General features: G+C 40.0%; 1 protein-coding gene across 2 annotated transcripts; it reads left to right on the forward strand.

The window, feature by feature from the left end:
* Window positions 1-14,346: 14,346 nt before the first annotated feature.
* On the forward strand, window positions 14,347-60,691 carry ANKRD55 (ankyrin repeat domain 55). 2 transcript variants are annotated; one of them, XM_030512654.1, is made up of 11 exons: window positions 14,347-14,741; window positions 20,947-21,069; window positions 23,046-23,176; window positions 25,215-25,324; window positions 28,664-28,724; window positions 32,218-32,346; window positions 43,576-43,760; window positions 45,447-45,611; window positions 47,148-47,800; window positions 53,240-53,341; window positions 59,807-60,691. In XM_030512654.1, the coding sequence occupies exons 1-11, from the start codon at window positions 14,702-14,704 to the stop codon at window positions 60,067-60,069; spliced, it is 1,962 nt and encodes a 653-aa protein (XP_030368514.1). In that variant the 5' UTR covers window positions 14,347-14,701; the 3' UTR covers window positions 60,070-60,691. The 2 variants fall into 2 exon arrangements, with proteins under 2 accessions (XP_030368514.1, XP_030368515.1); XM_030512655.1 differs by having other exon boundaries at window positions 47,151-47,800.
* Window positions 60,692-66,347: the final 5,656 nt, after the last annotated feature.

The raw sequence follows: 66,347 nt of genomic DNA on the forward strand, positions 1-66,347 counted from the left end.
CGAATGGTGGGATGGCATAGTTACTCTAGGTCAAACAGGCAGAAAGGAAAGCAGAAGCTGGGGCTCAAGTCTGCAGATTGTTTCGGGAGCCAGCAAGATTGTAGCTATGCTATTTATTACTAGGCAGCATTAATGCAAGTGCTAGCTCACATTCTTTCTTAATTACTTTCACCGATGTATCCTGACATCTTGAAATCGCTCTTGACTCTATGTGAACCGAATTCCAGAAACGTGGTGCAAACCACAACAGCAAACACAGGAAAAGTATTGCCCCTCCCTATCTGAGGTTAAATTAAGCTAAAATATTCTTCACCTTCTCAGGCAAATGCTGAAAAAAACCTGAGGCCACCAGCACGTACTGAAACTCAAGCGCCTCCCAAAGCCTACAGCATGAGGCTTGGCAGGTTACAATTAACCTTCTGAGAGGCTTCCAAGAACACATGCAACTCAGTCCAGACTTCACATCTGCAATTTTGTTTGTCAAATGTCCCCCGAGTCTGGCATTATTAACTTATCTGTATTCTATATCAGCTGCAACATCTGAGACAATTTAGGGATCCTCCACTCTAAAATATGGCAGTTGCTAAATGTTTCTCAAGCAATGATCAACTGAAATGAACATATTTTGTGGCTGGCTATGCCATGACAAATCAACTAGGAAAAACACCTGTAAGTGAACGCATTTGCTTCTGGAGCTACTCTTTTACTGGAAAAGTAAGGACAAATCAACAAATAATTTCCAAGGTATTTCACATGTTCAAACTAAAACATAGCCAAGATGTAAAATTAGACTTTAAATAACTGGGAGGTGGTGAGGCTCAGAACTACATTCTTAGCAACGTAGCTGTGAAGTTTTTATTAGGTAAATAGATGTTGCAGACGTGAAATGCTAACCAACCACTTTGTACTTGTAGCTTACAAAGTTGAAAATAAAGTATTATGACCCCAAATGAAATACGCAGACAAAGACGAGAATGGGTAGCCTGTTTCAGAAAGTAACTTTGTGACTCATGCTACTGAGTCATACAGCAGAGGATTTATCCAGAACAGATGATGAGTGTCACGACCCGCAGTACATGCCATGTCTGGCAGCACTGCTGGTCATTCATACTGTCTCCCAGGAGTCCAGAGCTGATATGTCAGAAATAAAGAAAGATATGCATTACAGTGTGCCATGAATGAGACTTTAAAAAACATATTGTATGACTGCAGAGAAGAGCGAGCTCCAAATTCAAATGGCCAAAACTGCATCTAAGTTTTTGAGCTTTCTATTTTATGTTTGTGAAGAGCTGAAGTCAATAGGAAGCGGTAGGCAAAGACTTGGGTGGACTGTGGGCTTACCTAGCTGAATTCAGACTGAATGCTTTGGAAGCCTCCTCCCGTCACTGTATCACCTCCTTCCATTGTGAATGCATAGCCTGGAAGCTTTCATTTTTTCGACTGGCTGAGGTTATATTTAATCTCCAGTTCTTCTTTGTCCTCCCTCAAATAGATTTTACAGGATCAATTAGTTTTAGGTAAAACAAATGTACTTTTCTTTAATTATGTTCTCCTCATACATGTTAGGTTTTATTACAAAAAAAAAAACAACAATGTAAAGGTGTAAGAAAATTTTGTGTGCAGTTTCCTGCAATACATATTACCTCTGATATTTGTAATTGCCATGTTTGTAATGCTGAGGGGGAAATATTGCTATAATATATGAGCACAAAAGCTACAATGAGCTACAAGCTCATCCTCATGTGTGTTGTATATTCAGGCCAGCAGCTAACAGTACTATTATACTGGTCACGCGGTAGGCAGAGACCATATCTTCCACTGTAAGTTCTTGGTGTTAATTCTTGAGATACTAGAAAACGGTGGATGTGTTTCTATCTTATAACTGTGGAAAGGATAAAGCTCAAGTGCTGCAAAATCTTTTTCCATATATTGTGAAACCATTCCATGCTTACTAAGTTCCACATGCAGGTTTGTATGGAAGCTTTGGATTCAGTTGTCAGTATCACAAAGCCAATACCCTGTTATTTCAACACATTATGATTTTTGTTATGACAATACATAAGAGCCAACTGCAAATGGAGCACTCTAACTTCTGTACAGATGTAGGCTCATAGGCAGGCCCTGCTTCTAAGGACCATCTGTCTATTCAACACAGTAACCTCTCAGCTCCTCTTGCATCATTTCTTAGAGTTTTGGAAAGATTCCCTGTGACTTATTACATATACCTCTTTAAACTAGATCCAAATGTCAGTGCCTAGGCTTAACTGGCCTACTCTCCACAAAAGAATGCCTTATCAGAGATTATAGACATTGGAAAATAAATGATGGAAAAGACCTATGATATCATCTTGTCCTTCCCATGAGCACAGGCTTGTTATCTACAGTGTATGTCAGGCAGCTTTGTTCTTTCTAGTTTAAATGACTCCCAGGCTTTCATCAGGCTCTTTTACAGTCTAATTTATCTTACTATCATGACATCTATCCAGATATTCAGCATACATTTTACTATACTATGTTTCATTCCAAAACTTTGAATTGTTATCCTTCCTTCTAAGTAAAGAATCGGGATCTCTTTGTGTTCTGTGTCCTTGGGAAGCACAAAAGATTCTGGACTTGAGTAGACAGAAAATGTAAGTGGGTCTCAAGTGCATGCGTTGAAACTCTGTCAAACAATTATGATGCCCAGCAGAATGCAAACATCCCCAACTCAAAACTATTCAGAGAAATTAGTTAGCTATTTTCTAATAGTTTCTTAAAATGAACTTCCTCGTTGTAATTTTTCTGTTGTTTTGTTTTGGTTTTGGGGGTTTTTTGCTGCACCCTGTGCACATCATCTCTTCAAATTCAATAGATACGTTTGAATATAATTTGAACAGCAGTTGAATAAATCCAATTACTTCTATAAAAGTATGTCTGTTGTGGGTTTTTTTTTCCCCTATTAGTGCCTTTTTAATCAACTGGTTTAAAAATCACTTCAATGATAATACTCATGTTTGCATTCTCATTCCTCACAGCACCCCACCTCTGACCTTGGTCTCACACTGTCACTTGTCCTTTGAAGCATTCTCTGTCATGCACCCACATGCCCTTCTGAAAAAGTTTAGTGGACACTCACCCGAATTAACAAGAAGTGTTATCTAACTAATCTCATTAGACACCATAATCCTGATTAAAATATCCAGGCGCCCAACATTTTATGGGATGAGTAAGAACATGGGTCTGCATTTTTAATTGTCCTCAAATAATAAAATGCTGTTTTTCACTTCTGAAGTCTTTTCACAAATAGCATTACCTAAAAAGAAACAGGAAACTTTACAAAAGGTTTTAGGCAACTTCATCATGTTATATGCCCTCAGTAGCATTTCAAAGAAGTGTATTATGTATTAGACATCAATTGTACACATAGGTTAGCCACCATATATTTGTGTTTAAACGTATGTGGGGAGAAGGTTGTATACATATATACATACATTCATATATGTAGGCTAGCTGTTGTGTTTATGAGATGCTTAGCACCCAAGAGAGAGAACTGTTGACTGGAACATGAAATTAGTGGCATCTTTCATGCAACTGGAAGAATCCAAGCTTGAGGAGTGCTGTATCCCATGAAACAACTGCTATAGTCTATCCCCTTCACCTCTTGCCACTTTAGCTCTACTTCTTCTGGCATTCTGAATATATGCTTTCTACTACACACAGTGTGTGGCCCAGTAGGCATATTTGCTCCACCTCTGATAACAGCTGTATGAAACACTGTCTTCCCTGCTCACAGCAAAACATGGCAGCAGATTGCACAGAACTGACCTTGCTGTAAGCCAGAGTTTGCCATTGTTTGCTAAGCAATTTTAAGTATGCTAAACTTTCTAGCCTCTTTACAGTCTAAGAAAGAACCTTATCTTTTCTCCTTTCTTGAGTACCCTCCTACTAGAAGAAAAGCAAACCTGCTCTCAGGTACTTCAGAAGCCTTTCTGGCATCACGACAGATAACTCACAGCAGGTATTTTGGAGTACAACCTCTGGCTGCTATTTTTCATTTGTTTTAATAATTACTGGCCTAAATTCATCACTGACAGAACTTCACTGATTCAGCAGCAGACCCTCCTAAGTAAATCTATCCTCCAAGTTTAAGCAGCTGCTGTACCTGCTCTGGCTCAGCGCTACATTGACAATGTCCTGAGAAAAATCTCATAGATATCTCTATCCCATGCCATCTGCTACACAAGGATTTATTTCAGTAAGGTATTTTCATAATTTCCTTCATTTTATCTCATCTCATGGTTCTTAGCTGTAAAAATCTGACAGAGAAAATGCATTTGTTTCTACTGGAAGAAATCACCATTTTGCTGTTCTTCACTATTGTAGACATCCACCAAACACAAAACATCTGCACTACCTGCTGTCTGAAGCAAATCCTATGTAAAAGGAGTCAGAGCCAGAACCTCAGAGGAATGTAGATCCCTGAGCACTACTGATAGAGACCCATAAAATAAAGAATACTGGACAGAGAGCAACAATTGCTATATCTGAAAGTACAAGATCATTGGGCACAAGAATTTTAACCATGTAATTAAGGATGGTGTAGAAGACAAAAGCATTTGCAAGATCAATAACACAATGGACAGATTGATAAGCAAGACGTCTACTGACTACAGTTATCTGTGATCATCCAGACACAACTTCCAGCACGGGCAGTCTCTGAAGCTCTGACTGCTAGAAACTAGAAGGGCATACTAGAGAAAGGATTTTCTCTCTCTGCTCTGTTCCTACACTTGTAACCACCTGCTGCTCACTATTGCTGGAGAGATACTAGAGCAGATGGCCTACTGGTCTCATAAATATTGTAGATTCTGTAGTATCCATGAAGACAAAGGCCCCCAGTACCTTTGTCATCATGTAGCATGGATTAGACCTCATGAAGACCTGCTCTGACAAGGTGTCCTTCCAGACAGTCTCAGCAGTTTTATTAATTGACCCAGTCTGTGGTTTTGGTCTTAGTTTTAGACAATTGTTCCTGGCTGTGGGGTTTTGATGGAGTGATTTAGCATGGCCCCACATGGGGCGAGTTATAAATCTCCCATGGATTAGGCAGAGATCGCTACAGCCATAGGGTGGATTGGAGAGACTGCACAGCTGCTCTCCTTGCATGTGACATGAAGCATGTGTGGGGACAGTCTCCTGCCCCCTCCCCACCATCCGCCTGCAAATCTCCTCCTGGATTAAGCAAGTTCAGTAAAAGGCTGTCTATAATCTGTCTTTATTTCACACACATTTTTCCTGTCTGAGTCCACTGCAGTATCTTTTTTGGTGAACTTTCAGTTACAGTAGTGAGCTTCCAGTTAAGATTGGCAAAGGACCTACTGTGTGTGTGCAAGTATAATGTGTGTGTGTATGATTTTGCAAATCTCAATAGGCAAATGACTGGAAACTATTTGTTGTTCATCTAGTTTGAGTGATTGTCTAAGGGCATTACGTATAACAAAATTTACTTGCTAAAATGCTTCCTGGAAATTGAAAAGCTTCAGCTTTGCTTGCATAAATTTAAATCCCTGCATGGTCAGAGTTGCTCTAAAATATTTATGTGCACTTATCACTTCTGAAAAAAAAAAAAGCTTAACAAAACTCAGAAAAGAAGAAAATGACAGATATTTTAGAAAAGCAGAATAACAAAGACCAGTTAAAGTTTCTCATTTATCTATAGAGACTCATGACATTTTTATGATTTACAGACATGACAATTTCATATTCATAGCTGTCAAGACAATTGTGGATTATAACCAACCTTACAAGCCACAGTAAACCAATTCTGAAATAGAAAAAAAATTTGCAAAGGGCTTTCTTTACTATTAAGCAAAATTGAATCTTAACACAAACAAATCAAGTATGCCTTTTGACATACCTAAAAATATCTTGGCCTGTACTGTAAGACTCAGTGTTTCTAAAAATGATGGTACTTATTATATTTACTTCTCTGCAGCCCTATCCAGTCCTGATAATGTTATAATAAATAGCTTAGGACTTAAAAATGTCGATGTGACTCCAGTCAGGAAAGCAGAAGCTATACAACATGTGAAAGTGCTATAATTTCAAAATAATTTAAGAACAGAAATATGTTCAAAGAACTTTAAAATACTTCTTCCCTAGTCAGACACACAGCAAATCACAAAACCATTTTTAGAGTTTTACATGGTTTTTTCAAGGTTATTCAAGTTGCTCTGTGAAGTGTCCATAATGTGTGAAGGGTTGCTTATTTCTAGTGCCTAGTGAGAAAGCCATCACAGCCTTTTTGCACTTCCCTCTAGCCATTGCCTTTCTGCGGCTGGAGACTGCAGCACTGCGCTAACGCTGGCTGGTTGAAATGAGACCATGCTGTACCCAGCAGATGCTTTGAAGCAGTGAGGGCAGTGTGGTACAGAGCCCATGGGCAGGCTGGGGATGGGCTCTTGTCCCCACATCCCACCCAACAGCCAGCAGTGAGCATCACAGGAGATCAGAGGAGTGAGCAAGCATCCAAAACAAGAGACACATGGTCTGATAGAAAGGAAAAACAGAATTAATGGGGACAGGGGTAACACTCACATGTCCTCTCTATACTTCCCTGATGTCCTGAATATGCTGTAGACATTTCAGCTAGGTAAAGAGTTTGTGCAGGCAAACACACGCGATTCAATAGCCCCTTTGTATGAAAGTCACACTTCAGCAGAGCCCCAGACTGACACTCAGGATGGGGCAAGCCTGGAGGTGCGGGGTAATGCTGGGAGCTTGCTGGGAGCCAGGGCTGGCTGAGGGGCTGCATTCCCTTTGGGGTAGCTGCACAGCCGGTGCAACTGCCAGCCACCTGCTTGTCCAGGCCAGGCTGGGCCTGCACACATGGCATTGCCAACAGTGACAGCTTCTGCCCTGAAAAGTGCCTTCTCAGCCAGCTGAGACGATGCAAAGACATTTCCCTACCAGCTGTGTCTCCAAAGAAGCTATACACATTCACCTTTTGCTTAACTAATACCTGTTTTCACTCTTTTCCGGGAGCTATTTTTATTGTAAGCCTGCCTAACCAGGCTGAAAAACATTTTCGTCCCTCTGAAAAAATCTGAAGCAAGGCAATTTTGCCAGGAAGCTCTGTGCCTGTTTAGCCTTTGGGTTAGGATGTCTCACACAGGCACTGCAGGACAGGGAGGAAGCCGTGGGGTTTCGTCTGTTGCTATTGTGCCACAGAAAACCTGACACGATACACAGCACTGCACGGCATCCCAAGCCTGGTGGCATAGCCCCCTGCACGGGTGCAGCACCCTTCAGCAAGGGTGCTTGAGATACCCTTGACATCTCCTCTTGTCTGCTCTCATGCTCCTATTCCTGCACATCTACGTGTGTAACGTGACAATTATTTATGACCAACATATCTGGAGGGTTTCATTACATTTGTAGCGGAAAAGTTTCCTCCTTGTGCTTATTTTTTCCATGTATATAAGTGAGATATAGTGGAAAGACACTCCAAGCTGAAAAATGTATGACTGTGTTAGTACAATGCTAGGCTTGAGCTAATAAACCAGGCTCGTCTCTGTGTCAGAGCACAAATCGAGTGAGTTCGTGCCTGTCCATCACATGCAGAATAAACACACTGAGTTTTCAAGTGGTCCCAAAGAGTTTCCAGTTTCTCTTGCCAGTTAAGGTATTCACATAGTTTAAGGACACACTTTGACCCACTTGGATGGTTTCATAATCCCAAGAAAGGTCCCCCGAAGTTCAAAAATTACTTCATATAGAAGCCACTTGTCAGCAGCAAAACATGCTTTCTACATTTCTGTTGCACACTGATTCTATCACAGTAAGAAATGAGCAGACTTTACAACAGCCCTCCTGCAAGCATCCACTCCAGCATTTAAAAACACATCAGTTCTGTGTACAAATCTTTTGATTTCTATGGATAACTAATACATATTATTACAATATTATTATTTCCAGTAAACTGGAACAGCAGAATCTATGAAAGCAGACTGCAGCACAACACAGCAATCTCCTAGTTTGGTATTTAACCAGTAAGGCCACCCTTGCTCACACAGCCAGGATACCAAGTGATCAAGCACTAGCCTTCCATGGCCATTTGGAAGTCATTTGCTAGCCCGAGGACTGCTAGCCAGGTATTTAACCCCGCTCTGGCCTTCCAAGTGACCTCTACAATGTACTTCACCTCAGTGACTTTTTCTAACTTTTTGTATCTTGTCTAGGTAGGCTGGAAAACCTTGGGACCTCAGGAGAGTTTCAGGTTGGGTTTCCGCCCTGCCTGACACCATGGGAGCACAGTGCTTGGTTGACCCTCCCAGTACCACCATAATTTCACAGTAATTACAGTAGTTATTGTACAGATGGAGGGAGCATCCACAAATAGGTCTTCTGACTCTGAGAACCATCCTGACTACACCAAAGCACTAATAAATGCTGTTGCAATCCAAAGCCCTGCTTCACTGCAGATTTAATTGCATCTTCAGCAGGGGCAATAGTGTAAGTCTTAAAAGGATACGTTTTTCCCAGTTATGCTTGGCTTTCTTCTGAAACTACCTCTGGTGCTGTGGCCTGCTCACGGTTTAACTTCAAATTCTGACCATGAGTACACTACGTATATTGAGCTACCAATTAAATGTTAGCATTTTTGTTTAAGTTTCACCGGCACACAGTTAAACTGCACTTCTGTCTTAGTAATATCAAACCAGAGATCTGTGTGTCCCATTACTACTAATGCACTTGTCACCCTGCAAACCTGAAGTAAAGCTTATAATCTGGGATGAGATATCAACATGAGTCCCATGAATGCAAGGAATGCAGGACTAAACCCTTCATGCCACAATTAGCAGTTTGCATGTTACAGACACCTTCTTGTTTTTTTATCTCATATCTGGGGCTTTAACATATCTTGGCAATGAAATGTAAAATAGTGCTAATCAAAGACTTTAATAGACACAGACTTTCAATCACCCCAAACACAAAAAACCCAGAAGTCATCAGCTCATTCACTCCATATGACACACCTCACTGTAATCACACTGAAGAGGGTCAGAGGAGCAGCTTTTGCAATATTATGTAGCTGATACATGAAACTGAAATTGTTAGAACAAACACAACACAAAGATATGGGTGTGGGATTTAATCTTGGTTTTGTCCTCTGATTTCTGTGTTAAGAGAAAGATACTCAAAGAAAGAGGAATAGAAAGAAGGTGTGTGCTTTCTTGGCTTGCTGCAGAAAAAAATAAGAACTGTGGCTGGCTACTATCAGTATATTGTAAGCATTAATGAGGAACAGAGGAGATTTGTGTGATATAATAATCCTATAACAAATAAATAGATTCCAGTCATTTCTACAACCAAAGCTAACTAGACTAGATGTTCTATATTTGCCTTTCATATAATACAAAAGTGCTCAGAGGCAGGGGATGAACAGTTTCTTTTTTAAGCAGTTCCTCCAAGAATTGACTTGTCACCCAAATTCCCTGTTTTCTGTGTAGCTGCTCCTGGTTGGATCCGTTACACTGCCAGTGCCATGTGTCCCATTGCAGAGCCTGGATACAGCCACTGCTATGGCGGGTAGTGCTCTCACAGCGGCTGACATTCCCTCACTAACCTGGTTTTGGGTGTCTCCCAGGAAAACATCTACAGCAAACACACAAAAGCAGAATGGTGCCGATACCCTTGAAAAGACACACACATCCATCAGGTATTATTACTCTGAATCCAGTACAAAGATGAGCTGACTCAGCTGTCCCAGCAAGTCAGAGGCACAGGGAGATGGATTCCCAATGGGTACATTCCCACCCACTGGGGAAGAGGCAGCCACCTTCTCCTGGTTCAGGGCTGCAATGGGTGACTTTCTCCCTTCTCCGTCTAAATATACAGAGATACACCAGTCAGTCTGTTTTGTCTTTTTGAGCCATTGTTTTTGATACTGTTTTCAGTCCACCTGTAATTTGTTATCTACCTTTCTTGTTCAAGAGAGAGCATTTTGGAGCCAAAGAGGTAAAAACACATGTTAAGCTTTTCCTGTATTTTACCAATGCAAATTTAGTACCACAAAGGTTTACAGCAAAGCTCTCAAAGCTTACCATTCATAGATGATTAGTCATGCTCTGTACTGTTATTCGATATCTGGAATGGGACTTCATTAATTTGCAGGCATTCTTAATGCACTGCATAATTTCAGAGATTACCGGTTTCCCACAAATGAACTTTTTTTCCTCCACTTAAAAGGATTTACCAATAAAACAATGCAAGTGTCTCTACTTAAGAGCTGCTTCTGCCGGTTCAAAGAGCCAAGTGCTGATCCCACCCCACCATCTACTGGAACTCTGCAGAATCACAGGGCTGCCTTTGAGACTGCTTTGCAGGACACTACCTGAAAAAGGCTGGAGACTAAGGCAGAGCTCAGGGGAAATATCAGTACACACATGTCCTGCAGTTCGCCAGACAGCTGCTGGTGAGTGCAGTTACCAGGCTAAGCGAACTTTCAGTCTGACCTGGAACAGATGCCTTTTTGTCTTTTTGTTATCTTGTACGAAAAACAATAATAGAATTTAAAAATAATAGAATAAAATAAAAATTAAAAAAAAAAAAAAGAAAAGAAAAAAGAAAAAGCAAGGATTTGCACATAGATTTCCCTTTACCAGTGTAATACCACAAATGTGACGTGCCCCAGCTCCCTGGTATCACATAGGGGTGTGTACGCAGGACACACGCCTTGACTCTCCTGACTCAGCAGGTACCCCCACCGACCCCATTTGCTCCTCCACGTGTACATCTGGCTTGCCCACTCTGCCAGGGTCTTCAAACCAGCCTTACGCCATGCCAGAGGTACTGAACACAGTTTTAGACCTGAAAATATCATGAGGAAGTCTTTGGAGAGTAACAAGGAAAGCTACAGCATGGCAAGGGTGATAAACTCAGCGTGAGACTCTCCACTCCTTCTGAAGTAGGCACAATCAGTCGGAGAAAAAATACAAATTTGGTTTAGTTAATCACAAGCCACTTATCATTTGGGAAAACAATACCTGTAAAAACAGTTGCTGTTTAACAGCCCTTCTCCAGTTACAGAATGGACTGTCAAGTGCAATTAGCTTGCTACTAAAGTTGTCTCACAGATGTGAGTGATATCCCAATAAATTGTACCATGGGAGATGCCCTGATCCCATTGAAGTCAAGGGCAAAAAGTAATATTGACTTAGAAGAGGAGGTATTTGGCTTTATGAAGCAACAGATCCTCACTTTGTCTTGAATTTCATTTGGAAACCTCTAAGGTGTAGCTGTGACTTTATTCTCCTTTCTCTAGTCACCGTTACTTGCTGACATCTTAACAAAGATTTTGCTCATTTAGGTGTGCCCTGGGTCAGTCGTCACCAGAGAGCACAGCTGAATCCTTCTGCCTGACTAGGGCGCTAGGGCTCTGACTTCTCCATACACGTCTGAGCTTGGTACTAACACTCCTAACACTGAGGATGGAGCTCCAGGTCCAATCAGGAGTTAGTTTATATATAGCATGGTACTTTAAATGCTTTATAATCAAATTGTTATTACTGGATTTCGTTAGGAACAGAAAGCGAAAGTTGATGGTATCTCTGTTCATTTTGACTCCCATTCAGTAGATGACATGCCTTACCAGGCAATACTGAGGCTTGCGACACATCCGTGAAGAAAGCCGGGAAACGCTTCGCGGCGGGAGCTGCTGTCCCTGCGGTGCTGGCTTCTGGCAGTGCTCCTTACAGATGGGGGCACTGCTGCGTCAGGCGCTCTGTGAAGGCACAGCATCCTTCCGGCAAAGCTCTGGCTGTGCCAGTGTGAAAATGCATGCAGAACCCTTGCCCACTTGCGCTGCCCTCTGCAGGGGCAGCAGAAGAGCAGATGTGTAATCTGGGTCTATGCTCATGATGGCAATGTGGCCCAGAGCGGGTGCTGTCTGCCAGCTGTAAGCATTGATGATGATCTCTCGGTCTCTGCAATGCCAGTAGTCAGCCCTGCTCTGCACCCCAGTAAATAACATTTACATAGCATTTGAGTGTATGTTTTGCCCATTCTCTGTAGTCTCACCACAACTTCTGTATTCAAAAGTTGTGTATTGTAATAAACCAACAGTTAGAAGGAGAAGAGTTAACTACCTGACATACAGTTAAATGCAAATGCACTGGCAAATGTGGGCAAACGAACACAAAACCATAAAAAAGCTGTGTTTCTGATACTTGCTTTTTGTCATTTTTCTATACACTTTCTTCTACGAAAATAACCCAACCCCCCAAAAAACAGCTACTGCTGACAGCATAAAAATTCAGGAACACTTTCCTTAAATTAAAGAATAATGCAAATTAACAAATTAAAGCTGTCATCTTTATCTGCTTTAACAAATTAGAGCTGTCACCAGGATCTACCTCTTATGTGTGTTTGCTGTCCTTAGCCAGGGTTGCTTTCATAGCCACTGAGCACAGGAGGTCCTGACAAATTTGGAGACATTTCCTTCAAGTCTTCTTAAGAAGCAATAAAAAGATACTTCCAGAAAAGTCAGCAACTCAAGTCCAGCTCCTAAATCTCGGGGTTTCTGGAAGCCTCTGAGCTTTGATATGTCCTCCATAGCTGAGACACACGATTGTGTTCACCTGGTGCTCCTGTCTACGCTGGGGAAAACTGTTGTGCTAAAGCGCTGGCCTTGCTTTTTTTTCCGATGGATGTAGGGGGCAGCAGTTGCCGGCCCTCAAACACACTTTGTCTTTATGGGCTGTGGACACTTACCTCAGAGGAGGTGCCTATCTTTCCCACAGCTGAAGGCAAGCTGAGCCCCTGGCAAATGTACACAGTGCCATAATGAATATTGTGTCCCATATGGGACCCACAAGGAATCAGCTGCCAGGTATTTCTCCCCAAAATTACCTGGCTGCATACCTGCAATGCACCTTATTCCCAGGCTAATGCACTGCAAGAGACTGGACCAGTAATCTCCAAAGCCCATTGCTTCCATCTCAGGGGCAGAATGGAAGGACAGAGACAAGGTAATGATAAATGGGCAGGTTAAACTGTGAACATTTAATGGATCAAATCAGGTAGAGGCAGTTGGAGCTGACCATCTGCGTAACTAATACTCTGCTCACAGATCACACTTACACATAGTGGATCCCTCCTCAATATAAAAAAAGCCTGAGGTGACCCATAGCACAAACCAGTTAGCAGCAGGGAAAAGAAACAGAGCCAGTCTCTGGCTCCAGTCCCACCACATGCCTCTCCACAGTAAAGGACATTTGAGCAGGTCACACCACCACATTTTTGAGAATTTCAGCTGTGGTCTTTCATTTCAAGCTGTTGAGGCTGTATTCCTTCCTGGACCTGCTATCTATTCCCAAACACATCTTTTAGATTTACGTTCAGCAGCAGATGCTTGGGACGTGAATCAGCTCCAGATACAACTCCTACAGTGCCCAAATGTATATTGTATCTCTAACATCCGTTGTAGTCACAGGAATTGGTCAAAACACCAGAACAGAATAAACACAGTGAATAAAGTTTAGGGTCTTCTTATGCTGGCCAAATGCAGGCTTGGGTTTTGTACAGGTCCTGTTTGTACCTTGACGTCAAAAGCATCTTGCCTTTCTAATTTTGATATATTTGTTTTCATTACTCATCAGTAGTTATGCATTTATTCCAGTGCACCAGTACTAAGCAAAATTGTACTATCCCTGCCATCCAGCAACCCCTAGGCACTGCTGGTGATCTACTGCTCCAGATGAATTCCAAGTCGGCACGTTTATTGTTATTTTTCCCACAGAAACAACCCAGCAAAAAGCAAAGCTCACCAGTGTGTGTGTGTGTGTCCACTCCCAACCCTTTACAGTACAGAGTCTGAATCCCAATTTAGAGAGGCAGAGGCCCAATCAGAAAAAATAGGGTGGAGATGTTGGTCTAGTGTTGGTTTGGCGGACACTAGGTTTGGAGTATCCGCTGTGAACTGTTATACCTATTGCACTATGCTGTTGGAGCTATCACTATGCACTTCAGCCATGGTAATGTGTTCTCAATTATTATCCCTTCGTGAAACATTGTACTTTAACTGTAATTGGATAGTACTAAACTAAGGTAGAAAGGGCTTGCTAATTTGTGTTCTCCGTGCGGGAGTTAATAAGAAAATGGGTAATCTCTGAAAACATCACTTCACAAGCCTTTCTCAGACACATGCTGCCAGCACAGTGGTACAGGCAGCCTGCCTGCAGGGTTGTCAGTGAATGGAGCACATGCCACTTGGCTGGCACAGTGAGGATGTCTGCATCCGACCTGCGCTGTCAGCTCTGCACATGCTCCGTATGCCAGCCCAGTCCCACTCACCCTCTGAGGCTTGTTTTCTACTCGCAGAGCTCTGCTGCTGAGGCTGGGTGAGCTGCAGCATCTCTCAGAGCCACTCGTAGGCAGTTTCACTCACTGAAGCTAAGACGTTTTTCAGAAGCTCAGTTAAGCTTCCAGGGATCTCATCTGAAGAGGGTGCATAGCAAACAGAATATATCATTCCCATTAGGATAGTGATAATGTCCTTGCTTTGACAACAATCTTCAGCGGTAAAACAAGTTTAATTCTCTGACAAGAAGATTGGCGACAGCTATCGTTGCATTATTTACTGTTATATATGGGATTCTTCCCTGAAAACCCTGGAGATGTCATTTGTGTGGTCTGGTTGTAAATAATGAGATAGACCACAATGGATTTCAGTTCCTCGTCAGTGTTTGATCAGCACAGAGGTAAGTCGCCTGCTACTAATTTCAAAATCTTCCGGTCCTCCCATACCTCTTGTCAAATGTACTAAGATTACTTGACAGAATTAATAACAACAATTTTTGGAAAAGATTAGGTCTCATAGAGATTTATTTTTGTTACACGTGAAGGAATTTCTTCAGATTTAGACATGGGTATTTCAGCCTATTGCTACAGTTGGTTTTTTTTTAAATAGTGTTTTTTCAGCAGAATAGTAAGAGTATCTAATTGCTTTTCTGCTTTGCATCAAGAGATGTATGTATAAATTTATATTAGTTATTGGTCCTCATGTATATGGATATACATATAAAAACAATTGCAATATTAGCAAACAGAGCTGTTTAAAATGGAGTAAAAATTTAAGAAAAAACTGATTTTCTTAAGTTTACTAGTTTGTATACATTGAAAGGACTAGATGCTGACAAGTGATCAACTTTGCTTTAGGAAATCTTAGCTGTATAGGTTAAGTATTGCCGTAATTGTGAATTTAAGGTATTTTTAAAAGCCCCAATATGAAGAATTTCCACATGGTAAGGTTGCTATGGAAATATGAATGTCTCTTTGTTTTCTGTTTTTAAGTTAAATGTTTGAATTTCATGTCATTGTTTGCCAGTGCAAGCTTTTGTGTCTTACGGCTTAATCTACTCGGAGGAATATAGTGGCAGTCCTTTTATGTTCCCAAAGCAGGTAGCTGTCATTGCTTGTTTACATGTGTTCCTATAAATCTCTCTTTAAGTCAGCTTGCCAAAATGATTTGTGTGCAGGGGCCACAGTTTCCCGTGCGTACCTGCAAAGCATCCGGGCTGACATGGGTGCTTGCCTATGGTTGTACTTTTGAGCTTGCCTATGCTTCTTTGGTGCACCCAAAGTAAATACACCCCGTGCAAAGCAGGGGACTTAAAGCTGCCTTTCAGCCACAGTAGTGCTCAAAGCGTGAGGCAAGTCTTGCAAGTACACCAGCCCAGCCAGGACCCCAGCCTGAGCAGATGGGGAACAGTGGGAAGCCATGAAACAAAACTGAGTGACAAGAGACAAAAAATCCTACCAGCAAGGATAAAGGAGGAAGGGAAGTGCAACAGGAGAAGGCGGATCTGTATTGCAGGAATAGAGACAGGTGCTCCGAGGTCATTTGTGAATCACGTAAGGAGCATTTTCCCAAACAGGACAGAGGTGTGGGGCTGACTGAGCTGCTGCAGCTCCAAACAGCCATTCTAAAACTGTCTCCATGCACCATGAGCATACTCTCTGCCACACATTGACTCAGCAGTGCTCAGACTGGGAAGGGAGAGGAGAAACCCTGCACAGTCAGTGCAACAGGGATGGCTGCCAGGGAGCCAGTGGCAGTGGTGCTGGGAATAAGGCTGAAATGTGACCAGGGCTGGGGAAGGAGAAGTCAAGTCTCCAGATGAATAAGGGGGCAGAAAACAATGCAGGAGACCACTGACCTAAACCACCGTATCTGTATAGAAGTAAGAGAGTTAGAAGGCAGCATATGCCTGCACTACTCTTGCTACTAATCAGCAGCCTTTTCTCCTGCCAGGCCACTCTCCATACTGACCTATCCTTATTCCTGTCCAGCATTATCTCCAGGCCCATCTTACGCTCCTCTCATAGCACCTCCGCAGCAAGGGTCCCCTCCAGATAAATTCGTCACCTCCCCTCCACCACCATGCTAGGGATGCTGGTTCATTAGATGATTTGTGAGTTACTGTTTGCCTTCCCTGGCAGCTGTGCTGTGTGGGAGGAGGATGGAGAGCAGGAGCAGGCAACACGCAGTAATGGGACAGTGAAACCGCTGGTTATCATGCAAAGAAAGTGCCATTCAAAATACACAGCCTGTGGTGGACTTTATCTGACCAGCATGTTAATGTCTCGGCACATTACTAGTTTAAGTAGGCACAATCATTTTAGTAAGGTGAAAGGGAATATCTTTCATTGGAATGATTTATGACAATGAAAGAATACACATGAATGAACAAATGATCTTCATTCAAACACACCGGATCAATCTGTCAGTCCAATAAAATAATTCAATCCTCCCTACAAACCTTTCTCCACCCCACACCCCAGAAAACTATTCCAGTTGCATATCAAATAAACTGCATTCTGGGCTTCAAAATCATGCTGTCTCTTTTCAACACTTCCTATGGTACAGCTCATTAGTATAATACTTACCAAGAATAACAGCAGAGCAAATTAGAAGTCCCAAAAACTGCACTTACCACCTCCCACTGACCCTTGACACTGACATGCTGAAATCAAATAAACTGCCTAGTATTGTGTGCTGCTGACTAGCTGTGGGAAATCACATAAGGCATTTGGCTACTGGTGGAAACAAGAAGGCTTATAGGAAAGAGAGTAGTAAATAATATACATCAATATTTCCTTTTCACAATGATCATAAATTATACTGTTTTCTAGCCTTCAGTTTTCAAAACCTAGTGTTTTAGCAAGGTCTGAATCAGTCATTATCAAGACCATGAATACTAAGCTACAGCAAATCCCAATGCAGGAGAAAGCATGCACTTACATACCTCTAATGTGCACTTTGTAAAACAACACATCAGCCGACATACCAAATCGTGTAAAGCATGCATTCATCACAGGGGAGTCTGAGGAGAATTAATGTCACAAGCAGTGTAATTTTATTGCTCTGAATCCTGTGATCCTTCTGGATGTATCTTTATATAAACCCTTTCCCAACCAAAATTACTTTGCCTTAAAGGAATCATGTACTTTCAAAATACTGCACTTTATTTCAGATAGATTGACTTTTAAGATTGATTCTTTCTGGGGATTTTAACTACAAAAGATGTCACATCCCTGCATGTCATTTGGTCTATTCACTAAGATTCTTCCAGATCTTTCTATGCCACTGTTGTGCCAGCCTGCAGTTTCTCTCTACCCTTGCTCCATACACAGGCTCTCAGTTGGACTTTCTGCCTTCCTGAAGCTGACAGCTTCCTTTTACCAATAGCACAGCAATTTTCCAAAATAAAATATACACTTACCTGAAACAGCACCAGTATTCACTGGCATTTACAGAACTGCAAGATACTAAATGAAGTCATGCTAACACATTTGAGGATGGAGAGTCAGGCATTTGGCTATTCACAATCCCTTTATCCCACTTGGTGCTGATGCCTCAGCCACAGCTGAGCTCCCCAGCAGGTTAAGCTCACAAAAGGGGAACACAAGTGCTCAGTACTCCACTGTTGCCTTCTGCAGAATACCCATTTTGCATGCGCAGGGAGGTGTCTGCAAAATTAAATAGCCTACAAGCTTTGTGCCCATGCTGCCTTATTCCTTGACAGGGTAAGCTGAAGGAAAATGAACCAGGAGAAATTACATCCTGGTGTTTCCTGGTCCCTGCCATCTGAAGCATCAAAAGACCACACATCTATCTTCCTCCTCACCTCATACACAAAGCCACAAAGGTCACGTTCAAGACACCCCACCTGAAATCATGTCATCCTATAGAAATGGAATTAGTGTCAGTCTGCCTTATGTCAGATGAACAATGTGGGTGCTCATCAAGTCCTCCTGGCCCAGTCTCCTTCACCAGCAGCATGACAGCCTGGTTCCTCTGACTTTTCTAGCTCTGACAGCTAGGATTCACAGATAGGGAAGTGTGAATCTTGGATGTGGCTTCCTGCCACTGTATCTTAACAGGAGTGGAGCCCATGTTCTTTGGGCACAGGCATGGGGAAAACTTCTTATTTCATTCATCCATTCACTTAGAGTTTTGCTGCTTCTTGACATCAGGGTAATTGCTCTGGGAAAAACAGATGCAGCCCAGCACAAGCAAAGGCACAGGCGAGAAGGTGTTTTGGGTTTAGCTTATATAAGAAGGGGTAGAAGGAGTCAGGGACCCACATGTAGTTTTGTGCCCACGTTCTCATCTTCCCACCATCCTGCCCTCTGGGTAAGCACCTGCTCTGCTTGGGAGACGGAGAGTTTCCTTTTGTGGGTAGATTGCTTCCTCCTGACTCACAGCAGGAAGATTTATCAGTACTTACAAGACTAAACAGCAAAAAGTACAAAATTTACATGTGTAATGCATGAAAGGAGGTGAGGGTCCCTTTGACCCACTGTGTGTCTCAGTATATCTAATGGTTTCTTTTCCAATGCCAGCAGCGTCTTCTCTGTACCATCCCATATAACAAGCAGCACACGCAGCTGTCAGAGGAGCTGTCTTGCTGCTTGTGGCTGGCACCTCCAGTGTACCTCCAGAGACTGGCCAAGAGGAGCAACACAAGTGATGAACCTCTGCCTTGCCTCCTTGCCTCCCGCTCAGCCCTTATTACACCCCCCTTTGAGTAAGGGACTAGCTCAGACCTGGGCTTGTTATTAACATGTCTTTGCTGAGTTTACTGATTGTGAGAGCAGTCTGCAGATCTGGCATGATAAGGAAATCTAATTAATGGGCCCTATGGTAAAGTCACTTCTTTTTTCACATACTAGTCACTGATGACGACTCTCCAGAGGCAATGACTCTTAGTGTATCCTGATCTCCCAAGCACACAGGTCAAAGCTTCTGAGCCAAATTAACAGTTCTCTCCGTGATAGACTCCCCAGTAAAATAAAAAACAAGTTAACATTTTTAATTTACAAACCTTATCAAATGTGTAATTTAAAAGAACAACTAGAAGAAAGAAAAGAAATCAAATTCTCTTCAGTTGAGAGGTGATAGAGAGGGAATCTGTGCACTGGTGAAGACAAATTTAACATCAGCTTTCAAGTTTTCCCAAGCCCACAACAAGAGGTCTGGCTCTGACAGACTAACCTTTCCCAGGGTAAGGGCTGATTGCGTTTCCATGGAAGCCAAGTTTTGAAGTCGAGAGTGATGATTGCATCCTGGGGAGAAGGTCGCATGTGGGGAACTGCACAGGGCTGTAAACCCCAGTGTGGAGCTCAGGCAGGTTCAGCTGTGACAACATCTGATCACAATGTGAATTGTACAGCTAATACTTTAAAGATATCTTTAAAAACCTTTTCTCACTCGAAAATATATATGAAAATGTTTAAAATATAATTTATAGCAATGTGTTAATAATAATGCAATATTTTATTATGAAAAAGACTTTACTAACTTTTCAAATTCTCTTTAAACCATCTCCCTTTTTTCTGCATAGCTATGCTATTTCCAGAAGACATGACAGTAAGGATAAGTCACCAGTCACTTCCTCTGTCTTTCCTTTGATCAACACTGTAGTGTGATTTAGGCATCAGTTTTACTGTCTCCTACTTACAAGGCAGCTCAGTGGCTGGACAAATGCTATGGTCTGTAGCTCTGGCCCTCAGCCACAATGAAGAGCACAGCTCAGTGCAGCTGTTCTTATTGAGTTAGTAGAGATCAGAAACTCTAAAATTAAATATGAGACTGTGGCTGACCAAAAATACATAGCTAGAGCATTTTACCATTACATCAGATTTGCCCTGCACCAAAAAATCAACTCTTTGACTCCTGGAGTTAACAGGTTTATAATCCACTGGAAGCCAAAGGAGGTGTAGGCATGTGGAGCATGGGATGATCAGTCTGGAAGGAAGTTACAAGCAAAAAAACAAAGATAGAATCATCACATTAATTTCTCTAGAAACAAAATTCTGAGAGTGTTTAGGAACAGGCCCTGCAAGACATCTGCTTTAAATAATACCTCATACTGTTACTGCCAAACAAAATAAACCTCTCCTGGGTTCCAACTAATATTCCACCTTTCCTTTCTGTAGGAATTATTAACATAAACCATTGCTGCCAGAAGTTCACTCTCCTGAGAAGTGAATCCCCCTGGACACTGCAGGGAAAGGAAGTGAAAAGCCTCAGTCTTCTGACTGGTGCAAGGATAACACTGAAATTGAAATCACCTGCGTCCTGGTTTCATCCTATCTCACAAAAGTGTAACAGTGACATTATGAGCTAGTTCAGCTATTCCTTCGTTATTTCTCAAGTTATGTTACATCATAGTTAGGAGAGATGGAAACCTTCCAGAAGTTTTCTTAGGTCCTCTCACTGTCGATGTCTAACAGTTTTTGGAAGAAGTTATGATAAAAAACAAGTTTCGATGACTAACAAAAACCACAGTGCTGTTTAGATACACTTTGTTCCACCTCGAGTTATACAGTCATAAATTTTCACTGTTAATCATTTGTACTTGCTCTCTGCTTACTCATGGACATACTCCTCCCCTGCAGGTGATGCAGCAGAAGAGGGTGACTTGTCTGTGGTTTACCAAGCAGCAGCTAGTGGCGATGTGAGCACACTAACTGCAGTGATTCGTGAAGATCCTTCCATCCTGGAGTCCTGCGACAGTGAGGGTAAATGAAGGCTGAGCTTGTTCTCACGGGATTAGTTGGTTCAGCTGGCAATGAAATTTTCCGTTCTTTTATCCTGATTTTTGTGTTCAGCAAATTATATTTAGTAGCAAAATATGGGAAATTCGAGTTATTCTTTGGAACATCCACTGAAAATGCTCAGTTTGGATACTTCTTTCCCCTTTAATTGTAAGATTTTTTTTATATGGATACAAATACATTGTTGTGCTATAATGAGACAGTACTTTATCATGAATCTATTTAATCTTCTTCAGGGAGATGATGAGAAATTCTTGTCATTTCATGGAAGGAAAAGGAACATTTTTTATCAAAGCCAAATGCTATATACAGTCTGCACAATGCTAGTGTAGAGAGTTTCAGTCTTTTGTACTTGTAAAGTATGTATACAGACACGGTTTGAAGGATTTTGTCATGTAATTGTTTAAATGACAAATTCAAAGGGTTGAGTGTACAAAGAGCAATGATTTAAATAATCTGTTTTATCTGTGAGACTGTGCTCCATTTTGTTTGTGTTCAGGAAACTAATGTTATTACAAAGTGCTGTCTATTGCCTAGGTTTTATATGCATCTATTTCCCAAGTGAATTAGAGCCACAGATCTCTGGACACTTCTCCTAAGGAAGACTTTGTTTATTCAGAAGTATTTTTTCACTGCAGTTTCTTTTAAAGGGTCCATATGAACATTGTCTATTTCAACCTTTATCAGCTTCTACCAAATTACCAATTTTTCCTACACTTTAAGCCAAACATCCTTACTATTATCTTTAAAACATCTATTGGTCAGTAGGAAAAATACTTACTCAAGCTAAAACGCTCCCAGTCCAGACCTTTAATGGGAGAGGGACTAGGCATGAAGGGCTGTGGGTGAAGATAGACTGATCAGCAAAAGGAAGTATTTCAGCTCCAGGAGAAACTTGTTTACTTCATTGTACACACAGATGTAACTAAACACCAGTCTTGTGAGACAAACGTATGGCTCATATCCTGCACATATGGCAGAGTATGCATAACCTCAGGTTGGGTAGTGCACATTTGCTCAACAATCTCACTGAATCCAGTAAGAATTCAGTTCAGTATTAAGTCAATAATACTGAAATCAGTAAGTCAATATTACTGAAATCAATAAGTCAATAATTAAGAATATTGAAATACAAATCAATAAGTATTCTTCAGTTGTGCCTGAAGTTTCTAGTAGTTTTACAGCTTATAATATTCATGTTTATTCCCAGTTTAGTAATTTCAAATTGTTTTGTCAGGTTCTGCAGCAAAATCTCTTGATGTTATTCAGCAGTTAGCAGAATGGAAGGAAAATGAAGCAATTGAAAGATATCATAATATTCATCATAATATGATGAAATTTGAGTATTAGGCTTGAATGTAGATTTCAGAGGCTCTTCCAGCACAGAAATTGTTGCAGAATATTAAAAAAGTTCTCATGACAACACAAAAGAATATATTCTAGAGCAAATCCAGTCTTCAAAATAAGTAGTTGTCTACATAAAGTATCAACTCACATACACACACCTTTGCACAGGACAGGGCTTAATTTCGTAAGTCTTTTGAATACATAGAGACAGGATGAAGCTGGGGTTTGAGAAAATTAGCCAAGCACCATCTGGCTACTAGTCACTCTGAAGAATATCAGCCTCCAAAATGGTATACAAAACCAACAGTTCATATTGGAAGCTTGTCAACAGAAAAACACTTTTGCCTCCAGAAGCAGAGTTAATGAGGCAAGGCTTTTGCTAATGAAGTCATGCTCTTTTTAAAATCAGTGGTCAGTAACTGGCATAGCAGTTACTTCCTGCCTACAAAAAACTGAGTACAACTGTTGGAACAGTCGTCAGTGAAAGGATTTGTTAATTTGCCAGTACTAACATTAGCAAATAAGAAAATATCTCTAGCTTATGGCTTTGACAAAATAAAAATTGTAAAAGAACATTTGACTTTCTTCCTCAGGTTGCACACCTTTGATGCATGCTGTGTCAGGACGCCAGGTTGATACAGTGAAGCTTCTGTTGAAGATGGGAGCCAATATTAATACTCAAGATGCTTGTGGACGTACCAGTTTATGTCTGGCAACTTATCTGGTACCAAAACTTGGGGGAGAAGGATGGAAAGATAGATGGAGTAAAGGAAGTAAATGTGCAGACCAAATAAGATTTCTGTTTATACTACAGAAAGAAAACAAGTACAAAATATTTAGTTCTAGACAAGAGTGAACTTTACTATAATGCAAAGCTGATGATTATTAGAAAAGGATCAAGACTCCTGTCAGAGTGTCCTTTCTCTTTCAGGTTGTAAAATTAGTGCATACTATGGGGATCTCTCTAGGTCCAAGGTCCTCTGTGTGGTTTCAAGAAAGCCACTTGCTTCTGTTGCACTGGAAAGTCCACTCTTGTTCTTAATATTCAGATTAACTCCTCCCCTCCCACTGTCAGCATCAGATATTTATGCCCCAGAGAGGGCACTCTTATCTCAAAATCTGATTGGCAGCAGGCATGTTTTACTGCACACTACATGGGCCAGAGCATTGGTGGACCTTGGATGGTGAGGTTAAGAACTTAAGTTCAAGGTGCTGCAGGTGCCAGTGAAGATACTCAGATCATAAGCAATCCAACCCCTGAGTCAACCCACATGCAAGTGACAGTGGGGCAGCCATCCCATTGAGAAGTTTGGGAAGGGAGTTGTGGTGATCTCTGAAGTACACAAGGACGGTCCTCTTGTCTTTAGTCTTCTACTCCTTGCTGGAGGTAATTCAGAACTCAGAGAGACGATGAGAACTAGGTTAGTTGGGCAGAGGGCTGCCATTGTTAGTTGGACAGAAAGGAGGAAGGAATGTTCACCTATGGTGCATAGTATGAGTTATGGCTGGATGACAGCCAGTTTATTTAAACAGATACTGTGGAAGCCTAATTAAACTACTTCCCTTGCTGGGGAAACATCTAGTTTCCTCCTGCAAGTTCAGGGCAAAAACAATGCTCCTGCTCAGCTATGTAATATTCAGCCAGAAAATAAGTGTAGAAAACTGCAAAACAGGCAGTCTCATTCAGTGCAAGGAGGATGCCCCACTTTCTTGAGAATAAACATTTCCTTTGCCAGATATTTTAAAAAAATCCCATAATTAGTGTCATGCTCCTTTTTTCCTTCCTCTTTTCCCAGAGGGGAAAAAATATTCTTTAGAAAAAAAAAAAAAAATAGAAATAACTGGAAAAGATTTAAACCACCCAGGCTTCAAAGTTTCCATTTCTGTTTCTGTGATGGATATAATCAGAGGTCTAGGGAGCATTTGGCTGTGATGTCTGTGCAGGGAACTGAATTCAGCAGAGCTCCACAGTCACAATCACATGCAGAATTTGGTGGCCTTGTACTTCCACCGGCAGCTGCAACAGGGCTGTTCTGATTTCATTATTCCATACCTCTTCCCCATAAATGTTGGTAATGCCAATCCAACATAGCTCATACAGGAGGGAATGGTCTTTATTGATTGCCCACAGAGGATTGAAAAAAACAAACTCACACTTGATTTCTCTGGGACTAAGTATACACTGAAATATTTATGCAGTCACAATCAGGTTGTTTACTTGCTTTTTTGCTGAGTTGATCAATAGAAGGTTTTAGGCCAAGTACTGATTAATCCCATCTGTTTTGGTGCTGTTTTCAGTCTAACATTGTTACTAGTTTAAACTTCTGCAACAGTGTTTATAAGACAATACTCTAAGGCTTTTTACTATTGATTTGCCATCCCTGTTAAAATTTCATCAAGGAAATAAGATTAAGTGCTCATGTTCCGGGTTTAATCTAGCATAATGAAATCCACACGCAGGAATATGTGTTGCATTTCCTAGTGATCCTGCAATTAGCAGGTTTTTAACCATTGTTTACTCAGTCGGTATTTGCCACAGCTGCAGAAAAAACAAAATGCAGTGTAAAGAAAACACCTTATCACAGAAATTAATGGCTGAGCTAGTATGAGATTTGTACTCCAAAGGGGAACTGGTATCAGTGCTGAGACCAGTTCTTCTGCTGGCAGAAACAGCTACCGTCACTCACGGATGACAGAACCATCAAGCAAAGATCTGGCCAAATTTCACCTTCCTCTTTGACATGCTCTGATTTCTTTTTTAGGGCTGGCTGGAAGGCTGTATCAGCCTGATCAGAAACGGTGCTAAGCAGAACATACCTGACAAAAACGGGAGGTTGCCACTGCATGCTGCTACTGCAGAGCCTGACGTGAGGTATGTCCCAGGCTCCAACAGCATTTGCTGGTTGAATCTCAACAGGTAGTCACCAACTTAAGCTACCTAGCCTAAAGGAGAGCCTGAGTCAGGAAGGTTAGCTGAGACAGTTGCTTCCTTGTTTAGTGGCTATTATGAAGGGGGTAGAGAGGAGGAAAAGCACTGTACACCACTTGTGTAGCAGAGATATACGGACGAGTAAGGCGAGGAGCCTGGTTTAAGATCACAATAGCAGGAGGGGAAAAAAATTGTAACAGAAGTTGAAACCCTGGGTTTCCCTTCTGCCACCTCCTCACAAGAAATGTTACAAGATATTACTCCTACTCTGGACTTCTTCTCTGAGTAGCATGGCAAATATGAGAAAAGTTCTCCACACAATAACCTCTTTGAGAGCCCCTACTGTAAAGCAGGTGTGAGGTTTGGTGGACTGGCTCATTTTAAACTACTTTTGCTGAACGTGGAATAACAACCACAGTGTCTTCATTTTGCTGAAGGTGGAATAACAACTACAGTGTCTTCACAAGAAGTATTAGGAACTTCTTTGTCTCATTCCAGCCTGTGATAATAGGAAGGTCAGACAAACCTTGATTTGTATATCTGAATAAATTCACTTAGAAAAGGCTCTCAAAAGTAAATCATGTCTGGAGGTACAGGACAACATTAGAGACAGGTAAAACATCCAGTATATACAAAATCTTCATGTGACGTAATCAATGAGACTACAATTTTGCTGCTGTCGCCACATCAGAACAGCTCAAACCTCCACCAATTTTGCTCTCTAGCCTTTTTTAACAGCTTTATCAATTTTTCACATTATCATTGCTTTTCATGAATCACTTGGAGAGAACAGCAAAAGTATGGGTCACTATCATTAAACGAAGCCTACACAGAATGAAGACAATGTTTGTACAATACTGTACATGCTGCTACTTGAAAGGGAACAGTAAATTACAGTAATTTACTTTAACATTAATTTAACAGCAGCACACAGGGTTCCCTGAATGATTTTCTCATTCTCCATGGGTACAGGCAGACCTTTAACCTGCACAGGAATTTACCAGTTGCGTGATTCCTTTTCCAGTCTTCTCACTGAGTTTGCACCAAGCCCAGAAGACATGCCTGGAGCACTGAGGGAGAGGCTTTTCTACCACAGTCATTGTCACTCTCTTGAATCCAAAGTTGCTGTCAAAAGGGTATATGTAGTGGCCAGCTATGAAATGCTTTTTCAGCCAAGTTTGAAAGCTTGATCAGCCAATTTATGTATTGTTTTGGTAATTGACTCACATGCTTCCGCATGTTCTATAGAGCCTAAGAGGAAAGGTGGACAGGTGGTCCATTCCTGGTCTATGCCTTTAAGAATAGATAGTAGAGAAATTTCAGCTGCATGGCGGAATATGTACATATTTTAGTGGTAGCACTTAGGTTGCCATGATTGTCTAAGGATATGTGACCCAAAGTTTGTTGTTGATAGACATTTTACGCTCAAAGAATGAGATTTCCTTCACATACACTGGTTTTATTGATGATATCTGGGGTTAAACTACAGAACCATGCATCAGATTATAAAACTGTGTCATAAATGGGTTTTACAAGCATATTATGGTTATCCAACTTCTTTGCTGCTCACTAGTCCTTTTTTACCAAGACCTGCTTTTTTACCAAGACTGTATTTCTGAGATTCTGAGTCATTGTGCCAAATGACCACGAAATGTCTCTTCCGTTTTACAAATTTTTACCAAGATAATCACAGCAATTCTAAAATACCATCCTTTTCAGAGTTCCTATAGTATGACTCCATTATGCCATTAGCTGTATGATTCAGAAAAGGAAGGGTAACACCATTATGCCATTAGCTGTATGATTCAGAAAAGAATGTGTAGCACCTCTTTTCTACAAGTATTTGTATCCATATGAAATGGATTTGAAGTCCTAGCAAAGCACTGGCATCTGACCAGTCTTCACCCTTTAGGAATATTCTCATTAGAAAAAAGTTAAATTTGGACTTCTGGCATCTGAAGATGTCGTTACCAATAGTTAAGATTTTCACCTGCAGAATTGCTCAAATCATCCCTAAGAAACCATAAATGTCTTTATTTTGAATAATTTAAATTATCTAGTTGTTATTACTGGGGAGGAAAAAACCATTCTTGACTTGATCTGATCCACACACCTGAGCACAGTTCCATCCAGAAAACATACTGGAAGTTGCTGAAGATTCTCCTGACAAAAAGCAGCAAAAGATTTTTATTCTGCCTCCTATGCATGTGAATAATGCATGATTGTACACATTTATCTGTGCATTGTCTGTACATTTATCAGAGTTTCATTCTTGACACTTCATCATCTTTTAATTTCTTTGCAAAACAGCATGTCTTTAAACATGTTCATATTTTGAAGGTTTCTAGCAAACTTACACCTTCAGATGAGCCACTGCTTTGCATTATGATCCTACCTAGGAATCCACTGAGGATCTATCTTTCCTTTTGCCAGAATCATAAGAACTGTACATCCACGTTAGGATCTATGCTATTTCACTTTGTTACAGCCTGTGACAGGATGGTCCTTTTCCGTGATGCAAACACACAGCACCCTACTATAAAACAAAACCACCTTCACCAAACTTATAGTGATTTTAGAACATCTTCATAGGATACTGAAATGAAAAAAAAGCAAAATCCATGCAGTGTTAAAAGTGTTATTGCACTTGGATAATATTTTGTGAAACTTTTTTATTGTAAGTGTTCCCTCCACCAGAGGGGAGTGTTTGTGGTCTAATATTCTATAAAATGTGAACCAATACACTGCTATATTTTATACCATAATAATGTCCTATCCCAGCAGACAAACTACAAGTCCTTGTAAAATACTGTTGGTTTGTGTGTGTAAATATATAGTATGCATGTATACACACACACAAACTTGTACACAACATCACATTACTCCAAGAGTTAAGGAGAGTGAAAAATTCTTTTAGAAACTGATCATTAGCATTTCTCTTTGTTTAAAACTTCATAAGATAGGATGACAATGAATTACTAAGCTACCAAAAACTGCACACATGTATAGTATTACACACTTTGATTCTAGCCTGGCAATCAGCACAAGAATTCTTCCTAGGGGATCTTCTTTTAATTTCCAGCATTAAACTTCTGTTGTTACAGTAAGCCATGAAGTCCTATTGTCTTTTCTAGTATGACAAAGCACAGACCTAAGATTCTGACCTATGCCTATCACTAATACTGATTTTTCTTGAAATTGCATGTTTCGTTTCTCAAAAAATGTCATTTTTTCAGGTTTAGTCAGAACGACAGCATACTGATTATGTCGTTGCTTCCACAGGCTTCTGAACGTGCTTTTGCAGAAGTCAAATCTTAATGAAATTAATCATCAGGACAATGAGGTGAGTGAGCTTTGTGCTACAAGTCACAGTCTCAGCCTCTGGGGGCACACAATCCATGCTGCTCAGAAAAAGTCCACTGTAGTATCAATTTTACAATGAAACTATGCACTACTCAAAAATTTCTAGAATGCTTTTGCTGAACTCTGCAAAGCATTATGTCATTTTTCTTACTACACATGATTCACCTTTAGGTTAATGAACCTTCTCCATACACTGCCAACTATGAGGTACCTTGAATCAGTCTCTTAACTCAATTTGCCAAGATGTTAATTGCTTTTGATTTTTCTGAAGTTAGACACTGGACTAAACCTTCACCTTTACCAGTCATCCCATCATTAAAGTGTTGTTCTTAGGAAAAATATTGGCAAGCTGGCATTACACAGAACAGTCATGGAGCTAAAAAAATTATACCATCTTCTGGTCCTTAAAGAACTGTGCCCTGTGTGTGTATATAGTATTCACAGGGGAATGTTAACTTCCCAAATGCTTTCTTCTCCAAACGGAGAAGACAAGACAAGAGAGAGACTCTGGATGTCTTTTAATATGTTTCTCTTCACTCTAAGAAGTGCTGAAGAATGTGTCGCTTCTCCACAGTGCCACAACTGCCACAGAGTTATTAACTGTTCCCCTTCCCATGAACCTTCCTTCTCCACTGGATGGTTTGCTGATGCTGCTCACAACCTATACCAGACATGTGCTTTGTCTTGGTATAGAATTATGTTGCTAACGAATTGCATAGAACTGTGGATCATAATTTCAAGCTGTAATGTTTTGCTCTAATGCATGGCTACATGCAGTCTGGAACTTTTACTCCATCTCGCTGTCATTTGGCACTAAGAAGATATTTGTTCAAGTGTCAGTATTAAGGCTGAACAGTCATGTTTTCCGAAAAATATGGATCCTCACAAATGATTTTAGCTAACAGAACTGTTCTTTTGGCATAAAACACTTCAGTTTTCCCATCTTACACTTGAGAAGAACACCCCAATAAATGCATAAATGCATAAACAATAAGAAATACATCTGGAGGTTTCATAGTTTCCACAACTGTGGCTTTCTGTGGGTTTACTTATGAAGCCTGTGAGATGACAATGTGAAGAAACATTCCCTGAATAAGCCTCGAATCTGGGCAAAATAAGTGTCACACTGTATTTCCCACAGCCATTTCTTGGGTTGTCTCCTTTTATGTCCCTGTTTTTTATGAATATTTGTTTGGCTGTCTCACCTTTAATATAATATTCTGCTAGATTTTCAGCTCTGACAGTTCTGATACCACTCTCATGCTTCCTCTCACTAACAGTAATCTATCTACAGATGCCACTCAAGAGTGGTATCACCATGCACAGATGGATGGGTGCAGGCTAGACAGCCATTGCCCACTGCAGCAGGCCCACATGTGTAAGCCGCCTCTACAACCAGCTCAATGCTCTTTGCCCAGATGGGTGCTCCGAAAGGACACGTGGAATGTACGAATTATTAGAAAAGAAATAGAGAACAAAACAGGAAGCAGCATTATTCTTGAATGTCAACTGGAGGAGAAATCTGAAAAAGGATGTACGAGAATAAAAATGAACAGAAAACAACCAGAAAGATGGCAATAGTTATACAGTAGCTTCCTTTCATGGGCAGGCTAACAACTAGAACAAACAAACTACAATAGGATTTTCACCTTGGCAACTATGTCAGAGGGATTATGTAAGTCCATGGCGTAATAAACTGCATGGACAAGATTGAAAGAGAATTATTATTAACTAGTTTATTACATCTAAAATTATGGGGACACCTACAGAAATTATCTGGCAGGAGTTTTAAAGAAAATAAAAATAATTACTTTTTACTCTTTGCATCATTACCCATTGGAGGTCTGGATTTCGTAGGAAGTCTTCCATCTGATTACCAAATGTTAGGTGACTGTATGTCAAGCCTTGTTTCTTATAATTTATTCATAAGCATTTGCTACTGATCTCTCTGAGCTGTGTCCCTGGACTAGAGAGATCTTTGATCCCTACCCACAGTTCTCACGCTCCTATGTTACAGCTGACTGCTGGTTACCACAGTAGAAACAGAGAAAAAGTTGGTTTTTCAAGGATTTTTTGTCCGTATGAACAGACTGAGAGATGATGATAGAAAGCTGTCTTGGTACATTGTAGCTTCTCTTCTTTCAGTGATTTTTCCTGCTCTCCAAGACTAGGGGTGAGGACCAATTTCCTAGCTGGAAACCACTTCATTGACACCTCACTTCACAGCACTCAAATACCGAGTGTCCATCAACAGTACTAAGTCCCTTCTGTCAAAACCTTGGTCCATTGATGTCAGTGGCAGATCTCCCATTAATTTCAGTTAGGGTAGGATTTTACCCATATTTTTGATTTTACAAAAGCTACATCGCTCTTCCCACCCACCCCCCCCAAAGCCCTAACTGAAACCAAAACTGCTCTTGTTCAACTGTTCTATTTTGTCATTGCCTATACTTATGACACCCGGAGACTTGAAAAGCCCTATATGATACCTGATGAGTGTGAGAAATTAATGTTAGGCCATTCAAGCTTTTAGTTAGAAAATCACCTCTTAGAATTTCCACTATTAATGCACAGATGAGCTGTCTGCATCAACGTCTTATAGGTTGTACTTCACCCAAGTTGTTGCCAATTGGCTTTATGGGGTTCTATGTCAAGTTTTAATTTAATATTCCACGCCACATTTTTTGCTTTTTATAATTTTTGAAACCAAAAAAGACACCTGAAATGCATTTTCCCTGTTAAGAGATAGATAGTAAACAACACCTGTCTGAAGTAAAACACCTAAACAACAGTAGCAGTTTTTAAGAAACACATTCATTGAGTAACTTTAAACAGAGAATCTTTAATATTACGGGTGTAGAGTGTATAGGTCTGTATAACAATGGCGATGACAGTGGAAATACATGCCACAAACTCTCTGATCTACCAAGACTGACTGAACATAGCTAAGATGGAATGAAAATGCAGGTCAATAGCTGCTTTGTTTTCTCCCTAAACAATAAACATGAAAAGTTTATATTGTGACTTTTTTGTTGACTTTCTTAGTGCCAGCTAGAATACTAGCTTATAATATTTATTTTGGATCCAAGATAAGACCTAAACCAAACATCACACTGTGTCATGTCAAACACCAGTCTAAAATAGGCTTTTCTCACAGGATCCAAACTGAGCAGTGAGGAACTATCCCCCAGCTGTCATGGTCCTATTGATGCATTATTTATAATAGGCTATAGTCATGTACAAAAAAACACACTCACATTTGTATCCATGTTCTGTAATAGCTTCAAAAAGCTAATTGCTTGGTTCCCCCGTGACTCCGCTAATTCAGAAGCTGTTACTAATTATTCCAAACAGAGGGGGAGAGGGAAGAGTCTGTCAGTCATGAACAGTTTCAGAACTGTCTAGCTTATCTAGAGACTTGGAAGGTCCTAGTGAGTGACAATAATTTCCTCTTTTGGGTTTGCGGCTTTCAGGGAATGACTTCACTCCACTGGGCTGCCTTCCACAACAGGCCCCAGCACACCCAGACTCTGCTGCACAAGGGAGCAGATCTCACTCTGGTGGACAAAGACCTCAAAACAGCTCTCCACTGGGCAGTACAGGTGAGCCATGGCCATGGTTTCACTGGGCAGTTGCTTGAGCTGAGCTGTCTATTGGGGTGTTCGAAATACTTCAAAAGCAATCATTCTGGCTGTGAAATTAGGAAACGTGATGAGAGGAATGCTCGCTAAAAGCCCCAGTATTTTGCCAGTGGGCACAGGTCAAGGATCTAATATCTTTGTTGAAGAGCAAGGCATACTTAAAATAGGCTCACCACTGTTGCCCTGAACAAAGTTATCGTTTATCTCAATGAGAGCACATATATGCTTCATGTTGAACTAATGCTTAAATTTTTTCACTAAATCACGGTTGCAGAACTCAGCAGCTTAAATACTCTTGCCAAAGACCTTTAGGAATAAAATAATGTAAATACAAGTTAAAATATATTTTAACAGCTATGGAATAACTAGCTGAAGGGTTGAGGTCCTCCTTCTCTGGAGATTAAGGAAGACAAGGAAGCAAACACATTTCCTGTTGAACTGTGTGTTCCTATTTTCTATGCAAAAAAAAAAAAAAAAAAAAAAATTGAAATTGCTAAAAATTGCTCAGGCTATCATTAGGAAAAAACAACCCACAGAGTTTTAATATGGCATTAAATACTGTCCTATGCAATTGGTAGTAAGTGGTATAAAATATAGCCAAATTTACAAAGTTATGCCTAAACTTTACTGCAGAAAACTTCTCAGATGAAATTATATAAATATGTTTTTACTTGCTCACTTGTCATAGCAAGTTCTAGTACCAATGTTCAAAACACCTGCACAACAGATAAACAGAAATAGAACTTGCATGAAAATCTAGTAATGTTTTCCTACAATGACTAAATATTTTCATCCTTACCTTTTGCTCTAAGTTCACTTATCTCAAAAAATGTGTCAACAAAGAAATTTAAAAGCTCTGAACTGCCATATGCTATACTTGTAAATGAGCAAGGACACCTAGAACAAATAATCCATTTCCTTCAACCATGACCTCACGCAGATGGCTCTTGTACAATAGGCTCAACTTTTGTTTTTCTTAAGTAGAAGTATATTTTGGCCTCTGCAACTGGTATTGTTTCAACATTAGTTTTGTTATTCTTTGAACCTAATCAGCCTGAAATTCAGCTATATCCCTTGTTATTTTGCCTTAGGAGACTAAAGGTATCTACTCTAAGACCTGTTCTTCATTTTTACTACACATACTCCAGTGCAGGTTGTTTCCAGTGGGAAAACTCTGAAACTCATGCAGGCTCCTACAGGCTTATGCAGTGGTCTGGATCAGAGTTCTGGGAACAAGCTTTCTCTCAGACAGAAAGACAATAGGGAATCCCCTTCATATCATGACCTTCAGAGTTCCGCTCATGCCTTATTCTTTCCCTCATTCTGTGTTTTGTAAACTTCATTATGTAATTCCAGGATTAACTCCCATCTCCACTTTTCTCTCACAAATGCACAGAATAACTCTTGAGAAAGGGGAAATTAAAGCCTCAAAAACCCACCTGGGCTCAGATGGAGGCACATCACAATTCCCTTTTCTTTCTCCCTTTAAGTTACTCCCAGAAATCAGAGGAAATAACGTTCTTCTTGGCAGATTTCTGCTATGAAGCCTTATAAATTGCTTCTTCCACATACTTCTCCATATTCTAGGCCCAGAAGGGGTAGTTGAAATACCAGAGCATGGAATAGATCCATTACTATTTCTCCTACTCAAGCTTGGCCAAGAAAAATTATTTTCAGGCAGTGCTCTCTGCTGCCCTATTAGGCCCAGGAGAAATAGACACTGTGGACAGGCATGACTTTCTCTGCTATGAGAGAGCAGAACAACAGCTCTGCTATGTGGGATTATTGTTTTGCCTAATGGTCTCCTCTGTGGCTGCTGGAAAGGGGGGATTTTTGCTTTAAGAACTGTATTAATACCTTCAGAGCACAAGAGACTCACATTGCTCAGGCAGTACCAGCTGCAGGGGCTGTTTTCGATTGAATAGGGGCCTGTGTTTAATTTCATTTTTAAAAATGCAGCAAGGGGAAGACCAGGCACTGAAACTTGCTGCAGGAAAGAGGCAGTTTTTGCACGCTGGGCTGAAACACAGAGCAGGACTACATAAAAATCCCTGGCTGCCATTCAAAACCAGATTCTCAGGCATGTTTCATGTGAAATAATTGTTCCACAATGACTGTTTCAAAGACCACGTTTGGCACTTGGTCTTTCATCAGACAAATGGTGGCTGTGGAGTCCCAGCCATGTACCTAGGCAGACCTTGCCCACACCGAGGTCTGCTCTGTTGAAAAACTCAAACGTCCTGCCACTCAAATTCACACCTTCAGTGAAAATGTGTTATAGCGATGTCAAAAACACAGACCATTCTGGTTTGAAGTGAGAATAGCTCATATCACACTTTTTACATATGTAATATTTTTATGAGCTGGTGCATATAGAGCTATATCAGAAGTGTTTCAGGATGCATTTCAGTCTCCTTTCATTTCAACCAGCAATAGTTGCTCTGATGAAAAGGAAACGTACTTTTGTAACAAAAAAAAAATGTTAACTGATACTGCAACAAAGTGTAAAGCCATTCTAGCAGATCTAGACAATGCTGTAATTGAAATCCTAGTAAAATATAGTATATACTACATGGTATACGCTATGATACGTACTACTGTATCATAATAGAATTAGTAGTACCTTGGAAATAACCTGAGAAGTTTGGGCATCTTCCTGCATTGCCTTGCCCATTGTAATAATTTTTACCAGAAATTTGTCTCTTTCTTCAAACGCTGTTTCCCAAAGTCATATGATTATGTAAAAATATCAGCTTTCATTTAAAAAATAAATAATCAATTAAAGACTTCTTCTCAAGTGAAGAAATGCAAACCCCTCAGGATAAAAGAAAAGGCAACTAAAAAGAAGCTATTAAAAATAATATTCTGCCATGCGGAACTGTGCTTATGATTTTTTAATAGGTTGATTTGGAGTGCAAAGTTTTAAAAAATTACGAGCCTGCGTATTTGCTCCACAGCAACAATGCAATTATTTCAGTACTCCTTTTCCTAAGAGGAAAGTAAAATATTTGTATATCTTAAACACATTGTAAAAGAAAAGTGTAGGCAATTATTCATTTGTGTTTGGCTGAGCAAGCATGGCAGCCTCTGTAATGACTTGGGAGATGAGAGCATGCTTAAATGTCAGGATCTCTAGGAACAAACCTCTTCATTGCTGGTGGGCACCTCAAGGACACAGCTCGCCACCCAGCCGGGGCAGAGGAAGGAGTCAGGGAAGGCAGTGGTGCCTCAGGATCAGGGTCTTTCTTGGGCACCCCGGTGTGTCTGCCCAGCACCCAATTTTATTTCTGAGAGCTGCCTACAGTGGCAGGATTCAGAGAAACTTCCAAAAACTTCGTTAAACTTAGTGGGTGTTTGTCCATGTTACATGTTTGTTGTTCAATTGGGACAGAAAAAGTGTATTTGCTAGGCACTGTTGACAGTCTGGTTGGTTTCAGGCAGATTTCTTTCTCTGCAAAACTGTACTTGTTTTCTCTTTGTTTCGTGCAGTTTTCTCAAGACAGCTAGAAAGGGAGAGTAGTGATTTCTTTATTTATGTCACTAAGCTTTAAAGACAATTTTGACTGTTAGCAAACAAATAACAAATAGGTTCTTTATATGCATTTTTCAAGCATACCCTTAAGAAATCCCTTAAGAAATCCCAAGTTTGTTGTATAAATATTGTGATTCCAGCAAAGGTACAGCTGTCACTCCTTGCGTAGCAGCAAGGCTCTATAGAGTGAGCTGTCAAGTTGCAAAACAAGGAGGAAGAGAGTCTGCAAGTAGCTTTGAGTAAGAAATAAACTTGCTCCAATACCATCAGAAGCTTCTTCCAAAAAGCGCACTAAACATTTGTGACAATGTCCACAATAGCAAACTGAATGTTCTTGAGCCTTCGTTTGGCACCAAGGCTAACTATCACAGGACAGGCCATGTCCCTACTGCTAAAACTCTTATTCTCTAAAACAGGATGGTCGTAGTATGCAGACCACTTATTAGAAACGGTCTGAAGCCCACGCTAGCTCCTGAACTACATCCAGGAACTGGTGAGGAAAGTGTTAATTGACCCAAGACAAATCCATGCCAGGGAGGAGTTTTAAAATTTTACTGTATGCAGTCGAGTTCTGATGCTCAGGAATGTTCCCTCGCGATACTTAGTTTTTTGCATAGCTGTAACCTACTTCTCTGCTTTCATTTATGTCGTTTCATAAGCCAAAGCCCCTTTTGTGACTTGTAAACAGTACAGGAGTATTGATACACAAACTCATCAGTACAACCAGATCATCAGAAAAACTGCCTTTACCTGAAATAATTGACTGCCAACATGCTGTTGACAATGTAATTATTCATGTCAAATCGAATTTCCAAGGAAATCAATTGCAGAACTCCCACTGGGCATAGTAGAAATTTGTCTTAGGCAAAACCTGTAGGTAGGTACAGGATAATTGCCAGACCTCTTCTCAGCACAGTCCATGCGTAACTCTGCAAGTGGATGCCAGAATATGAGTAATGTACGTGCACCACACTTTTTGCATATCTGTAAGTGTCCTGATCTCCTATGCCTGACAAAAGGCACTGGAAAAGAAATGCTTCCATTTTTCTGCTAGTAGTAAAGAGAAAATCCTTTTTCTACTGCAGAATAAAAAATAACCTCTTTTTCAAAGCACATAAACAGCTCATCTGGACAAATTAGTCCTCATGACAATGTACTAGCAGGGGAAAGCTGCCAAGTAATTTTAGTCATAGCCATAGTCATTTAGACAGTAAATCATACACACTTATGATAGAAGACTACAAGTGAAAATAATTCTCAGAGAATTGGCCAGTATTTCATGCAGTTTCTGGTTTGAGCAAAAAGAGGGTAAGAGAGGCAGGAATACAAGATAATCATAGAGGCATGCCTCCATGACTGCCTTTGTCATTTGATAGCTTTTTCCAACACCCACTAAGGCTGCTGAGAGGATAAGTATTTTAAAAACACCATGTCCCCTAGCTGTACCAGAGGCAGCAGTGCTCTGAGGACCACAGGACAAAGTATCCTGTAGCACAACAACATATTCTCTTTCCAAGAGCACCACAAAGCCAAGCCAAGCTGGGTAACTCTTGAATCTGCAAGAGACGCTGTCTCTGGGTGTCTGAGGCTGAAGTTCTAGGGTTAGGAGACGACAAATGAGCTTCTCTCTAAGCTGGCTGAGTCTCACCAGTGTAACTACAGCGGCGTCAGTAGAGTTGTTGTTAATTTATATTGGTTTGCCATCAGAAACACACCCTGTGAAGTGCTTGGGCTGCATCCAGGCAACTCCTGGCAAAGTTTCCCTGGCAGAAGGAAAGCTGAAGATGGTATTATGGACTGTTCCTTTCGTCAGCATAGGGCCCAGTGGCCTCTATCCCCTCAGAGCAGAGAAACCACAGGGTGCTCTGAATTTTTGGACTGGATCTCCACTGCCAACACAGCCACCTGGCAGCCAGGGCAGGGCAGCAGTGCAGGTAGAGTGAACATGCTTCCATTCATTAGCTTTCCCTAGTCTAGTACATGGGGGGATGCTGGAAGTCCTTAACAATGGGAGAAAGTTTCCATGACTGCAAAACCCTTCAGCAACCCACGTTGCCATATTTATGGACATTCCTCACTGTGCTGTGTTTGCGGCAGACTAAAGGAGCTGCAGTGTGTCCCTGCTCTTGAGATTGGCATTCTCCATGTTTAAAATGGTAGACACCTCATCTACAACGAGACAGAGATATGAAATAATGATTAAAATGTCAAGCCCTTCAGTGTCAGAGCAGAAGGACAACAAAGAGAAAGGTGTGGAATTGAAAAAGGAGGATGTAGAAAGAGAGGGAACACAGACAGCCTTAATTTAGCCTTCAATAGTAACAATAAGAAGCAACATCAAGAGCTGCTAGTGAGGCATTTCCATCCAGCAAAGCTGGCTGTAGATATAGGAAGGTTTTAAACTGCACACTAATACAAAGAGACAGAAAATATAGGAGAACTAATACTACCTAACCACATAATCTCTGGAGGCATGCACTTGGAAGAAAAGTACTTTGTCAGGGTTTCCTGAAAACAGTTAAGTGGTCTATAGTTTGTCCCTCTCCTCCTCCCACCTCTACATTACTGGTAGCCACAAGCCAGCTTAGCAGACTCCCTTCACATGATTCTTCTCTTTGACATCGAAATCTGTAGTTTGTTAGAGCATTCTGACAAAGGGAAAAAATTAACCTTCTATACAATGCAATGAACAAAGAAAATATTGTATTATGTACGATTGAAGACCTGGCAAAACAAAATGCAATGTTATAGTAGAATAGTAGAATACTACATATAGTAGAAAACTACATAAGTGACAATAAAAAAATTTTCTAAGTAAAATTACCATTCTAAGTAAAAATACCATTAAATCAATACATCAGAATGGCAGAAGTATAAGAACAAAGGCCATAAGAACAATGGAAATGCAGTGGAAAATATATCAAAACTAGAAAAGTGTACCAACCTTGCAGAATTCTCCTCATGGTACCTGATTCGGTGGATACTTCCTGAAGAATTATTTTCTTGTTTTGAAAGCACTGAGAGATGCAACTACCAGAAGCTGGGCTTTTTATTAACAAACCTGAAGAAAATGGAGTTGTAATGAAGTCAAAGTGAGAGCTAACAACAAATTCACTAATGACCCTGTTAGTGAATTTTTTTGCCACCGCCTGGAGAAGAAGCAAACCTCAGACAAAATCTTGCATAAAGCTCAATGACAGCTTGCCTTGCAAGGTCTCCCAGCTTGAGGCTTTAGGACATTTCTTCTTCATGAAGTAAGTTTCATTTAGATAGGTAATCTAAGAAAGAAAAGTTCGCTGAGGAAAATAAATAATGGGTGGAAGCAGCTAAAGGTGTGAGATGGGATGAAAGTGTACATAAAACTGAGTGGGGAGCCCTGCAGAATTATATAGGAACACACAGCAAAAATAACTAATAATCTCTGAGAACATTGCTGAACAGAATTTGAATACAAAAAGCAGAGATGAAATGTAGGGATACATAGAGTAAGTTACAAAACCATATAATTTTCCTATGGTAAATTTACCACTGAACATCCTGGTCTAACAATAGTACTGTGGTTCATGGTAAATTTACCACAGAAAGACTATATTTTTGGTGACCTCAACTCACAGCTATCAATCTAGTAATAAGGGCAGTGTAAGCATTTTAGGAGAATTTCGTGTGCAACTTAAAAAAGCCAAGATGAATATAAAGATAAGAAGGCATTCCTAAGAAGAGAGAGCTGAAAACCACAGAGCAGTTGGCCAGAGATCTCTTTCAGCAGAAGGTTCAAAATATTGTTAAAACAGGACAGAAATTTCACAGCCATCTTCAAAGCAATTATTGCTTCCTCAGAGAAGAGGCTATTGGATATAGTATGGATATAGTTTGAATATCAATTAATCAGTCTAATACCATGTAGTAAAACATACAAATACTGGCAAAGTGCCAACAAAACAAAATTCATCACATGACACAGAAACTTTGTTAAGCAGGTGGTGAATAGAGTGATCATAGAAAGTCCAATTCTTTGTTTCTTTCTGGTTTGAGCAGTACACATAATTTTGAGCACACTGAATGATGGGAACAGCACAATTTGTATAAATACAACCTGCTATAATGGACCCAGAACTCAGTCCAAAGATAGTCCAAAGTCCCAGTGGGGAAGAATAAGGAGTAATGCAATAAAAATCAACCCAGAGACTGGGATGATATATATGAATCAACATATGATTGTTCACACATCATATATTCTCTGTCAGCCACATTCACGACAGTTCAAATAACCACTGGATGTGGACATCTCACAGACAGTCTAATCAGGGATTTATCATAAGAATGCTCTTATTTGTTCCATAATAAAGTAATTAAATACAGAATATGAGAATATGTATATAACCTACAGCTAGAACCAAATTAGAGGGACACCGAGCATTTCATGGGTCAGGATGATATTCAAAATTATTTTGATCAATTTTAGGATTGAAATACAATTAATAAAGTAGCACAGTATAAAGTAGAACTGTGAAAGACTGAAGCTGTTTGCACAAAATTAAGAGTAGTGGATTAGAAAGTGAGTAGAGATTTAAATTACGGTGTCAATACAAATAAAACTAACATCATTCTGGGACATATTAACAGAAGTGCGATATATGTGGGCTACAGGAAGTAGCAATGTCATTTTCAGTGTCAGGAGAGAAACCTCAGCTGGATAATTATACTGTTTGGGATGCCATAGTTGAATTAAGCTGTGGACAAACTGGAAAGAGGCCAAAAGCAAGCACCATGTATAAGTGGGTTGAAAAACCCGGCCCATGAAGAGAGGTTGAAATGGTTTGTTTAGTCTAGAAAGTGGAAGATTGGTGGGAGACAGAACAGTCTGTAAATGTATAAAATGTCAGTAAGAACAGTGGGAAATTTCTTATGCCAATGCTAAGAGCTGTGCAAAAACATTGGGGGACTGAAACTGTAGGTGCAGATGTGAAACTTGGACTTAGCAAGACAGAATAAAATTAGAAGAACAGTAGTATCACTAGAACAAAAACACAGAAATAATAAGGCAATGCATATAACTTTTTTTTTGTTGTTGTTGTTTTTTTTGTATCAAAATAACTTGGAGAAGGATGGCGATAGATAGATGTTTATTTTGGTAGTCCTAGCAGTATATAATAGACTTCTAGATTCAGTTAGCCCTGAATGCGGCCAGGGATTTCCATCTCTAATCAGAATTATGCTAGTATGGAGGACATTTTACATAGGGACTGGAGAATAAAAGCAACGATTATTCATAGGACATTGGTATTCCTGAAAATGAAGATCAACACTCTTTTTTCATGAGGTGTTCAAGCAACTATAAGTTCGTAACAATTTTAACATGGATAATAAGGATATTGTAAAATGCCTGATCACAGAAAATAAGTTCGGATGGCATGATCATGAGCAGACTATAAATTAAACAGCTGAGTAAAAGCAATATATACAAGACAGAATTCCTTATTTCAGAAGGACACATTTTGATAAATTATGGGACTGAGAATTACTGGGACCAGCAGGTTCGAGGGACCTGGATTGTATCCTGTCAATGGTGCAATAGGTAGCAGAAATCTGTGTCCCAAAAGCAGAGAAGAAAAGTGTGTAGAAAAGGCTTGAAATATAATGGCTGTCTCTCCATCTTTAAAAGACACATTTAGAATACGTAGACAGCTTACAAAATAATTAGCAGAAGTACAGAGAAGCAGAAGAAGTTGTACCTCAAAATCAAGAAGTCAAGAGTAATAACTGAATGTTGAATAATGACTGAAAAGAAATTACTTTCAGGAATAAGGCTCAGAATCAATCTTGGTTAATATTTTCATAATAACTTGGCACAAAATACAGAGACTTTCTGATGAAATCTGCCAAAACAAAAAAATTGGAAGACATTAACAGAAAGGAATAGGGATATCATACAGGGGAAGATGGAATACTTTCGCATCTAGAGTAACACAAATGGGAAAAAAATGCATAGGATAAAAAATTTAAGAAGTCATGCATTTGGGCACTAATAACAGAAAGTTCTCCCAGAAACTAGAAACTGTTTGGAAACAATTATGGAAGAGAAGTACTGAGTTGTAAAGAGTTCTTCCAAAATGACTAGGAGCTTCTAATGGGACACAGCTGTGAATAAAGCAACTGCTGTTCTGTGACATACCAAAAGAGGTATTTCTAACACAAATAGGGCAGAGCTAGTGCCACTGTACAAAGAATTGGCAAAAATGTCTATCATAAAATCATAGAATGATTTGGGTTAGAAAGGACCTTAAGATCATCTAGTTCCAAACCCCCTGCCATGGGCAGGGATGCCTTCCACTATACCATGTCACCCAAGGCTCTGTCCAACCTGGCCTTGAACGCTGCCAGGGATGGACCATTTACCATTTCTTTGGGCAACTTCTTCCAGTGCCTCACCACTCTCACAGTAAAGAACTTCTTCCTTATATCTAACCTGAGCTTCCCCTGTTCAAGCTCAAACCCATTACCCCTTGTCCTATCGCTACAGTCCCTGATGAAGAGACCCTCTCCAGCGTCCTTGTAGGCCCCCTTCATATACTGGAAAGCTGCTGTGAGGTCTCCACTACTATGCACAACTACATACAATTTTATTCACCCCTTTCCAAGGATACACAACTAAAACACAAAAGGAGAAGGGTTAGTATGTTGATGAGAGAAATAGAAAGTGCATTTTACAAGGAAAACTTATAAGGACTTGATTAATCAGAGCAACAAGAGAACTGCTCAGAAACAATAGGAAGATTGTCTATAAATACATCTGAAGAACACATACCAGGTAGAGAAGTATTTAATCTAAATAATTATGCTGGCACAGAACCAAAGGGACATAAATCAGCCATGGGTATGTATATAAATTAGAGATATTAATCATTAAAGCAAACAAGTTCTTGAACTGACTTCCTTTGGGAGTAATGGGGACAAAAAACCGAACTGCTTTTATTGAACACAGTAAGTTTATGAAAGGGATGATGTAACATAGCGGCAAGTGATTGCAGAGATTGAATTCGATGATCTAGTAAGACATCTCCAGCTGTGTGTTTCTCTGTTATAAAAAAAATTCATGAATTCTTTCTCCCTGCTTCCATCAAGTTAGAATATAAAATGTTCAGTTTCATTTGCAGGTTAGAGAACAATGTCACTTACTATTAAGGCACTGGCGCATACTAGCTAAGAAAATTTTCGAGAACCACTTGAGCAAATATTTGACATGGCTTTTCTAGGTGTAGTTGGACAGGCCTACAGAATTGGGTTGGTCTTTTGAGGTCCTTTCCAATGTCTATGTGAAAATATAGGCTTCTATCTTTCTGGACCCTGGCTTAGCAAAACAGCAAAAACCCAAAGTTATTTCTGAGAAAGTTGTTGAGTAATTTACACTCTGTAACTTTTGGAGACGTTTGCAGTGGTACATTATTTATTATTTTTCCAGTGTTCAAAGTGTTCTAGGAAATTCATAATGCAAACTCAGTTCCCAACAGGAGATCGAAAGCTTTTGGCTTTCATACCTGGGGAGTCTGGTATACACAAAAGAAAATACCATTATTGTATTTAGCCTTTTTTAGCAGAGAAAATGCAGTTTGGTGTAAGCTCCATCGTAAAATGCTTTTCTTCTCTGAACTTCCTCCCAGAGTGGCAACAGGGTTCTGTGTTCCATCATTCTAGACCACTACCAGGGACCATCAATAATAAACTACGATGATGAGAATGGCAAAACATGTATGCACATTGCTGCTGCTTCAGGCTACAGTGATATTATTAGTGAGCTGGCTAAAGTCCCGGAGTGCAACCTGCAGGCCCTTGATGTGGATGAGAGGTAACCATGGAAACTCTGAAACTGAAATTGCTGCTTCCTTTCTATTAACCTGAGACTAGCTCTGTTTATTCTATAATGGTGTTTCCTGTTTCACAGGCCATGGTCTAGTGCACTAGACTAATGAACTGCACTTAGGGAGAACCGTGCTTGCTCAGAAGCAGTGCAAAGCAGTCCAGCTCACATGTATCATACCTAGTATACTGACTAGTAGGAATGTTATTTAGCTTTGTGTTTCTGGTAGAAAATGATAAAATTATGTGTGAAAGGACTGTGTCACCACTTGACTTAACTTCTTTCAATCAAAAGTGAACATTCTTTTCAAAACAATAGAACAGGATCCTATAACTTGAAGCTAGGATCCTGCTGCTATTTGTATTTAAGAAATGGCAATGTTCCCTTGTTTCATTTAAGAATGAAACACATTCTTATGTGTTTCATAAGAATGTTAACACAGTATTCCTATAGGACGAAGGGAACTTCACCTTCCATTTTGATGGAGCCTTTGATTTCTTCTGGGATGACATCCCTATATCATAAGCGCAGAAGAGTCATCTTCTTTCCTGTTTTTCAGCCCACAGCTACCTCCCTTGGAACTTTGCTCTAAAATTTATTTAAAGCAAACAGAACCAGCTGACTCTTCACATTGCTTATCCTGCTCAGTGCAGCAAAAGCCAACGTTTTCTTGGCTTAAGCCTTCAGGTACTTAAAATAATAGCATTCTTCATGGAAAAGTGCAATAAAATGGAACAGAAATAAAACCCATAGGGTTCTGGAGAAGTTTCTAAACATCAGTAAAACGTAGTTGAGAAGGCTGTGTTTCTACAGAAAAAAGGGTGAAGGGAGGAGTTTAACTACAGTGAAGAGCTCAGTAAGATATGACCTCATATTACACATTCTCAGATATTTCCATAGAAGATATTATAGTTGAAGAGAGGAAAAGATAAGCTGTTCACTATAAATACAGTAAATTTCCATTCTATCATGTTTCTGACTGCATCCATCTGAAATCACTGGGATTGCAAAGAAACAGGCAGAGAAAAGTCAATTTTATTTTTTATTCTCGCAGCTTTCTTATGGCGTTTTCTGTGCTTCTAGATTTTTCATAAAAGCAAAGTAATACAATTACACAGATTCAAGACAATTACATCTGCTCCAGTCTGTGCCCATCGAAGAACACAGAAACTGACAAAGAGCCAATAACAGCCTGGTAGATGTGTCCAGTGTTTCTCATTCACCCAGAGGAGGCTTCTTTTGCAATTACCTCCACGGAGCCACCTGAGCTAACCATTGCTAATTGTGTTTGATGTAAAGATAAGAAGAGCTTGTCCCTATGCAGTAGACACTATGAAGATCTTTTTTTTTCTAATTCTGCTTTGAAAACTTCAGGGACTCCTCCCACTCTGCAACTCCAGCAGCTGAAGAGATGCTATTATATAGCATATATAGGCATTTTGCAGCCCCGTATCTACTTTCTCTACAGCTAAATAGTTGCACATAGATAGAAGCCAGTCTGTGACCTTATTACCACCACTGGCAACTACATCAGCATGGGGTAAGTCACTGAAGAATTCCATAAAATGGATGTTGTGGATCTGGATAAGTAGCACAGGAGCACACCTCATTATGTCATCAATAGTTTAAATAGTAAATTTATCCATCTGTTTTAATGATACTCTTTTTCTGTAGGACGCCTTTGCACTGGGCTGCAGCAGCAGGGAAAGCTGACTGTGTGCAGACACTGCTAGAGCTGGGGATAGAAAGCAACCCTCGAGACATCAATGAAAACACTCCTCTGACATACGCAATGTACTGTGGGCATACAGCATGCATTAATCTGCTGGCTCAGAACAGGTAAAACAAATGTTCACATCTTGCTCATGTATTGCCACTGACTAGAAAGCAAATATATTGCTTTTTGTTTGCTACTGCAGGGTTTGAGCCATGGGTGATGTCTCCTTGATTCATACGCAATACTCAGTTTAAGTTTTCCACCAAAGTAGCAACATTAGAATTAGTCATCTACTGAAAACTCATCACTGAGGTTACAGTGCTAGTCTGCCAATCAGCAGGGGGTTCTGAACCAAGAAGATGTGAGTATAGAATCATAGAATCATAGGATAGTTAGGGTTGGAAAGGTCTTGCTCAGTTACCTTCACGCAGAAAATTTATCTTACGGAATAACTTCCCTCAGTATTACGCCCTCAGTATTATGCCTTCCACTTTTTTGAAATCTCTGTGCACTAGCTGTGTGCTCATATAATCTGACAGAGGGATAGACTGAACACAAAAGCAGCTTTGCCAGATAGATACATAATAAAATAAATTTCAAGTTTGCATCCTCAGGATAAGGGTTTGGGAGTGTTTTCCTTATTTAGTTCTCTACCTTGATTGTGTTCTTGAATTCTTCTTATTCTGATTTTTTTCTTTTTTCTGTTAAAAAGTATAATTCTTTTACCATTGCTTGTGATCTTCCTCTCTCTTTGTATTTCTCATGTTTCAGCAGTTGTCATTTAATTAATTTCAGCTCTTCAGATTTGGTAAATGAGCATGCACTTACAAATACACTTATCACATTTCTTTGTGCTTTCCCCTCCTTTCCAGTCAGCAGTTAGTATTATTTCCTATGTTACAAATTGCGAGACATGGGTAACATTTGCCCTCCTCCTCCTGCACTCTGCCTGTCAGAGTAGATCTGAAATGTTGGTTACCAAAATCTGAAAACCCCTACTAAAAACACCACAGCATCATCACTGCAGGTAATTATCTTGATAGATCTGAAACTTCGCCAGACCTCTTTAGCACAAGCAAGGCAAGAGAAAGGGGAAAGGGTAAAGGAAAAGGGAAAGCAGAAAAGGGAAACAGGAAAAGAAAAAGGAAAGGTAAAACAAATGGGAAGGGGAAAGGGGAAGGAAAAGGGAAAGGGAAATGGAAAGGAATGGTCAATTAGTGCCTTTGTTACAGTGTTAGCAATGACTGTGCTGTTGGAAATCCTGTTTTCCAAATACGACATAATACAAAGACCACTTAGTTTTAAAGGTCCCAGCATGTTATTCTTGTTATTATTGGATTTTGCTTCACCATTAAGAATAATAATCCTGCAGCTGGTAGATGCTGAAGCCAGGAAAGTTTGTTTATTATTTTTTTCCTGATAGGTGCACTGAGCCTCCATTAAGATGAGTGTAAGGCAACAAACCCCATAAGAAAAAGTGAAGTAAATGGTATCATTTATAGTCTGTGTTAATTACAAGCCTGCAGTCCTAATTTTCTGCCTCCTTGAATGGCTCCTGCAAATGTGTCTGAACAACATATATTCCATTACATGGGCAAACACAGTATTTTTTTTATTACTTGGCAATAATGACATCACCTTTTGGTTTGTAATTCCAGTAGATCTGAGCCAGTTCAACAGTTTCCCTCACAGAACAACAGACCCCCAAAGAAAGAAGGACGATTCAGTATACTGAATCACATCTTCTCTTTTAAAAAGAATAAAAATGATCAAAAAAACAGTCAGAAGGAGAAAAGCAGAGACCGATATCCTAGAGAAGAGAGGTCAGATGTAGATGACATCATCACCACTTTTGATTGCGTTATGGACACAAACTGCAAAGATAAGCGCATGACCACCATTGGCTTTAAAAGAAGGAGCACAGACACAAAGTACCTCGTACCAGAAAAGAAGCAACCAGAGTGTCAGAGTCTTCTGCCCGTTAGAACCCAGAGCCTTCCCCCAATCACTGTGGGCAATTCCTTCCTAACTGCTTCCCGGAGCACAACGTCAACCTTCTCCTCCAGCACCAGCACCCGCTATTTTGCACACAAGTCTCTAAAGAGGCAGAATGAACACAGCTTGCTGGAGCCCAGAAGCAGCTGCCAGGCTTTTTTCGATGGTCCCTGGAACACAGACTCTAACCAACTCTTCTACAAAGCCTGCACTAGGGCTCCTTCAGACAAACTGATAAATGGCTTAAACTCTGATAGATCTCACCATGTGCGTTTGTGCCCTCCCCACCTTCCCTCACTTCCCAGTTCTCCATCAGGTAATTTCTTTTCTATCTCCCAAATCCCATAATGTCTACTGATGTAGCAAGTTGAGTCAGAAAAAACAGGTAAGTCTGACCCATGACATTTCTATTTCTTTAATATCTTTTTCAGTTTCTTCTCCCTGTATGTAGTAGCAATTGCAGACAGCATATGTACAGAACAGCAGCTGACAGCTTAAGCAAGGTGCTTAGGGGTCAGAAATGAGAGATTTAAGTAGGCCTGATGAGGAAATAAAAATACAGGTAGTTAGGAAACATAGAATGTACCTGAGTAAGGTAAGTGTCTTCAGATTATATATGTGCTTTGTGAATTGCATGTTAACACCCACGGCCATACCTGCTGCCTTGTGTCCACATTTAGTCCTGTAACTAGACATGCAAGGGAATAGTATTGCACTCAAATCTCTAACTGTGCTGAGAGCCGCTTCTGGATCCAACCAGATAAGTCCATGTATGTCACGCTGGACAGCTCTGCACCATGGCAGTTTTAGACCATAGTGTCACCCTTTCCCACCCTTCCGACCCCAAGTGCCAGCATTTTGGTTGAAGGTGCTGCTCTTACAGTTTTTCCAAAGCTGAGTTCAGGTTGCTATATTTATAGAGACAGAGTAAATGCTTTTATGTTGTGGTTTGGAAACTGTAATGCAACAGTAATGGGGCAGAGCATCAGAATTCTGAAGTAAACTCAAAACCAGGGTTTGACTGGATTTGGGATATCTAGTACTTTGTTTGACTCATATCCATAATTAAATGAATCTGGCTGGCTGGCCTTCGCGCTGGAGTTTACCTCAACGTATCAGTGTCTCCAACTTCATCTCCTTTGGGATTAGTCCCATGCCAAAATTAAACACATCTAGCATGCTTTTCAACCACTGTAATACCCAACAGAGAATGAAGCAAGCAAAAGCAATCCCCAAACTTACCAGTACACCATTACAAGAAGTAAACATTACACAATAAGTTAATCTACTCTCACCCCAACAAACATGAGCTGCTATCTTCTAGAGGAAAGAGGAGTGAACAGAAACCCTCTCTGAAACGAACACTCTCAGAGGTCAGGTCACTATTTAAACTTGCACGACAGTGCAAACTATGCTGACTTCTAAGTGAAGGGATCTATAAAATAGAAAATCTTTGTTCAAATCTCTAATAATGAGAATAGAGGTGGCAATTTCAGAACGTCTGGTCATTCTACGTTGCACAAATAAAGGCTGGAAATTTTACCCTGGTTTTTAGGGTAAAAAGTAGCTATTCAAAAGTTCCACTTCCTGAACATCAGGCCACATTCCTGAAAACTTGATAGGCCTGGTCTATAAGTGTCACTACTTTTTTACTATGCACTCTTCAGCTATTCACTCAACCAGAAAAACCCCAAACTCCACATGGCTACAAGGATTGCTCCAGCATGACTTTTTCTACACTGAACTCCTCAAGGTTCAGCTCACATGTGGAAGACAAGAAAATCTGCAGGGCTTTTTTACAACCCAAATATAATAGGGTACACTGAGGCTGAGATATTTGAGGGCTGTTGACAGCAGAGGAGGAATAAACTCAATCTGGAAAAACCAAACCTGGGGATAACTATAGGGAAACATTTCTTGATGCGATTAGCTAGACCATGAATGCATTTGATGTGGGAGTAACAACCATGTTACTTAAAATGTGACTATAGATTTTTCTTAAGACTGTAGAATACTGTATGGTTAAATCTTTTTTTGCTCTGGACAGGACAGGTTTCACAGTTTTCTGTGAACATCCTATGATAAAAAGTTGCAACCAGCTGAATCAGGACAGACCCTGTGCATCCACTCAGTGCTCCATTACCTGCAGAGAGACTCAGTATAGCACCCACAATCTACATGCATGAATAAGGGAAAAATCACACCAATTATGGGAAGTTGTTACAATGGGAGCAGTCTTTGCATGTCCAAAGGAAGAGTAAGTCATTTTATCTCTAACAGTTTATTATCTCCCCCAGAGAAAATAAAGCCTGAGCCTGCTTTAAGCCCAGCTCTCTGTGTACCAGCTCCCTTTAACAAAACTTTCCAACAATAAAAAGATTCCTGTAGCTGGCAAAAAAGCCTCCCACTGAAGTATATGAATTAAAAGCTTTTAAGGAGGCAGAGAGTGTCTGACAGGAATACATTGCACAACCCAGATACTGTACAACATTTCTTCATGATAAAAAGATCTGCTTATCTTCTTTCATGCCTGTGTGTGTGATTTAAACCTGTCTGCCCCTGTAATTAGAGCCACCTAACTTGCTGTGAATTAGAGCTGCATTTACTGTATGAGCTCCAGGTCTCAGAAGTAAAGTAAACCTGGCTCCAGCCCAGCCAGCAGTGCTGTGCAGGCAGCTGCCTCCAAGGAAAGATATTTCCTCATTGTTTCTTTCTTTCTGCAGAAGGCCTAGCTAAGGGAAAAAAACATCATCTGGACTCTTAAGAACACTGAAGTGTTAATACTGCATTTCTCAAGTCATGACTGCGGGGGCTGAAAGTAACTCCCCAGTCACTGAATATCCAGGGCAAGATTATGGGTATCAATAATCTAGGGGAACTCAATTTTAAAATTATTTTCTCAGCTAACACCTAGAATTGATTTTCCTGCATGAACTTTTCTTAAAGTCAGAGCTGAGTAAGCTACTAAGGCAGCTGGCACATAGACTGGGATTTTTGGAGGTATTTTGTTCTGGTTTCTGTGCTCCTGGAAATGAAAGATGAGTCAATTTACTAGCTGAGCCTTTGCATTTACACAATGGGGAGAGGTTGCTGTGGATAGCAATGAGACTTACCTTACAATCATGGCACTGGTTTCTCTCAGAATAACTACTGCGCCTTGCCCTCCACTGGGAAAAGCAAAGACAGACTATCAAAAACTACTGTCAATATTGCAAGAGTGTTTGCCAGCCACAGTGCTGAGCTGGCATCCACAATCCAAAACATTTTGTATTTATGCGCTTTTCAATCATCTCTTTTTGCAAAATGTACTGCCATGTACTTTCCACAGGGAAAATGGTGCAACTAGAGAAATTCCAAGTGATACGGGTAAAAGGAAACCTGTCTCAAATGTAAGGCAACTGTAAGCATCCCCTAACCAGTGGAGCATTTTCTTTCTTTCATTCATCTTTTAGATTACTAACCTTCACTAAAGGTGGTACTTTTTTACGGGTTTTGTTACAGCAGCCCAGTACCTTCTATTTGCTTGAACAGGTAATGGAAAAAATAGGCTATTATTAAGCTTATGTTGGCATAATCAATATGGTATAGTCCAACAGGAAGCACTTCTTGGCCAGGAAAGAATAGAGCAAAGATGATCAGTGTAACTGTTTCTTTCTCAAACTGAAGGACTGATTTACAGTGGGACATTCTTCATAACATTTACAACTTTTCCATAAAACACACCACAATGTCGCTCACCTACCTAAATGCAAAGAAAGAACAAAGAACAACCTGTAAAAAATGTCGGTAAACAAAATGAAATGCAGACCAGTCCTGCATTCTATAATAATAAAATTGTCTCCTTTCTATTTCATTAAAAAATAAACATCGTCATAAATATGCTTTGGGGGATGACAAAGATGATATATTAAAGAAAGGAAAACTTTTTTCTCTGATGTTATGTGGAGCAGATAGAAAGGAAGAGAAGAATACTTTCCCTTGATGCCAGAACTTTTAGACATAAAGATTCTTTTCCGAACATTCATATCAGTCTTGCAAACATGATTATGCTTTGTACTGTTGTTTTGCAGCCAGATATCTCCATTTATGAAATAAACATATCTCTTGATAGAAAGAACCCCCATAATCAAGGCCATAATGGTACATACATAAGCCATTGGTTCTCAGCATAAGCATCATTGAAACCAATATAATTCAAATTGCACTAATGGGAGCAGCAGGCTTGATACTCTGCAATTTTGGAATTGATGTATTTATTTCTTTGTGCACAGTGGATGCAATGTCTATAGAAGAAATTTCCCAACTTTTACACCCATTTTTTGATCACCCTGGAGAAGTGTTAAAGGGTAAATAAAGAGTAAAACATGGGAAAAGGGAACCAAAGTCTGTTTATAATAGACACAGCTCATCCGTAAGAAATTCTTCAAGTTTTATCCCAATACACATCAGCTTTACCCATGGGATCCAGTAGATTGATCCAATGTCTACCAACTGTCGTGGTCTTTGGACCAGAATTTTGCTCCACGTTCAGCTGTAGGCTGCACTATAACATGGGGGTTTGTCCAATAAAGACCACATTAGCTCCTTTCATACAGAATCCATTTGGTCAGTAACATGGTTACAGCAGTCTTGACAATTACTTCAGTGCACATCTAGGAAACTGTTCTACAGCTATTTTCCTATAGCTTTATCTTGCACAAGCCAGCAATACATACGTATTTTCAAGTAACTACAAAGCCACAAAAGCAATTTACATAATTCAATTTTTTTACTATTGCCTAAGATGTCCTACTACATCCAGTCTATGTCTCCCTTTCTCTCTGCGTGACAACAGAGCATATGCTTGCTCTGCAGCGAGCTATGTTGCAGTGCCATGCTGGATGAGCAGCTGTTTGGCAAGACAGCTCAAGACTCCTTACACAGCTCGTCTCAGATCTGGGGATAACAAAACAGAAAAATCTGGGGACTCAAACATCACTGAATAAGATCAACTCAGGAAGATGAGCTGGTGAAAATGTTGATTTAGTGCTTGAATTTCCTCTTCATTTGATGTGTCATTTATGTAGCAAAATGCATTACATCATCTATTGTATTTTCTTTTTTAACAGTACTAGAACCAAGTTAATTTTAATCTTAGCCAGTGAGATGCCACAGTTAGCCAATTATTCTTTCTTTTTCCAGTATCTGTTCTTGGAAAAATGTAAATGCCATTAACATAGCTTAATAAGGATCAGTAACAGTTTCTACCAGTTCTTCTATGTTTTCACCTGCGGTAAAACTCTCTCAGAGCTCATCTTTACTGCTGATAGATTTCCACCAATCTCATTTACCAACCAGCAGTTGAACTGTATTTGTGTTGTAGTATTTAGAAAGGCTGAGACCCTACTAGAAAAGTTTGCAAACGAAAGTTTTGATTCTGAAATCAAATCCATCTAGTTGAATATTTCTACAAATTTAGTGTCCAAATATTCTTACATGGACCTAGATACTGGACTGTGTCGGTTTTAAAACCAGTTATTATATTATACGAGAGAAAGTGATAAGGGTATACATGAAGATTATATTAAATCAGTCACTCTTTTAAATGAATGTAGATAGGAGAAAAAAAAAAAGCTTTCTTCCATCAGTGGTTTGTTGTTACATATATCTGAGAATTACTAAGTTTGGGGTTTTTTCTAAAAGCCAGAGATATACAGTGCGTCATATTATTAACAATTATTTTTCATACGGTAACAGATTATTTTTTCTTTCACAGGTAAAAGTTTTCAACAGATGTCCACAGACCAACCCAAAATAAAAAATAATACTCCTGTACAGAACAGTCTAGCTCCCATACCCAACCACTGTGCTCACAAAAGTAAGTACAGCCAAGTCTCAGTTACAGTATCATACTGTGTACCTCCAGCACTGGCATTTGAGGGTCTGAGAGAGGTCTCATGTTCCTTTTTTCACAGCATCATAGAATGGCTGAGGTTGGAAAGCACGTTTGGAGATTGTCTAGTCCAACTTCCATGACCATACAGAAGTCACCTACAGCAGGTTGCTCAGGGTCACATCCAGCTATGTTTTAAATAACTCTAATGATGGGGGCTACACAACTTCTCTGGGAAGCCTGTTCCAGTGTTTGACCACCTTCAGGGCAAAAATGTTTCTTCTTAGTTATTTGCCCATTGACCCCTTTCCCTTCATAGGATACTACTGGGAAGAGTCTGGCTCCCTCTTCTCAAGGCTGGACAGTCCCAGCTCTTTCAGTCACCCCCTTGAGGTCAGACACTCCAGTCCCTTAGTCATCTCCATCACCCTTTGTTGGACTGTTGCTCCAGTATGTCCATGTCTCTCCTGTACTGGAGGTCCCAGAACTGGACACAGCACTCCAGATGTGTCTTATCAGTGCTGAGCAGAGGGGAAGGATCACCTGCCACAATCTGCTGGCAACACTCTTCCTAATGGAGACTATTGGCTGTCTTTGCCGCACGGCCACATTGCTGGCTTATGTTCAGCTCATTGCCTACCAGGACTCCCAGGTCCCTTTCTGACAAGCTCCTTTATAGGTGTTTGATCTTGGTGTAGCATATATTGGTGTAGGGACCTACTCCTGCCCAGGTGCAGGACTATACATTTCCCTCTGTAAGAGTCTTGTCCACCCATTTCTCCAGCCTGTGAGGACCACTCCTCCCAGTTTCATATCATTTGCAAATTTGCAGGAGGTGCACTCTGCCCCATCATCCAAATCACTAATGAGGGCATTAAACAGTATTACCCCCAGTATCAGCTGCTGCGGTATTCCACTAGTTACTGGCCCACCTTCAGGCTGTGCTGCTGATCACAACCCTTTTCTCCAGTAAGTTTCATAGAGCTGGGCTAGTAGAAGCAATGTACATCAATACAGATGAAAGTATGGTTCTACTTTTGTTTTCCAGAGCAGAGGTGACTGGAATTCTCAGAGACACGATTTTTTGCTCTTGGTTTCACTATCAATTGCATATATCTGTACGACTCTGGAAGCTTTTCATAGGGGGCAGGACATGATGTAACATGGTGACTTACTGGATGTAAAGAGATGGATGACAACACCCTAATGACTGCGTGGCAAAGAGAGGTCAGATATGTGAGATGAAAGCCAGGATAAGTAAAGATTCTTCTGCAGACAACATGAAAAATATCATGACACAGATTTTTGTGTCCTTTTGCCAGCAAAAAATAGAGGGAAGAGGATTAGAACAAGAAACAGTCATTTTCTGAATGTTGCATAGGTGAAAAGATGGTCTATCTCTCCCTGTCTTAAGCACAGCAGATAGACTAGCTTTTACATGAGGATGGGAATCATTCATTTCTCTCATTCTAACAGCAACTGGTTTGGGTAGCTTCTATAACACAGGAACAAAAATCAAGCAATGAAGAGAGCAGCAGCCTTTTATTCCTCTGTGCTTTCAGCTAGCTCCTCATTCCCAAGGCAGTAAGAAGCAAGGTCCCAAAGCTTCACCTTGCTCCCACAGCCCCGGCAGAGTGTCAAGAACTAGTGAGTGTCCCAGGCTGGATCCAGCCAGCAACTGGGGTGTTCTTCACATACAAACACTAGCCCTTCTCCAAGCAGTGTCCTGCCCTCACATTCTTGTGCTCCACAAGGCACAAATCCCCCAGTCTGTTTTGGATGAGGATTTCCAGTTTACTATTTGTCATCCTACAGATCAGCCAGGTCCTAAAGCATTCGCTTTTCAGAGTTAAATTTAGGATTCATTGCCTCTTATGAGTTTCAGAAGCAATTCTGCAGTTACAACAATATTACTAAAAATGAAACAGCAGACATCATAGCTTTATAGGGAACATCAGACTGGGTAGCGGAAATACAGAATCCTGCACTGCTGCTGCACAGTAAGTCAGACAGGAAGAAGAAAGTAGAGATATGTGGAATACTGAGGTGGTATTCCTTGTCTGCTCAGAGGAAAGAAAATAATCTAACTGCTTTCAAAACCCCAGTTCCAAGACTCCTATTTTTAAGCTTTCTACTAATGTTCTCTGTGTTTTCTAGTTAAAACATAGTTGTAAGCAAAATCCTAAAAAAAAATTATTTCATAATCACTGGTGTTCTTGCAGTAAATCGTACAAACAGCCAGGATTTTAGTTCTAGTCTTATGCAAAAAACCTGTGTTTTACAAGTAAGATTCAATTATCACAGTTAATAATCACAGTTTAATTGACTAACACAGCACAGATACCCAGGTGCCCATTACTGCTTGAACATCAGTTTAAGCCAATAAGAGAAAAGAGAAAAAAAAAAAAAAAGTTATTTGCAAAATAGATTACATTTCCTCTTTGTTAACACAAATGACACATTTGACCTTGGAGTTTTCCAGATATCTGTTTTAGAGCCAAGATTTCACTCATCCTCCATCCAGCCATAAAAATATTACTGTTCTGGACACAGCCTTTCTCCAGGCAAGTGGCTCCAGCAATGAAGTTTGAATATAAACATTTTTTTAATACTTTTGTTACACAAGATGTGTGTTAAAAGTATGTAATAAAGCCAGTGGAAAACAAAAGCAATCAGGGAGCTAGAACAATAACATAAGCACAAATTAGAAAGAGAACTGAAACTGCTCAGAGATTAACAGAAAGCAGAAACATCTCCCAAAAAAGGAAAGGCAATGAAAAAAAGGAAGAGATGTTAAGCAAAAACATTTCAAAATACAAGTTAGAAAGAGGATAACAGTAATTAAACAGTAGCCTAGGAAAAGAGTATTTGAGTGACTTTAAACCACAATTTATAAACTCACACCCTCCAGACATTCCCAGGGCCAAAAAGGTCCCTCAATGGCTTCTTGAGCAGCCTCAGCACAGCCTCGCATCTCTGTTATTCTGCATGCTGCTGCTCCATCCCCAGCACACCCTTTCTATCTCACCACATGACTCACCCAAGGACCCCTGGAAGACAGGCTTACAACTATCACACACTGCTCACACAATGCCAGAATCATTTTCCAAACAAATATGGGACTTCTAGAGAACTCTCTGCTGCTCTCACTTCTTCATGTAGCTTAGAAGGTCTGAACCCATTTTTTTGTTGAACAAAAAAAAAAATCTATTTCTGTGGGTCGCTTAACAATATTTTGGGTTGATCAGTGGTTGGTTTTCCTGTTATTCATCATGATTCTTCTTTCTCAAGCTAAAATCAAAGGCTTCCACAAAGCACCATCCTCTCTGCAGGGGGTCTACCATGGCCTACCATGGTCCATTCCTTGCAAAAGTAAGAAAGTCTGAGAACCATTCCTTCTGCTAAAGTACATGTTCCTTGGGCAATGCCTCCCTGACAGCCTTACTATTGCCTCTGCAGTTTGTAATAGCAGCTACTCAACAGTCACTACTGCGTGGAAAAGGTTCCCTGAATTAGTAGCTCTCATTATATCACTAGGTCTTTGGTGGTTAATTCTGCCCTCTGCGAATAATTAATGGTGCTTTTGCTTCAGGATGTATGGCAACCAGCCTTAAGGGTTGTGTCTTTCACAGTGCTGGGTCCAGTCTCCTGTGTTTTAATACATATGCTAAAACTAGTCACTACATGCGTTATTTCAAAGCCATCCATGTACCAGTCCTGATATCCTCATAGAATATCCCAAACTGAGTACAGTATGTAAGACCAGGTAGAAAGCCTTGACATTTGGGTGCTGGTTTTTACTTCTTTGAATGAGCATGGGTTTGCGATGGCTACCCGGTCATGGTCGTGAAGATAAACTACCCTATGTTTGTCCTACTTAAACACATTGTTAAAGGTTTATGTAGTACAGAAAGTGTTCTGGAGATACTTTACACAGGTGTAAACTTTGAATCCATGCACATATGCCTGTGGTCCAAAGAGGGAAACAAGTGAGCCTCTCCATATGCATTTGGTTTACACACCAAAATTTCAATGAACTCAAAGCATTCTATCATGTGCCAGAAAACAAATGGACTCATTTATTGTATTTAGCCCTGTCTGATTCACAGACATTCAATACAAAACAAAGCGAAGTATTAACGGGGGGGGAGGGGTGTTGTTGCTTTTTTGTTGTTTTATTGTTGGGTTTTTTTCATGGAAAAGAAAACTAAGTGATTTCCTGAAATTCTGAACATGAATGAACCTTGAATATAGTCCAGAAATCACATCACATTGCCAAAGCTTTAGTAAACACTGCCTGCTTAGGCCATCAGAACTTGAATTGTGCTGAAATTAGCATGAAAAGAGGAAAAAAAAACCCTACCTTATTTTTTATGAAAATTTGTGAAAACATTAATAATCCTTCCTTATTAAAACTGCACAATTTCTCACTTCTCCTGCATCCACTCCAACAGTATCCCAGTTATTCTTTTTCATGTTGCTTGATGAGCAGTGAGAAGGCAGACTTCATAGGTTCAAAGATCCACTTCTGAAAAACATCAACTGTAGGCAGGATTTCAGGCATTAAAGATATTTTAAGGTAAGTTAACTAACTTGAAATTCCTTATGTCTTGTTTTCTTGACTTATAATTCTACAGGCCTCAATAAACTCCATCCACTATTCTATTTATGAGATCAATGAGTGTACTAAATGTCTACTTTGGTTCGGGGATTTTCTCTTTAAGCTCAAAATTGACTTGTAAGGTCCAGGTTATCAGAGGTGGATTGACTGTAGTAGTTACTCCATCTATTATTCCTAATAAAAATGAATTCGTTTATCAGTTTACCCTCTATTAAAATGGTCCAAATATAGGTTAACTTCAGATGTTTCTCTGGAAGTACACAGGATTTTAGTTGGGTTCAGAGAGAATACTCTTCTCGAGCCCTCATTTCTGTAGAATTTCCCTGAACCTGTACCAGGAAAATTTCTGAGAGAGACCATGAAATTGGAATAATCTAAGGAGCTGCCAGGAAAAATGCAAACATGAACATTCAGGTTTACACTGGAGTTGATTAGGAAATGGAATGATAATGACAGGCTGAGATGGTCACCTTTTGAACAGAATGCTTTACAGCAGGACTCTTCCTGAATGTAAAGGACCAGGATACAGGCATGATACCTATCTGAGGACAAGTGGTTGGGCCAGAGAATGTTTTTTAACACCTGACCACTAGGAAACGTTTGTAGTTAGTTTCAAATGATGAAGGCAGCAAAATAGACAGATAATCCAAATAACCTTCTGGAGGCTGCCATGACTAGTAAGATGAAATTCAAACTAGGATATCTCTGAGTCAAAATTAAGAGCCTCTCATGTATTTATCACAACAGATGCAGATGGAAGGAAATCACAGCTGGAATGACAATGCAACCAATGAAAAATTAATGTGAAAAATTTCAAGGAAGATTCTGTGGTGTTAACTCCAGTAGAGAACTCTTCATATAGTTAAACTGAAAATCCCAAACTGTATACAAAAAGCTTGAGAATAAAATGGAGAATTAAATTAAAAGAAGCTAATGCAATTCACAGTAAATTCCAAGGCGGAGAAAAGCAGGTCTACAACTAAGGTTTTGAACTTTGCTTTTAAAAAAACACAGGAAATTAGTTAGTGAGTTGCCTGAACAAAGGAAGTTGAGGATTTCAATTTAGAGAAGATTCAGAACTATATTAAATTTAAAGCACAAACAATGTTACACTGCTGAGTGTGAGGTGGATATTAAGGATGATCTAAATCTACAGTTTCTTAAAAGAATTCTGACACATATGAGACATACAACTGCTGTGGTTCCTGTGTTTCAGTGTGGGTTTTAGTGTGCTTCAGGGTAATGGTCTAGTTTTGTGGCCTGTCACTTGCAGCGCACGTGTGGATCAGTCTTCATGGTTGACTGTGCCTAGAGCAACCTAGACAGTGTCCCATGTTCTTCCATTTCATCTTCCCAAGAATTTACCCTGGGTAATAGAGCATCCTTCCACATAGGTTTTGTTAAAACAATATATTTCCATGGAACATTTCTGTTTCTGTCAGCCTGTGGTTTTTGATGAAAAAAATGTCTTGTGTAAATCTGTTCAAACAGATTGAGTCTCCTTCAGACAAACTATAGATTCTCTGCTTATCAAAAGTAAACCTTTGAACTTATCAAGTCTCATTGATCACCAAACATGAAGTAAATCACTTAGGTTTACTGGAACACTGGAATTGTTTTCTTCAGTTGAAGATTAGCTCCGCCAGGCTTTAGAGATTTTTTAAATCATATTTTGATCACGTTTTTCAGATGCAGGTTTGAGTGCGCACAATACAGATAAGCAAACAATTCAAATAACGTAGCAAATTCATTTGTAAAAATGCCATGCTTTTCACTGCAATGCTTTTCACTTTCTGTCCACTCTTTCTCTCCTTTTCTTTTTCCTCTAGTTCAGCTACCATCTCAGGGTGCTAAGAAGTTTAAGTCCCTGCCTTTAAATTCCCCAAGGACTGGTGCAGTTATTCTCCCACCAGCCCCAACCTCCAGATCCCAGAAAAGGGGGCATTCTCAGAGTCATTTGCTCTATTCCATCCTGCCTGGTCTATCAGGAGAGCCTCTGAAACAAAGCTGTGTCCTACCTGCTATCCCAAGCCAGAAGAGATCGAACCCTGCAGAAGAGCTTGAGAAATCTCTCACCAAACTAGATGCTTAAAATTAACTCATTACACTGGCCTCAATCAGTTGAAATACATCTAAGAGCTTGCTACAAGATAACCATATAGTAAAATCTCATTAATTTGCACTAATGATGCTCTTGTGACCTGGAGTGTAAATGAACAAAACCCAAGAAATGGTAGCACATCACAAAAGCTGTACTGTGTATTTATATAGGCATTTTCATTGTAGTTTTCATTTATGAAAATTACTAAATCAATATTTAGTGTGCTGTAAATCTATTTTGTGAATGGAATCCTCATAACATGCAATCTTGTTGCAGCAATGTGCTGTTAAGCCTTTCACAGAAAACAGAATCAAAGAGTAAGATTTTCTGCATGACTTAAAAGTCAGAAGAAGGGAAACAATCTTACAGGGGTTCTCTGTAAATGCAAAGGTGCTGATTCTGAGCCTGTGTGCCATCAAAAACATGCTTTTGAAATTAAAAGCTCAAAATAAAATGCAGTCTTAGAAAATAAGGGGGTTTGGCTCTTTGTTTTTCACATATTTTCTGCATTGTAAGCTTGTGGGTTTTGAGAATTCAACAAGCTAAATAAGTACAATGAAATGCTAATCCCTTTGGGACAGACAGGGCTATAGCACACCCTTCATTGCACTGACAGATTTACGTCTTTTTCATTTAATTCCTCATATTCCTCAGTGACAAAAATGCAATTATGCATTGTTATTTTCATAAAACAAAGATTTCACAGTCGTGAGTTATGCGGCATTATTTCATTCCTTTGATCACCAAACTGAAGAAGAAAATCAATATCTAGACTGCTGTTCATTCAAGAGCCTTGGCAAGTGTTATAAGCCTTTGACTAAACATTTCTCAAGACTGGCCTTTCCTAGAGGCCGACAAAGATGCCAGCCTCTACTTGCTTCAGGATTCTTACCTAAATCTTGCTGCTATTACTCTGGAGACTTCCCCACTTCTGATTACAGAGGGGCTGTGGGCATTACTGTGGGTGGGGGAAAAGGGAGCATAGTCCCCTTTTGTAACACCTTCTATAAGCCCATTTCTAGTAAACCTGTCCCACATTAGGTCTCCATCAGCAGCTCTTTCAACCAAGATATAACATTTCTGTTTATCTCTAGATAATTTTTTATTAGCTGTACAAACGTTTATTTTGCGTATCACAGTAAAAGACAAACTTGACATGAAAGAGAAGATAATCATGCCCCAGTAGCTGAAGTTTCCAATCTCCTTGTGGTAATGACTGTAAATAGAAGGATGGCTAGTGGCTGTTACAGACAGTCCCAGAAAGGAAAAAGCAGAGCACAACAACAGCTGTTCTGACGCAACACAGTGAAGAGGGAACTTTTGCACACAAATAAAAGGATATTTTATTTTTAAACATTTAATCCAAATGTAAGGGTATAAAGCCCAAATTCAACCAGTGATGTAATCCTCCAGCTTCTTGCTGAAATCCATGAGAGTAAAAAGCTCATGTGCTTGGGCCTGACAGGCAACGTAGTCCCTAAGGCTAGGCAGAAGAAATATTGCATGAAAGGAGCATTCTCTGCTAAAGAAAAATCAATTCTGGCATGCTGTGTATCTGACCAATCCTGCTCAGTCTAGTCTCACTGAAAAGTCCAGAGTCCCTCCTACAGTATAGCAGACTGATATTTGTTCCACAGGTTCCTGAGCTCTCCAGAGCGCCTGAGCTTCTCTGGAACTTCACCACTTGCAACCCCCACATTCTCTAATCTGACTCCAGCCCTTTTGTACCTCTCTCTCCCTGTGGCCACACAAGAGCCGAGTGGTTCGTAAGTCAGTTCCTAGAAACACTCAAACTTCAGTGCAGACCTTAAGCCACTATAAAACGGTACAGAGCAGATGGTTCTGGTGCAGACTGCAGAGACAAGAAAGAAAAACTAATTCATACATCTCTGGCTGGCAGCAGATAATCTCTATGTCAATCCTAAGCATCAGTGTAGACATCATGAGAACGAGGGTTATCTTCACAGAGTGAGAGTCCAGAGTACCCAGTCTGGCAGAGGTTAATTATCTTTAGTTTAACACACTCTTGGGAATGGATTCAGCGTGTGGAAGGAAGAGAAGGCCAAATGGCACAACACGAAAATTCCAGTGAGGTCAAATGTTTGTATCTCCATTGCCACTCTAGCCCTTTTGAGTGGGTAAGAAAATGGAGTTTTTGCTATCAACTGGAATGCCTCAAAAGATGTAGGCCATGTGCTACAACTCCATTTTTTCCTGAGTAGAAGGGGATCCTCATTGCTTTGATCGGCTTTGAGAGAGAGGGTGAATTTCTCATCTCCTGTGTTACTGTGCCAGTCCAGAGATGAGGAGAGTCCTGGGCTGCCTGATAACAATCATGCAAAAGCTGTGGTGGTGCCCATTTGTTTGCCAGCTGCGGTTCCATGCTGGAGCCAAAGATACAGAATCAGTCTGTGTTGGCTTTCCACAGAGGCTTGAACAAATTTCAAATGTTTCCAGTACTACAGTAAGAGAGAAAGGAAGAGACATTCCCCTGCGCCTTAGGCTAGACACTTCCATTCCCAGAAAGGAAGTAATCGGCTTTCTGGTTTTCCTATTCAGCAATGCTTTGTTAATGCAGCATGGGCGGATGAAGCAAAATAATGAAAAAAATTTATCAAAGATAACACTGTCTTTCAAATAAAATTCCTTTAGAAATGCAGATTTTCAGGTGCAGCCATTTGAAGTTAGAAACACGTTATCACTGCCTCCTCTCTATACAATCAGTTTGCATGACAGAAGATATCTACTAGCTGATTTTTTTCTACTAGCTGATTTTTTCCTACCATTTCCCTCTTATTTCCTCATCTTTTTCAAGGGAGGAATGTTGGGGTTTTTCCTGGGTCTCCAATCAATGAAATAGACACCTTTTTCAAAGGAAATCATAGAAAACAGTACTTACCTGAACAAAAACAGTCTTAAATGGATGGTAAGCTGAACTGAGACCCAGGTCACTTTTCTAATATGTTTCTTCTGTACACTGTCAATAAAGAAGTAGTTCACAACTTACCAAATACAGATCTTTTAAAAATTAATGCTCACAGAAAGCAATAAAAATTATTCTCAGAAATGTTCTCAACAAGAACTATTCTTACCTTTGGTATTTAATAGCAAATGTCTACAGTAAATAAACAAGTCAAATTAAATTGAAGTCTTTCACCTTCAGAGGAGAGCAGACTGTTGACTGCAGCATACCGCAGGAAAGATAACAAATGAACCAATACATACTTAAGCTACACTGGCCTCTTGTTCAGATCTTTCCTGGAAGATAATGGCAGGAGAGACAATAAAAGGCTAACACAGTTGATTAGCAATTGCCAAGAAATGTCTAGTCAGTAGGTCATGACAGACTTTTTTTCCTCTGTCTAGCCATTAAATATCTCTGGCATATTCTTCTGTGGCACTATTTGAGTGTTAACTCCTAGAGTGTTGCAGTAGTCGGCTGTCAGGGGAGTCTGGCTTGGCACAGAGAGCTAAGAAAATATATGTACATACAGGATACATTTTCTGACCAAAACACAATATACTTGCTCACTGGAACACACTCCACATTCCATATATCATTCTTATGAAGAGAATTTGAAAATGCTTTCAAAAATGGTACAGTCTTTATTACAGTGGACCATTTAATTATACATAAATACTGAATGGAGAGAGTGGTCCACTCTTCCAGTAAACTATGCCAAGAGGTTAGCATTACTCATTTAAAACAGAGAAAAACATAAACATTTGTAAAACAAAGGATCATCCAATATTATGAGGATCTTTCAAAGGCTATTCTATTGATGAGCAGAGTATCTGATAAGCCAGTTAATTATCTGATACAAATACCTAAAGAGGAAGCTATATCCTCTAAGATTCAGTCCTAGCAAAGCATTTCAAACACCCCTACCATTGCCAAAGGTGGAGATCTCCGTCTCTTCATCCCAAACAGACCACCACCAAGGAAGAGTCTACACAACCCATACACTTTTCCACTGCAGAACATCAGAAGCATCATAGTTAACACTTAGGGATATAAAAGCACAGCAACTTTTAAAACAATTCTAACAGGGTTGTAGGAGCTCATCCCTCACATCAATGCACTAAGGAAAGGCTCGGAGCAGCCCTCCCAATGTGTCTCTGTAGTGATTATGTAGTGATAATCAATAATCTATCAAGATTACATTGTAAGGATTGGCCTGGTAAGAGGACAAGTGAGGGGAAGGAGCAGGAGAGGAAGATCTCCTGCTTACGCACAGTGCCAAAAACTTCAGATATTAATTTCAGCCTGTCAACTGAGCTGAAAGTAGCCTAGCACATATACTGAAAACTATGAAAGCAGACCGTCCCACAGTGCACTTAAGTGATTGAAAAGAAATGGGACTGTATCTTTCATACACAGAAGTTGAGGGTATCCAAGGTAATCCAAGGAAGGAAACAATTTACACTCTAAACAGAAAGGCTATCCTTTACAGTTGTAAAGACTGCATTTTCAGTTTCTAAAATTTGCCAATCCTGTCCTGTTTCTGAAGTGACTACTTGTAGGAGATGCTTGGAAATAAGGCAGAGATTTACTGCTAAGAACAGCCAAACCAAACTGTTAAATGATGACTTAACCCAGGGGGAGGCTCTGCCTCCCATTCTGCCCAACTCTTAGCATCAGACAGATGTATCTCTTTTCTGATCTGGAGGTCTGGAGTTTATTAAAGGTTCATTCACCCTCCAGCTGTAGATCCAAAAAGACATCCTGTGTAGGGAATTTATCAGAAAGGGTTGGATGCTTTTGAAAATTCTAATACTTGAAACTCTAAAAATATCTTTGCACTTTGGCCTCTCCTATTACACTGTCTGGTGTTTTTTCCACCACTATGTTGTGATTTTACAGAGATTTTCCTCCCATCATTGATTTGGGCATTTTTTTCAGTTTGTCCTAGAAACTAGAGACTGAAGCCACTTGAAGTTTGTCACTGTCCCTGTGGTATTCCTCTCTCAGCTAGACATTTCTAGAAGATTGATTTTCCTGTAAATAAATTTGCCTTCTTATTCTCGTTGTGGATTCCAAGATATATCTTTGGAAAGCCACTTCTGATTTGCCATTGCTTAGGTTTCTTCATCAGACACAAAACCATGCCCACTGAAAGGGTTCATTATAATTAATATACATGGACATTTCCACTTGGAGATGTAGTGACTTGTCAGTGGCACAACCCATGAGCCCTTGCTGTCATTCTACTTCCTTCTGTTCTGTTGGGTTTTTTAATGGCCAATGAATTTACACTGGGATTTTATTGTTTTCACTCTTACATACATGCCTATTGTACAGTTAATCAAATACTGTATTTATAGGCACTTTAAAGGCACAGCTCAAGCCTCTCCTACAGTGTTCCTGGTGCAGAGTTCATACTACTTAGTTTCAGAAATACAAAAATCAATGTGTCAGGGTTTTCAGCAATATTACTCCTTTCTATGGAGTAGTTACTGAGAATTCAGACACCACCTTCTTAACCATGGTAATTGTGGTTCAGAACAGCAGTAAATACTTTCCTGAATTCTTTGTCATAAAGAAAATTTCATTTGACATCAATACTGTCAGATCTATCAACATCAATGTTATTTTTGTAAACATAAGATCAGCACATGTCAGACAAGTGTCAAAAACAGAATGTAAAGTTGTGGCACGAACCAGGGTAAGCTCTTTATCTAAGTGGAAAAAAGCAAGCACCAGTTTTTGCATGCTTCTGGTGCTCTCTGGTAAGGTGGTAAACAGGAAAGATAGTCTGCATTCACAGAGGTTTTATTCTCCTCTCAGCTTTTATGTGAGGACAGCACCTGGCTACTAAAAGCCACGGAGATCTCGTAGCAACTGGGTGATATTTTAATATGTTCCAATGAAATCTAGAGCTTAACAAAAAGTACTCACTCCATCAGTGAAGTACATCACTCCATCTACTTCACAGTAGACTAGTCAATAATATTATCCTGATGTCATGTATGAAGAAACTAAGGTAGAAAGATTAGACACAAAAGTTCCAATAGTGGCTTCTGAGAACTGGGGCTGGAGGGCTATCTTACATGCTCAGGTGTTAACCCTCCAAAATGTGGCTGCTATTTTCCCTCCTTACAGGAACTTGCTTGTGATTCAGTATTTATGACAATCGGGTGGAGAAATGCAGCAAGCAAATTAAGGGTGAAAAGGAAAGGTTATAATAGCTCTCTTCAGGGCACAGTGCAGAGAGTCAGAGTGTGACAGCAGATCCTGGCCACTGGCCTATGTTTATTCTTGGCCAAAA

Source organism: Strigops habroptila, chromosome Z, assembly GCF_004027225.2.
Source record: "Strigops habroptila isolate Jane chromosome Z, bStrHab1.2.pri, whole genome shotgun sequence".
NCBI classification, from domain to species: domain Eukaryota; kingdom Metazoa; phylum Chordata; class Aves; order Psittaciformes; family Psittacidae; genus Strigops; species Strigops habroptila.

Coding starts and splice junctions, on each gene's coding strand:
- ANKRD55 (XM_030512654.1), top strand. CDS start 14,702: ATGGATTTCAGTTCCTCGTCAGTGTTTGATCAGCACAGAG. Junction 32,347..43,575: donor CTCTCCACTGGGCAGTACAG/GTGAGCCATGGC, acceptor ACTTCCTCCCAG/AGTGGCAACAGGGTTCTGTG. Junction 43,761..45,446: donor GCCCTTGATGTGGATGAGAG/GTAACCATGGAA, acceptor CTTTTTCTGTAG/GACGCCTTTGCACTGGGCTG.